At 46.4% G+C, this 72,089-nt stretch overlaps 1 protein-coding gene across 1 annotated transcript; it reads left to right on the top strand.

Moving 5' to 3' along the window:
- The first annotated feature begins 19,478 nt into the window (after positions 1 to 19,478).
- Positions 19,479 to 56,104, top strand: LOC120943915 (vomeronasal type-2 receptor 26-like). The gene is made up of 6 exons (XM_040357592.1): positions 19,479 to 19,753; positions 31,527 to 31,818; positions 34,661 to 35,204; positions 48,613 to 49,109; positions 51,350 to 51,473; positions 55,140 to 56,104. The coding sequence occupies exons 1-6, from the start codon at positions 19,479 to 19,481 to the stop codon at positions 56,057 to 56,059; spliced, it is 2,652 nt and encodes an 883-aa protein (XP_040213526.1). The 3' UTR covers positions 56,060 to 56,104.
- The last annotated feature ends 15,985 nt before the right edge of the window (positions 56,105 to 72,089 follow it).

The raw sequence follows: 72,089 nt of genomic DNA, 5'->3' as shown, positions 1-72,089 counted from the left end.
TTCTGAATACAGAACTTGCGCCCGAAGTTACGGCGGCGTAATGTATCTGAGATACGTTACGCCCGCCGATAGAGACGAAAATGTATCTGAATCCGGGCCACAATATATATATACACACACTGTATAGTATTTTGGCAATACTATGTGCTGTCATTTTTTTTTTTTTTACGGAATTGTGTGAATAATTATATATAATTTCTATACAGTTCACCTCCTATTACAGTGCAATGTAATTTCTTATTGGCAATGGGTAAGAATTAAGGGCCAGATTCAGGTAGAATTGCGGCGGTGTAATGTATCGTAGATACGTTACAACGCCGCAAGTTTTCATCGCAAGTGCCTGATTCACCAAGCACTTGCGATGAAAAACCTACGCTGGCGGCCTCTGGCTCAAGGCGGGCCTATTCAAATGGGCGTGTGCCATTTAAATTAGGTGCGCTCCCGCGCCGGACCTACTGCACATGCTCCGTTCCGTAATTCCCGTCGTGCTTTGCGCGCCTTGACGTTATTTTTTAACGCGTAGCGTAATTCCGTATTCCCGGACGGCTTACGCAAACGACGTTATTTTTTAAATTTTGACGCGGGAACGACGGCCATACTGTATACAGCAATACGATTGCTGCGTAAAGTTAAGGCACTAAAAAAACCGACTAACTTTGCGACGGGAAACTGGACTAGCGGCGACGTATCGAACGCGAAAATCCGTCGGGAATCGCCGTAACTCCTAATTTGCATACCCGACGCTGGTTTACGACGCAAACTCCCCCCAGCGGCGGCCACGGTATTGCATCCTAAGATCCGAGAGTGTAAAACAATTACACCTGTCGGATCTTCTGGCTATCTATGCGTAACTGATTCTATGAATCAGTCGCATAGATAGAAACAGAGATACGCCGTCGTATCAGGAGAAACGCCGTCATATCTCCACTGTGAATCTGGCCCTAAATTCCAATATACACTGTATAGTATTTTGGCAGTATTCTTTACACTGTATATTATGGAAGTACTACGTATTGTCATAGGGCTGTCATTGTGTCGTAGTCAACAACTAGTTAAATAAGTTCTGTACGGAATTTTTTTTTTTTTTCTATTCCTACAATGTATTTGTATACTTTTGTATCATTAAAAGCCCCTTCGAATATTTATACTTAAAGTTTAAACCACGACCATAAGAAAAGTATTTCTTGAAAGTGTTAAAAATCTGTGACGTGGTTAGAGAAGAAAAGTCTGGATGTTTCCTCCGCCGCCTCCCCGTCGGTTTCAGTCTCACAATCTTGGCTCTTTAGAGACGCCGCGTGGGAAAATGACGCCACGATTTAAAACTTGCGCCTCAATCCCCGCGACGTTTCCGCCTCTCACACACCCCGCGTCACGCCTCCTTCTCTTATAGCTCAGTCACATGAAAACAACAAAACTAATTGACGGTTTTGATTACCAGATAGAAGGTCCGCTGTGAATGCTGCGCTAAGAAAATTGTATTTTTATTCCTCGTCTTACAATTAAAGATATTCATTCTACTTGGGTAAATTCCTGGTATAATAAGCCGTTTGTTCTTCTGTGCTTCCAAAAGAAAAAAAAAAAGAACTATTGATTTTATAGTGTTATACCCAGTTGTATGCTGCTAAATCAGGGGTCTCAAACTCAAATTACCTGAGGGTCACAAGACAAGTTTTCATATGTAGATTTTTTTTATGAAGATTTTAAAGGGTAAAAAAGTTTGTCGGCATTCCACAAACGGGCGCAATTTTGAAGCGTGACATGTTGGGTATGAATTTACTCGGCGTAACATTATCTTTCATAATATTTAAAAAAATGGGGATAACTTTACTGTTGTCTTATTTTTTAATTAAAAAAAGTGTAATTTTTTCCCAAAAAAGTGCGCTTGTAAGACCGCTGCGCAAATACGGCGTAACAGAAAGTATTGCAACGATCGCCATTTTATTCTCTAGGGTGTTAGGATAAAAAATATATATAATGTTTGGGGGTTCTAATCAGAGGGAAGAAGATGGCAGTGAAAATAGTGTAAAATGACATTAGAATTGCTGTTTAACTTGTAATACCAACGTCCACCACCAGATGGCGCCAGCTCACATCTGGTGGTAATAACTTGTAATACCAATGGCTCACCACCAGATAGCACCAGCTCACAAAAAACAAAAAAAAAAAAAACATTTTTTTTTTGCTCCCCCCACTTCTGCCCTGCCTGCGGGCCATTTATAACTGGTCCGCGGGCCGCAAATGGCCCGCGGGCCGGTACTTTGAGACCACTGTGCTAAATCAAAGTCATTCCCCCAAAAAAGAGAAACTTTACAACTTTAGCTTTTTTTTTTTTTTTGTGCTTTATACAGTGGTGTGCTGCTTAGCCAAGTTGATGTGACTTGCTACTATTTAACAAGGTTAAAATATATATATATACACAGCCCTCAAAAAATCCACTCGCCTGCTCGCATTTTGCGAGTGGATTTTGAGGTCTGGCGAGAAACGGTTGCCTGGGAGAGAGGGGGGGGGGCGAGCACTGCCATCTGGCGGGTTGTATGGTAGTCCTTCTCCCAGCGCTTGTGGAGGGGAAGAGAGAGAGAGGAGGGAGCCGGCTGTATGATTCAGATTGCGGGGGACATCACTAGCGGCTTTCTTTGCAATAGCCGAATGTTCCCCGCACTCGCTGTCACACACAGCCCCGACCCCTGGTCCCAGGGAATTTGATAGACAGATCACCTGTCCAATCCCGAGTGACATGAATCAAAGTTCCCCGGCCAGGGGGCGGGGCTGTATGTGTCGCCGAGCGGCGGGAACACACAGCGATTTAAATCAAAGCTGTCTCTCTGAGTTCTTATCATCCGGCCAGCTAATACTCTTCCGCTCCTCTGTTCCCCTACATTATGGACGCGGGTAGGCAGCATTATCTACACAGGTAGGCAGCATGATGGACACGGACGAGGCTGCATTGGTGGACACGGGCAGGCTGCATTGGTGGGCACGGGCAGGCTGCAGTGGTGGACACGGGCAGGCTGCAGTGGTGGACACGGGCAGGCTGCAGTGGTGGACACGGGCGAGGCTGCAGTGGTGGACACGGGCGAGGCTGCAGTGGTGGACACGGGCGAGGCTGCAGTGGTGGACACGGGCAGGCTGCAGTGGTGGACACGGGCAGGCTGCAGTGGTGGACACGGGCGAGGCTGCAGTGGTGGACACGGGCAGGCTGCAGTGGTGGACACGGGCAGGCTGCAGTGGTGGACACGGGCGAGGCTGCAGTGGTGGACACGGGCGAGGCTGCAGTGGTGGACACGGGCAGGCTGCAGTGGTGGACACGGGCAGGCTGCAGTGGTGGACACGGGCAGGCTGCAGTGGTGGACACGGGCAGGCTGCAGTGGTGGACACGGGCAGGCTGCATTGGTGGACACGGGCAGGCTGCATCGGTGGACACGGGCAGGCTGCATCGGTGGACACGGGCAGGCTGCATCGGTGGACACGGGCAGGCTTCATCGGTGGACACGGGCAGGCTTCATCGGTGGACACGGGCAGGCTTCATTGGTGGACACGGGCAGGCTTCATTGGTGGACACGGGCAGGCTACATTGGTGGACACGGGCAGGCTACATTGGTGGACACAGGCGAGGCTGCATTGGTGGACACGGGAAGACTGCATTGGTGGACACGGGCAGGCTGCATTGGTGGACATGGGCGAGGCTGCATTAACCACTTAAGACCCGGACCTTTAGGCAGCTAAAGGACCCGGCCAGGTTTTGCGATTCGGCACTGCGTCATTTTAACAGACAATTGCGCTGTCATGCGACGTGGCTCCCAAACAAAATTGGCGTCCTTTTTTTCCTTACAAATAGAGCTTTCTTTTGGTGGTATTTGATCACCTCTGCGGTTTTTATTTTTTGCGCTATAAACAAAAATAGAGTGATAATTTTGAAAAAAATGCAATATTTTTTACTTTTTGCTATAATAAATATCCCCCAAAAATATTTAAAAAAACATTTTTTTCCTCAGTTTAGGCCGATACGTATTCGCCGGCCGGACGTACGTTTCTGAATCGGCGTATCTACTATTGGCCAGCGTAAATATGCAGCCTAAGATACCACGGTGTAAGACACTTACGCCGGTCGGATCTTAGGGAAATCTATGCGTAACTGATTCTATGAATCAGTCGCATAGATACGACGCTGCACACTCAGAGATACGACGGCGTATCCCTAGATACGCCGTCTTACCTCCCTTCTGAATCTGGCCCATAGTGTCTACAAAACAGGGGATATTTTTATGGCATTTTTATTAATATTTTTTTTTTTACTAGTAATGGTGGAGATCAGCGATTTTTATTGTGACTGCGACATTATGGCGGACACATTGGACACTTTTGACTCTATTTTGGGACCATTCACATTTATACAGCCATCAGTGCTATAAAAATGCACTGATTACTGTAGGCAAGGGGTTAACCACTAGGGGGCGAAGAAGGGGTTAAGTGTGTCCCAGGGAGTGATTCTAACTGTGTGGGGGGCGTTGCTTACTGTGACATGACACTGATCGCTGCTCCCGATGACAGGGAGCAGATGATCAGTGTCCTGTCACTAGGCAGAACAGGGAGATGCCTTTTTTACACAGGCATTCCCACGTTGTGCAGCTTTGTGACACGATCCCGGAGCTCGCAGCAGGGGCACGCGCGCCCACACGGAGGTAAATTTAAAGGGATGTACATGTACGCCCTTTTGCCTGTCTGTGCCATTCTGCAGACGTAAATGTTCGTGCGGCGGTCGGCAAGTGGTTAACGTTAGGCACCGACTTTGAGATAATCTGACTTCAACACAATCCCAGAGTGACATCAATTCCTTTTCCTGCAGCTGTAATCACATGTCGGATGTCACAAGTAGGATGGTTGGGACAAGGATCCGACTTTGATCCGACTTCAATGATATTTAATGGGATAAAGTAGGACCAAAGTCAGACCAAAGTAGCACAGGAACCTTTTTCAGGCTGGGTATGACAAACGCTCCAACATTGGGAGCTCATGTCGTATGACGTGTGAAAACCAATGTTTCCCTATGAGAGCCGTCTTAACCGGTCCTACTTCAGCCCAGTGGGATCAAAGTCGGATTGCGGTCTTAACTGATCCGATTTTGTCATGCGACTTGTGCTCTGATGATCTTGAAGGTGAACCTCACGCCAACATTTAAAAAAAAACGACATGGGTTCCCCCCTCTAAGACCATACCAGGCACTTAGGTCTGGCATGGATCTTAAGGGGGGAAACCCCCATGCCAAAAAAAGGATGTGGGGTACCCCCTAAAATCCATACCACACCCATATCCAGGGGTGTCAAACTCAATTTTATCGTGGGCCACATCAGCATTATGAATGCCCTCAAAAGGGACGGTTGTATATGTAAGATTAGATGTCCAGTGCATCCTCTTCCCTTACATTAGATGTCAAGAGTCATTCCTAGGGGTAATTGATGTGTAGTATATACTAGTAGAAGTAAAAGGAATGTCCAGACAGGTGCACATTAAACTTGTGGTGAGGAAAGTAAAGCTGAGGAAGATAGGAGAATAGCAGATTCAGGCGTAATGATAGGAAACAGTCCTGCTCCCAAACGTAACACTTCTCTGCGCCACAGTGGGTTTAGTGTACCCGGACAGGCCTCTCTCACTGACCTGGCAGCCGGAGCATCGCTTGGACAATTGTAGGAATAAGTCTCTGCCACAGACCCTCCTTGGTGAACTTGAACTTGGGAGAAAGTCTCTGCCACAGACCCCTCTCAATGAGCCTCAGAAGATACCTCGGCCACAGGTCCCCTCTGGGTTGAATTCCTGGAGATATGCCTCCTTAATTGAGTTACGTCTGGATCTTCTTCAGCTTGTCGGTGATCAATCCCTCGGTGTCCGGCTACCTCGATCCCCGGTGGTTTGTCCAGGCCCTTTTGGACTGCCAGCCTCTCAATGGCGCTCCTCAGACTGACTCCCCACCGAACAGCAGTACAGCTTGGGATCTTCAAAGGTGGGAACCCAGTCACTCACTGGGCCCCGTCACGGTTCGGATGCTCTGGGCCAACATGTCCCCGGAACCAGGAACACTGTGTGGCACGCACGCCCCGGCCAGGTAGGCCATAGTGCCGGGGCGCCATGATGTGGCCACCCTAAAAGGTGGGTGCCACACTGGACGAAGAAGACCCAGAACCAATGGCGACTGCCCCAAAAATACCCCTCCCAGCATGCACAGCGAGGACAAACCCCCGTGATTGGCTGCTGGGAAAGAGCACCCAAACCTTGACTCCACTGCTGCCACCTGCAGCACCGGGCCTGGAAGAACACCCCAATACAGCAGAATGGACTCACAGCACAGCCAAGCTGAGACAGAGACCGCATAATTGCTCTAACAATCAGGATCAGAGTCTAACTACACTCTGATCTACACATAAATTTAGATAGCACCAGTACTGTATAGTACATAGGCGCTACACACTCCCCCTTCCTGAATAGACACTGTGCCCAGTGTCCCAAAAGAGGGTATTCAATCCTGAATACCTGACCTGAATCTGCATAGCAACAGAAAAGGACAGTAGAAAGAAGAAATAGAAAAATACAAACATTTTTAAAACATTATTATATGAACATTTATATATAGTGGTGCATAGAAATTTCCACAATCCTGACTATCTATACTGCCCCATTCTCTGACAGTTGTTGATAGTTGGTCAAACCACCTGCAGAATAAAATTAGAAGAAACCAACACATATGTACAGACATACATTAACTATTGTACATTTGGTCCCCTAGGGGTGAACGGGAGCTGCACCCCCCGACACTAAGGTGAAACTCCCTTTCCCCCCAGAGAGACATATTATCAAAACTAGATATGTACATGTAACGGAATGACCCGGGACACCAGAGACTTTGTAAGGATGAGGGGTACTCCTGTACCGGCGTCACCAAGGAGTCTTATGTCTAGGGTGACCTTATGTCCGATAGGGCCATAGGGTGACTGAGAAATTATGTCCTAAATTACAGGACAGGGGACATCACTGATAGTTCGTATTGCAGGATTTTGAGATACTGCAAGATGTGGGTTAATTGTGACCCAACCAGTCAATAATGCCTGCAAAGAATATTCTATGACTAATTTCTATGATTAGCCCTGACTAGTGACATGCTAATTGAGTCAGGCCCCTGGAAGACATTTCATTGTCCATCGTGTAAAGGTGTTAATCCAGGTCTGCTCCCAGACCTCTAATTATGTATGCTAAATACTGTTTGAATGAATGACTTGTATAGCGCTACTCATGCGAACTGAATCGCCTCTGGGCGCTTTTTCCAGCCAGAGTCTGCTTGGCTGGTGCGGTCATTTTACCCCGTAGGATCGTGACACGCTTGGGACACACAGGCATACACACATATATATACTGGGCCAATTTGGGCAAGATCCAATTTACCTACCAGCATGTCTTTGGAGTGTGGGAGGAAACCGGAGTACCCGGAGGAAACCCACGCAGGCACAGGGAGAACATGCAAACTCCAGCCAGATGGTGTCGTGTTTATTTGTGGAATGTACTTGTCGGAGACAGAACGTCTGTCTAGGGGTGTGGATTGAGAAGAGATCATTGTGTGATGGTGTTTTGTTATGCTGTTAATGAAGGAATGTGCAGTGATTAGATCATGATAATTATAGGCCGGCGCCGACATGTCTAGAATGTTTAGTAATTAGCTCAAAGAATGTGATTGAAGCCCCCCATGGTGTGATGTGTGGGTGGGGAGTTGATTGTTCCTTCCATGCCTTGTACTGTATATAAGCTGAGAAAAAACCATTAAAGTTGTCATTACATTTGGAACAAGTACAGAGCTGCGTGTCTCCTCTTGATTCTGGGGAATTGATATGGATCGGGTCCTGTTGGTTGGAGTGTCGATAAGCTGTCTTGGATGGGATGGAAGGTCGTAAACGGTGGTGACCGTTACAGTACAGTCACCAAGATTGGAGATGAGACTGCACCCTCTCGTCAGAGGGCGAAATCTCCCCTCCTCCCAAGGAGATATCAGTAAGTGCTGAGATATGCAAACGGCAATAATCATTTTTTTTCTTGTACATGGCAATGTACAAGAGTTCTTCTGCGCTGGTAGAAGTTGCAGAACACCGCCCCTAGTGGTCAGTGCGCTGGTACTACCAGAATAAGGCAGTCCACTGCTCACTGCTCAATTAGCAGGAAAAGGGAGATATGAAAAACGGTATCTTCTCCTTATTCCTTTCCCCAGGTGCTGTGAAGAAGCCGGCAAGATCCTATCTTTACTTATAAAACCCCCCGAAGTTCTGCACTAACAATAAAGTGTGGATCTGGTGGAATGAAAACAAAAACTGGAAAGGGGCAACAGTTCATGTCCGTAACTTCTTTAAAGCAAACATTAAAGGTGACAACGCAGGCATGAGGCCTACTTATAGAACCGTGAATCCGGCAAAATGACAATGTCCCCTCGGTAATTTGTAGTGGTAACAGAGAAAACTTGATCCACTTTCCTGGGACATTTGAAGACCACTCTATCACTGAAGATGTACCGGCCAGGGCTTCAATTCCTCTTGCAATCTTCAAACTTGTAATTCAAGCGAATAAAAGTATAATCCGTGTCACGGGCACACTTGGGCACACATAAGCGCTCCCAGATTGCATCCTGATACCAGTCCTCTCTCATCTTTTCAAGTTCGGGCAGCAGGGCTGGAGGCACATAGGGATATTCCCACCCATAATCAGTGGCCACCTTTTTCATAAAAATGCGCTGCAGGCGGGCCAGTATAGGCAAAGTATGGGGGTCTCCACGGCCTTGTAGCATGACAGCGTCCGGAGCTCTCTTTAATACTGGCAGCAGAGCAGGCATAGGGTCAGCGACGCTGGTGCTCGGCGCTCCAACTTCCCAATTTAGCTGGGGAAGTCCTGCAAGTGGTGTGGCATGGCCGGAGCGTTTCTTGCACCTACGGGGCCTGTTGGCTTGAGAGCTTCTACCGCATTGGGACTCGGGAAACTCGGGTTCGAACCATTTGTCGTCCCCATCGTCAGACAAAGAGTCCAGATCCGATGACTCACACTCTTCCGCGGGAAAGCAGGTGCGCCCCCCAACAGGGACTTGGTTGAATCATCCGCTCACTGGCAGGCCTCGACCACAGCCGTGGGAAGCCTGCGCGGGGCCCATGTTAGCTATAGCATGCCACACTGAGACCACATTAGTTGGTGTCGCCTCCGGTATGACACCAGCTTCTACACTGGGCACACATTCTTTCTCATCCACATGGCTTACCTCCGGTGATACAGTTGGGGTAGCAGCCGATGGCAGTGTAAGCATGGACGAGACGGTCACCACCTCCAGATCAGATACTACTGTAGTTGGGGAGGGTTCCGGCCATGGGGCCTCCTCCTCCGCGGTCACATTCCCAGTGATCCAGTCCACCTTGTACTCCCGGGGAGACTCAGTCGGTGGTTCCACTTGGAATAGGTAACTCCGGCATCTCTTGCATCTAGCAAAAGGTAACAGACGGACGGCCAACTCCGAACATCGGGGGCAGGACAGTCTGAGGGCCTTCACGCTGCCGCTGGAAAACAGGACGAACTTCCCCAGGGCCCGCATATCTGTCAGAGGTACTCCAGCAGCAGCGGACATTGCGTTGACTCCCGGCACAGACATTGAGGGTCGCAGCTATCCAAATGGCGTTGATGGCACAGACATGTTCGCACGACCTTCTCTCATGGGCGGGCAATCACTCTGTCCTTTGGCGCCAAACTCAGCCTGCATCTCACGCAGGGGTGGGTAGCTCCTCCCACCTAGATACTTTCCTTTACATGTGGCAGGCGCACATGGCTTCACCGCACGTGCACCCAGCTTCAATGGCGACGTTAACTCTTTCCTCACCATGCACATTTTAACACATGACAATTCCTTATGGCTGTGGCCAAATAACTTCTGAATTCTGGTATTTTTGAGGTAACAGCCAATCCTGGACGAGCCCCCATGTGTGGCACTACCCCCGGGGGGGCTGCTGGATTTTTGGGCGGCATGTTACCTCTTGGCTCCTCAAAAATTCCTAGGGGTAATTGATGTGTGGAATAGTGGAAACAACTGCGCTAAGTTAAAGGATTAATAATATCTGGATTAATAAGCAGCGACTATTCTGTGAACAACAGTGAACAAAATTGGAAAATATGTATAGTTGCGCTAAACCAAAAGAAAAAAAATATTTTGTGCTATCAGTGAAAACGCACATCAGATAAACACATAGCCCGATTGAGCCGTGTGTGTCTGGTGTTAATAAATATAGGTGTCGACGACAACACAAATCTATAAAGTATATACACTCAGATATAATGACAAAATACGCCAAACATTTAAGTGCAATTCACCACATTAGGCAGATATGACACTGATCAACCTAGTGAATATATAAACAAAAGTTCCAGTCCATCTGATAGATGGGTGAGATAAATGTGCAAAAAATTTAAAATTTTCAATTTTTTGCACATTTATCTCACCCATCTATCAGATGGACTGGAACTTTTGTTTATATATTCACTAGGTTGATCAGTGTCATATTTGCCTAATTGATGTGTATTACATCTAGTAGAAGTAAAAGGAATGTCCAGACAGGTGCTCTTTGCTGTGCTCTTTATTACCCAGCCGGGTAAAAACAGTAAGCTTGTGGTGAGGAAAGTAAAGCTGAGGAAGATAGGAGAATAGCAGATTCAGGTGTAATGATAGTAAACAGTGCTGCTCCCAAACGTAACACTTCTTAGTACCATTCCCGCCGGAGTGGGTTTAGTGTACCCAGACAGGCCTCTCTCACTGACCTGGCAGCCGGAGCATCGCTCGGACAATTGTAGGAATAAGTCTCTGCCACAGACCCTCCTAGGTGAAATTTTAACTAGAGAGAAAGTCTCTGCCACAGATCCCTCTCAATGAGCCTCAGATGATACCTCTGCCACAGGTCCCCTCTGGGTAGAATTCCTGGAGATATGCCTCCTTAATTGAGTTACGTCTGGATCTCCTTCAGCTTGTCGCCCAGGTACCGACCGACAGGTGATCAATCCCTTGGTGTCCGGCTACCTCGATCCCTGGTGGTTTGTCCAGGCCCTTTTGGACCGCCAGCCTCTCAATGGCGCTCCTCAGACTGACTCCCCACCGAACAGCAGTAAAGCTTGGGATCTTTAAAGGTGGGAACCCAGTCACTCACTGGGCCCCCGTCACGTTTTGGATGCTCCGGGCCAACATTACCCCCGGAACCAGGAACACAGCGTGGCACGCACGACCCGGCCAGGTAGGCCATAGTACCGGGGCGCTGTGATGTGGCCACTCTAAAGGTGGGTGCCACACTGGACGAAGAAGACCCAGAATCAATGGCGTCTGCCTCATGAATACTCCTCCCCAGCATGCACAGCGAGGACAAACCCCCGTGATTGGCTGCTGGGAAAGAGCACCCAAACCTTGACTCCACTGCTGCCATCTGCAGCACCGGCGCTGGAAGAACACACCAATACAGCAGAATGGACTCACAGCACAGCCAAGCTGAGATAGAGACCGCAGCACAGTGGTGCAGTGAGTAGCACTTTCGCCTAGCAGCAAAAAGGTTCGCTGGTTCGATTCCCAACCACGACACCATCTGCCTGGAGTTTGCATGTTCTCCCTGTGTCTGCGTGGGTTTCCTCCGGGTACTCCGGTTTCCTCCTACACTCCAAAGACATGCTGGTAGGTAAATTGGATCTCATCCAAATTGGCCCAGTATATATGTATATATGTGTGTATGACTGTGTGTCCCTAGCGTGTCATGATCCTACGGGGTAAAAATGACCGCACCAACCAAGCAGATACTGGCTGGAAAAAGCGCCCAGAGGCGATTCAGTTCGCATGTGTTGCGCTATACAAGTCATTCATTCATTCATTCATTCATAATTGCTCTAACAATCAGGATCAGAGTCTAACTACACTCTGATCTACACATACATTTAGATAGCACCAATACTGTATAGTACATAGGCGCTACACATGATTAGGACAATTGGACACCATTATTACCCCTATTGGTTTATTGTGCAAAGGGTTAACATGGAGGGATTGAACTCTGATGTGATCAATGTGTCTAACACATTTGGTGCAGCTTGCAGTGCACCCACTTAAGGGCCTGCCACTGACAGATTTCTACTTGAAATCTCTGAGTCTTCCTTAGCTCTGACAGTGTGGCCCACTTTTCCATCCAGGGAAGAGTTCACCACTTTTATACAGGATTTTATGGGCCAAGTTGCAGCATTAAAACTAGGGTTGTCCCGATACCACTTTTTTTAGGACCGAGTACAAGTACCGATACTTTTTTTCATGAATTCAACGATACCGATTACCGATACTTTTTTTTTAAATGCAGCCATGTGTCCCCAAATGTAGCCTTGTCCCTAAATGCAGCCATGTCCCTAAATGCAGCCTTGTCCATAATGCAGCTTTGTCCCTAAATTCAGCCTTGTCCCTAAATTCAGCCATGTCCCTAAATGCAGCCATGTCCCTAAATGCAGCCATGTCCCTAAATGCAGCCTTGTCCATAATGCAGCCTTGTCCCTAAATTCAGCCATGTCCCTAAATTCAACCATGTCCCTAAATTCAGCCTTGTCCATAAATGCAGCTTTGTCCCTAGATGCAGCCTTGTCCCTAAATACAGCCTTGTGTCCCCAAAGAGAAAGCCAAGTCCCCCCCCCCCCCCCGCCGCTGCCGTCTAGTTGATTTGTGCTTGGGGAACATAACAGCTTTCATTTGAATAGCTGTTTGTTCCCTGCCGCGCCTCATCATGTATAGACACTCCCCCTTGCCCGGGCACTTTGATAGACAGATCACCCGTCCAATCCTGGGACGGGTGATCTGCCTATCAAAGTTTCCGGACAAGGGGGAGGAGCTATACATGACAAGGCGTGGCGGGGAACACACAGCTATTCAAATGAAAGCTGTTATGTTCCCCAAGCGCAAATCAACTAGATGTCGGCAGCGGGCGGGGGGGGCTTTGCTTTCTCTTAAGGGACTAGACGGCAGCAGCTCTCCTCTCCTCCATACTCGAGGACTGCTCTGCTCCGCTCTCTGCCCCCTCTCCACCCGCTCTCCGCCCCCTCTCCACCACCTGCACTCCACCCCCTCTCCACCCGCTCTCGGGGAGAAAAAAAGTATCGGTAAAGCATCGGGAGCATTTGCGCGAGTACAAGTACTCGCGCAAATGCTCAGTATCGGTCCCGATACCAATACTAGTATCGGTATCGGGACAACCCTAGAGTCAACTTTGCTAACCCAGCAGAGACACGTGTGACTCTTGTCGTAGAGATAAGGCTGTATGCTTAGCACAAACAATATCCCCAATCTCCTGTGCTAATAAGCACCCATTTCGTCTAATGATATAATGCATCTTACGCATCATTCTATTTCCTGTATATCTCCAAGTGAACAGACCTCACCACAGCTTATGTTCTCAGCTCCTCAGCATGACTCCTCCTCAGAGCAGTGTGTTTGGCTCTTTTATTTGTAAAAGACAAAAACTCTGACAAACAGGAAGAGTTTGCCACAATAGCCAATCGCTTCCTCAATACAAAATGACATCACAGGAAATGGCAAAAAAGGGGAGTGCACTCATAGGAAGTGACCTAACAGGAAAACTTCCTACAGGATTAGTTAATACAAACAACCAATGAATAATGGCTCAAGGCTTATGGGCGTGTCTGGGCAGAGACAGGGTGCATGGAAGCTAAACAAACATGGACTCTGTCTCTGACCATAACAACTCAAAGCTCCCGTATTACCGCTGATAGGAATCCTTATTCTGTGCTGTTCCAGAGAACAACGCATACCCGGATTATAATACTGTTCCTTGTGGGGAGGCTATCTGCAGGTGTACGCTACGAATCCCAACATATGCTGATGAGACACAAGAGCGTACATCCGCCTATAACCGATAATGTCCTTGCAGAGCGAACATATGTCCCCCAGATGATCGTTCTGTGCTAATGCACAGGGGCACTTTCGCTGGCACACATATCCCCACTATGCAAACGTCTCTCTCCAATCCCAGGAAGTTTTCCACTACCAGACACGTCTCAACCAGCGTCAATCTGCCCCAGTCAGCTCTTTAGAGCGGGCTGCGGGAGTACTAACACTGGGCGACATTATGACAATACATATTAAATACATCTTAATAAAATTTTCACAACACTTAAAATGCTTCCTTTCGTTTATAGATGAACAATGTCTTCTGAGCTTCCCCACGTGACAGTACTTTGGCCTGAATGGCCTGTCACCAAGCTTAATCACTGTCACAGGAAGTGACATCATCTACCCAGATAAGATCCAACTCCATCCAATTTGCAAACCAACCCAGAGTGGACTCCTACAGTGGAGAGATGACCATGGAGTCACAGATGGCTGAGGATACCTTGCAGGGGGAAGGGCAATCAGAATATACTGCCAATTTGACCTAATTGGGAAAAATGGTAGTAGATTTTTAAAGGAAAATTCTAATTTGAATTTCAATTTTACAGTATTCCCTTTTACACTTTCCCAAACACCCCAATCTAAGATTCTCATGAAACCACAAATCTCGGACCTGTAATTTAAATTCTGCACTATAGTTAATGAAGAATGAAGAGATAAAAGAATAAGATACATTTAAAGCTAAATTACAGGGAAAGGGGCAATGCCACAGTATAAACAGAAAAGTCAGTGGTATTACCCATACAACACATAGATTGAAGAGCTCCCAGGTGCTCGATCCACAGTCGCTGGCTCAGTAGAGTAATGTGGAAAAAATGATGCGCACTCCGGTTGTTGCTCTTAAATTTTCTTGAATAGCCACAGTGAATTAACGCAGATTAAGTAACGTGTTTTAGACTATAAGGCCATAGTCATAAGCCATGACTAAGGCCTTATAGGCTGAAACGCGTCAACTGACATAATCTGCATTTGTTCACTGTGGTTATTTAGTAAAATGAAGAAATTTTAAGAGGTCTGGAGTGCGGACCATTTTTTCCACAATGCCACAGTGCCTCCTGTGGTGGGATAACTATTGCACAACATAACTGAACCAGAACTTGCAGCAGACTTGCAGAATGTTTGCAAAGAAAGTTGATCTGGAGCCATGCAATGTGGACATGTTGCAATTGTGCAACAAACTTGTGGAGCCTGGCAAGTCAAGCAATAGCTTAGCAAGTAATTTTCAAACTTGCAGCACAATTACTTGCTATCTGGAATTGTAAACTAATTGGCGATAGTGGCGGATGTCATTGACCATATGTGACCATGGCCATTTTTATTCAGAAGGCTAAGCCACCATCCCCAGGCCTTTGTATGCATTCAACTGTCAACTGGAAATGGCTGGGTGGGGATACGTTACTGGTTGCCATCAGCTCCCTAACAATCAGCCTGAGTCGGAAGCTCTCTTGTCTACCATGAAGTTTTTATACGTACCTTAGTAGACAAGTGGTTAAATGTTTACTAACTTCTAACACACAAGTGTAACATTAAGGCTGGGTTTACACCGTGTAGTAGAATAATTAAGGTCCTGACACAATTTCTCAGGGTGAATATCTACTTTGCCTGCTGACCAAATTACAAGGAGCTGAGACCAGACTACTTGGATGGCTGTGGGAAAAGAGAAGGGAGGAGTTCCTCTCACCTTATTTTTTTCTTAGCCTCATGACATCACAAATACATGCATTTGATTGATTCACATCATAAATCCACACCCACTCCATCCTCAGTATCACCCACCCCCTTGTGACGTCTGTAGCACATGGCATACACATTCCAAAGTCCAGGAGCCATTTTGATTTCAGACAGTGGTTTGGGCTAGGAGCGAGGAGATGGAAGTCCTTATTTGGAAGAAATCTTCTGGTCAGATGGAGACAGGAAGAAGGGGGGATGGTTGAATTCCACTTTAGAATGCAGTAGAAAGGAGAGGCTGGAGTATCAGGAGTGATTGAGGGGGGGGGGGGAATGGAGCTGCTTTTAATAATCCTTCGTATTTTCAATGCTGAGTTCATTACTTTTAAAACTTAATTTCTTATCTGACAAATCTTATCAAGGAAAATAAACACTTATTGTGACATTTTTTCACACATGCATATATAAAAAGAAATATAAAAAACAACAATGTAGAAATAATATGAAAATATAAAAGATTAAACATTTTAGAAGTTCTAATAAAATAATTCAAAATAGAAATTGTATCCAAATCCATCACAGTCCCCCCTTAAAATGACTATTTTATCAGTACTGTCCCTACATTCTCTTTGTTCTTTCCCTCACTTGAGAATGTTGTAAGTGGTCTTAACAGGTAAAGACTGTAACAGAGGATATGGTCCCTCTTCTACTTCCTTCAATGAATCTCCTATATCACCCAAATTTAAAAAAGTAGGAGCTACCTCTTCAGCTGCATTTCCTAACAGATTCTTTATACAGGGCAGAATACAATAAAACATCACCACAACCAATATAACCAAAAACAAAATTGCTATACCTATTTGAGTACAAATGCGTTGCCACCCTTTCATCCACCCAAAATACTGGTCCCAGGGATCTGTCAGCCCTGAATTTCTTTTTAACTCCTTGGAGAGTTCCTCTAATTTCTTAATGGCCAATGTTACCTTGCCATTCGCACCTGTATTGTACGGAATGTACGTACAACATGTACTAGTTCCAGGTAACATTTTACATACACCCCCCTTTTCAGCTAATATCATGTCTAGGGCCATGCGATTTTGGAAAGTCATCTGTGAAGTGGCCTCTAGCTGTTCAGCTATTCCCTGGAGTGCATCCCTGGTATAGTTAACAAACCTCTGTTGATTATAGTAAATATAATTAATCCAATCCACATTCTTATTTATGGTGATTATGGGAATCAGGGACTCAAAACCTGCAGCTACTTGATCTCTAGCTTTAAACTCATCCGGGACCCCCCTTGGTACCCCTATGGCATCTATATATACATGAGGGTCAAAACTACCAGCTGGGGCACTTCTACGCTCTCTATTGGAGTGCTTCCCTTCTGTTACTAGGTCCTCTATAGGGATGAGCTGTGATTCTAGGAATCACTCGCATAGATACCCGGGTCAAAAAACAGAGATACGATGGTGTTTCCTGAGATGCACACAACAGTGTTTCCATGAGATTACAGTTTTGGTGTCTTGCGCGGCGTCCATCGGCGGCCTCGTCGGGTCCGGCGTCTGTCTGCGGCTTCGGGTGTCCTCTTCGTCGGGTCCGGCGTCCTTCTGTGGCGTCCTCGTCGCTCGTTTTCCGCTTTCCCGCGCTGAGTTTGAATACTGCGCCGGCATATACCGAGCGCAGTACACTCGGGCAGGCTCGGCTACTGTCAGGCTCACGTCCTGTATGTCCAGGATGTGAGCGCGGGAGGAGCCGAGACTGCCCGACTATACACAAGTGTACTGCGCTCGCTATATGCCGGCGCAGTATTCAAACTCGGCGCGGGAAAGCGGGTATCGGCGTATATCGCGCACCCACGATTTTGCCCTGATTTTCAGGGCAAAAAAGTGCGCGGTATACGCCGATAAATACGGTATACTGTGAGTACCGGTATCTAAATCAGGATCTGGAATGGAAGAAAATACTCGTGCATCAATATTAGTTAATTCTTTGGCAAGAGCCGTTACATAATCTACCAAAGTATCAGACTGTAATTGCAACTGTTGTGGGTAATAACAACCTAACCTAGGAGCTGTACCAAACAAGATTTCAAAAGGGGACAAAGAATGCTTCCCTCTCGGGGACTACCGTACACTGAACAAGGCTATTGGCAAACTTTCAGGCCAGGACAGACCTGTGTCCTTGGCCATTTTCAACATTCGGGTTTTAAGTGTCTGGTTCATTCTTTCCACCTTCCCACTACTCTGAGGATGATAAGGTGTGTGAAACACTAATGTGGTACCTAGGGCCTTCCATATTTATTTTGTAATTGTAGCAGTGAACGCAGGACCTTGATCACTCTCTATCACCTCGGGTACCCCATATCTGCAAACCACCTCCAAAAGTAACTTTTTAGCTGTGGTTTTCGCTGTCTGATTTGCAACTGGATAAGCCTCGGGCCATCCTGAGAACATGTCTACTACTACCAGGGCATACTCGAATCTACCACTCTTTGGCATTTTTATGTGGTCGATCTGTATCCTCTGGAAGGGGTAGAGAGGTCTGGCTGAATGTTTCGGGGGGGTTTTCTCCAGCCTTCCGGGATTCCATGCTAGGCAGGTGTGGCAGGACTTGCAGTACTGGTTAGTTAAAGTAGTGATTCCTGGAGCTACATAGTGTTTGTTTATAAGTGAGTTCATCAAAGAGCTCAGCCTCTTGAGCAGACATGGATGCTGGGAGCGAGGCGGCTTTCATAACTGAAGTCTCTGTGGTAACCGCATATCCTGTATGGTAATTGCCGAATGAATCTGCAAATCTGGAGCCATCAACATACAAGGTGAGTTGAGGATCTGGGATTGGGGAATCCAGGACAGAGAGTAGATGGGTGGTTTCAGCCTCCATGAGTTCAAAGCAACCATGTTCATGTTCATCCAAGGTAGGAGCAGGTAGGTCTGTGTTCTCTTCTTCCTGTTTGTCCAGAGACATGTCCTGATTCCCCCCTTGGACAAGAGGAAGAAGGGTAGCGGGGTTCAGCTGCTGGCATCGAAGCAGTGTGACATTGTCAGGCAGGAGTAGAGTGCATTGTAACCGGAGGTTGCGGGCAGAGGATATTTGCTTGGGCTGCACTTGATTCAAGATGGCAAAGATATTGTGAGGGGCACGCAGCTGTAGGGGATATCCCAGAACAATATCTGAAGTTTTGTCCAACAGGGCCTGGGCAGCAAAAACAGCTCGTAGACAGGATGGTTCTCCTCTGGCAACTGAGTCTAGGCGGGCAGAATAGTAACCAATGGGGCGGTTACGGAGTCCATAACTTTGTGTCAACACCCCCGAGGCGTGGCCCTGGGTCTCAGAAATAAACAAGCGAAAGGGCTTTCCATAATCAGGGAGACCGAGTGCAGGAGCAGAGCTGACCGCCTTTTTCAAAAGGTAAAAGTTAGTAAGGGCTTCTTCGGACAGCGCAAAGGGGACACATGACAGGTTGTCATACAGTGGCTGCATGAGAAGGGAAGCCACAGGTATCCAGGCTCTGCAATAAGAGATCAGTCCCAAAAATGCATGTAGGGCCTTGGCGCTACTGGGGGGCGGAATGGCTTGGATGGCTTCAATGCGTTGTTGCGTAATGTGCTTTGCGCCATGAGATATGCAATGTCCCAGGAAGACAACATGGGAAGAGCACCACTGTAATTTCTCTTTTGAGGCCTTGCATCCTTGTTGAGCTAGGTACACCAGAAGGCTCACAGACGATTGTTCCGCTGTTTCCTGAGAGGGGGCACAGACGAGCAAGTCATTCACATATTGGAGAACCACAACCAGGTCCGGGTGGGGGTTAGGCCAGTTGGAGAGGATAAGGGACATGGCCTTAGTAAACTGGTTGGGCGAGTTCTGTGCGCCTTGTGGGAGAACAACCCAGGTATACTGTTTTAATGCGTGGGTAAATGCAAACAAGTACTGGCAGGAGGGGTCCAATGGGACACTAAAGAAGGCATTTGCCAAATCGATGACAGTGAAAATCTTTGCAGATGGGGGAACCCCAGACAGAAGAGTGTGCGGATTGGGGACAAGTGGCGTCTCCAAAACGGTGGCCTCGTTCACTGCTCTAAGATCCTGTACCAACCGAAACTTATCCGGGTGACCCTTGGGGGTCTTCTTTTTAACAGGAAACAAAGGGGTATTGCAAGGGGAAGTACAGGGTATCAGGGGACCATTCCCCAACAAAACTTCAATTTGCTCAGTAATCGCCTGAGTCTGGACAGGTTTGAGGGGTTATTGTGCCCTTCTGGGAAGAACAGCTCCTGGTTTAAGAAGGACTACCACCGGGGGAACTGACAACCTACCTACATCCTCCGGGCCAGTGGACCAGAGGCAGAAAGGTATTTGATCAAGGAAATGGTCAGGGATAGCAGTTGGCGAAACCTGCAGGGCCATCAGGAAGGGGAGGGAACATAATGCTGATGTGTCACCCTCACTCAGGGCAGTGGACACGGAGATGGACCCATCAGCATTATATAAAATGGAGGCCTGAAGCCTGGAAAGAACATCTGCACCCAAGAGATTGAGGGGACAGGTGTTCGAAACCACGAATCTTGCCAACAATGCGGGGGTAGTACCCACCTGTAGAGGTCTCGTGAGGGGGCTGGACCGAGACTGACCGTCCACTCCCACACAAGACACATCTATAGAGGATAAGTAGGAGGGGTCAGGGATTTCTGCCTCCCGTATGACACTATGACAAGCACCTGTGTCTACAACAAATTTGGTGGGGCGACCCTCTATTGGGATCAAAATGTTTGCTAGAGGACCCGCCCCTGACCGGGTTGTGACGGCCATTATCGGAAGGGAAGGGAAGGAGGCAGAAGACACAGGGTTGCCGTTTTCCTATTTAATGGGTTGAGGGTGCTCCCCTCGAGGAGGAGGAGGAAAAGCCCTGGCAGTCTGGCGCTGCTCATACCGGATGTCCGGGTACTGATCATACCTGGAGTCCGGGTACTGATCATACCTGGAGTCCGGGTAATGACCATACCTGAAGTTTGGGTTCCGATCATACCCATACTGTCATACTGGGGGGCATCTTCTAGGCTGTTGGGGGGGGGCTACAATCCCTCCTGAAGTGACCCTGAATCCCGCAATTAAAGAAAATAATATGGGCTCTCCGGGGCTGGCTGGGAGCCACAGCCAGTGGGGGGTCGGGAGCCACAGTTAGTGGTTGGGCGGGAGTTACAGTCATTAGGGGTGTCACCTCTGGGAGTGGTTGTTGTACTTCCAGACCTCTTGCAACAGGCAATACGGCATCTAAAGATAATGTCCTATACTCTGGACGGGCCACTATCAGTCCCTTCCGTATCGGTTCTTTCAAACCTGCGACGAAAGCACTTGACAGCATTTGATAATGAATGAATGAATGAATGAATGAATGAATGAAAAATTTATAGAGCGCAACACATGCGAACTGAATCGCTTCTGGGCGCTAGTTGTCTGTGACTCATGACCTCAAAAGAGCAGAGTTTTGATCCGTCTTCTGAAAATCAGGTGGTTTTCCTCCAACCGAATGCTGGTTGGTAAAGCGTTCCATAGTCTAGGACCCTGGAAAGCAAACCTTCTTTCTCCTTTGGACTTGTATTTAGTTTTTGGTATCCTGACCAGATTTTGGTCGGTGGATCGCAAAACGCGATTCGAATTGTGAGGTTCTATCTTGTCGCAAAGATATTGCGGAGCCTTCCCATGGATGCACTTATGTGTCAGGCAGAGTGCTTTAAATGCAATTCTGTCTTTTACTGGCAGCCAGTGAAGGGTTCTCAGCGAAGGTGAGATTGATTCCCATTTTTTTTTCCCAGTCACCAGTCTGGCGGCCGTATTCTGTACGACTTGCAGGCGGGAGATTTGGTACTTTGGGAGTCCGAGGTACAGTGCGTTGGCATAGTCCAGTCTGGAGTTTATGATTGTTCCCACCACGACTGCTACGTCTTCTTTAGGGATAAATGGAATAAGTCTGCGTAGTAGGCGCAACAGATAGTGCGCTCCGCTGACTACTGACCCTATTTGTGCGTCCATTGTCATGAAGGTGTCAAAGATGACCCCGAGACTTTTGACTTTGGAGCTAGGGTTGATGATTTGCCCCAGAATGGGCGGTGGAGTCCAAGTTGTTACCACTTGACTCTTTCGGCTGGCCTGAAACACAAGGAGTTCTGTTTTAGAACTGGTGAGTTTAAGATGGCTATTGGTCATCCAGTTGTCAATCAAAGCAAGACATTTCTCTAAACTTGGATGATGATTCTTTTTGTTGCAGATGCGAAAATACAGTTGCGTATCGTCTGCATAAGAGTGATAAAGTAGTTCTTGGCTACTGATAATATCAAAGAGAGGGCGCAGGTAGATGTTGAAAAGCACCGGTGACAGGGGGGATCCTTGGGGGACTCCACATGACACCGTGCGCCTCTCAGACGTGAAAGAACCCAATTTAACTGTTTGTGAACGGTTTTCAAGAAAGGAAGAAAACCATGGTAAATCACCTTCTGCAACTCCTGCTACCGAAGCTAGTCGCATCAGTAACAGTTTGTGATCTACCGTGTCAAAGGCTGCGCTTAGGTCCAGCAGAATTAGGAGACAAGATTCTCCTTCGTCTGCGGCCTCGAGGGCGTCGTCCCATATTTTAAGTAAGGCCGTTTCAGTCCCGTGTCCGGGACGGAAGCCTGATTGTAATGGATCCAGTAGGTTGTGGGTATCTAGATGCTGTTGCAGCTGTTGTACCACTACTTTCTCCATTATCTTAGAGAGAACGTTTAGGCCTGTTATGGGGCGGCGGTGAATTGGGTCCTTGGGATCCAGATTCGGTTTTTTCAGGATGGGCTGGATTATGCCCTCTTTCAGCATGGATGGCACTATGCCTTCCTTAAAAGATTGATTTATAAGCTGTGTGATGGGTGGTGCCAGAATGTCGGCACAATCCTTCAACAGCTTAGTAGGGATGATATCATAATGAGCTTTGGTATGTAAAGAAAATCCTAGATCAGTAAAGACCTGAGTGAGTCTCATGTAAAACTTTTCCACTGACTCCGTCGGGTCTTGCATCACATCCTGAATGCTAGTGGCCTGATCTGCTAATTTACCCCTAGCCCAGTCCTGTAGCTGTTCACAAAACACAACCCCTGAGTTATATGAGACCTCGCTTGCTAACCGGGCATTATTAAAATGTTTCTCCATTATGGGCCAGTATGCATCTCCTGCTTTCATTTCACACAAGCTAACCAAAATCCTTCCATGCCAACGAGTACGTCTTTTGGATATGTGCAATTCTACGATAAAATGGCATGGGATGTAACTCGGGGTCAGGGAGAGAAACTACTAGGGTGGATGCTTGCGAGGGGGAAAAGGAGGCATACCTGAGCGGAGCGTCTGGCAGCATACGGCCGAGCCCCGAATTCCAGGTTATTTCGTCCTGCAGGCCCTGGGTTCTAAACCTCTCAACAGCACTTTCCCAATGAGAACGTGCTGGGTCATAGGAATGTAGGCTGGGGGGTGGGGGTGGTAGTGCTGCAGGAGGGACTAGTGCCCTAGCAGGGGTAGACTGAAGGGGCCCTGATACTGGAGCGTATTGAGCGGAGGCAGTGGATGGCTGAGCCAGTGAGTCCGATACTGCAGGCATCACCGGGACGACGGCCGGTGGGCAGTAGACGCTGCCATCTATGTTCAATACTGGACATAGGGGATAGAGAGGTGTGGGTGGGGGGTTTGCGAAACAGGAGGTGGGCCTGTTTGCAAGGGGGAGGACTTCTGGGGGAGGTCCTCCTGCATTCGTGGCAGAGCCCAGGGCGGTCAGGATGTGGGAGTCCGGACCTCCCACATTCCTTACATGCCCAGTTGGAGCCACCCTCATAGGGAGGGGGCAGGATTTTACCTTTGTGATATACATACATCAGCCGCTCCTTGTTCTGCATTTCCTGTTCCACCCACCCCTCATCCATCAGAGATTTAGCCACGTGCAACCAGGCCTCAGCCCCAAAAATCAAATTACTATTAGCCAACAAGCCCTTATTTTCAATTAAGCACAAGGTCATAGGCTAGTGTGCCCTCAATGGGCCTCGTAAGCCGGGGACCCATTCTCAACCCTCCCTTAGTTAATGCACCAGCAATGGGCTAAAATCCAGCTCCCCAACAGAAATATTAATTATGCAAAATGGGAGAGAATGTTAAAAAGAAAGAGAGGGAAGTAACTAAGGTAAAGAAGAGGAGGGGGGGTGAGAGGGGTGTTTCGGCAGTGAAGGGGTTGACAAGAAAAAAAAGAAAATGAAGGTGAACAAGAAAAGGCGGAAAAAAAAGAAAAGAAAATGGAGGAGAGGAGGGGGGGTGAGAGGGGTGTTTCAGCAGTGAAGGGGGTTGATAGAAAAAAAAATGGAGGTGAACAAGAAAAGGCGGGGAAAAAAGAAAAAGAAAATGGAGGAGAGGAGGGGGGGGGGGTTAAGTAAAAAGTAAAAAAAAGAAAGAAAAAACTTCAAACTTCTGTAAATCAAAAACAAAAGTCAGCAACAACAGCAGTTGATATATAGAACAAGAAAAGCCAGATACAGGGGGGGATATTGAATCAGAGGAAGAAGGGGGGGGGGTTTGCAGAGGCGGTAAAAAAAAGTGAAGAGAGAAATAGAAACAATTTCTTCCCAGCAAACAAAAAGATAGGTTTGCTATAAGAGGGAGGGTGGATAAAGAGTGAGAGAGAATTAATTACTTTCCCAGCATAGAAAGAGTTAACTAAGGAAAGAGAGGGGGGGGTAATAGAAACAGGCGGGAACAAGGGGAGAGAGGATGAGAGAAAATTCCTTTCCAGTCAAACTAAGGGCATACTTATGCTAGATAGAAAGAGAGGGAATTAATTACTTTCCAGCTCAGAAAGAGTAAACGAAGGAAGGGGGAGGGGGGGTTATTTGGAGCTGCTGAGAAAGAGGGGGAAGATAAGAGGGAGTTTTGTAGCAGCCAGCAAGGAAAGGGTTATTAAGGCAGGCTACAGAAGAAGAGGGGGGGGGGGAATATTGTGACAAGCAGGAGAAAACAGGAGAAAGACAGAGCAGGTAGACACAATCGATTAGACACAATCTGTTAGACAGAATATTTTATAACATTCAACCATCAATAGGCCAGGCACAGTCTAACAGACGCACAATTAGTATAACTTTAAGCACCAGACAGTTAAAATATCAGTGACAATGTCTGCATTAAGGGGTAAATATTATCTACACAAATTTGTCAGGGCGTCAAAAAAAACGTTCTCTTTGTTCAAATACGACAAGGCACCTGCGACTCTTTCGCCCTATCTAAATCGTTCTGTGCAAAGAGAATTTGACCTCCACATCACACATTTGTATGTATAATAGATTGCGCACCATCTGTACTGGGGGGATTTGATAACGTTCTCTTTGTTCACACAAATACGACAAGGCAACTGCGAATCTCTCGGTTCGCCCTCTTTAAATCGTTCTGTGCAAAGAGTATACACACTCAGCGTGGCAGGGCACCTGTGACTCTTCACCCTCGCTTACCACACTGTTCCCAGATAAGGAAACTGTGCCAGTCCCTCCTCATACAGACAATCGCCACATTCAAGGTGACATAGAACACAGAACATAGGACACAACAGAACATATATTTAACATCACAGCAGGCAGAGTAGCACAATGGGTTCTTTTTCAAAAATATACTTTGTTCAAGGAGTTACCCACCTTTTCTTACCTGGATCAGCAGAATGGAGTGTGAGAAAAAAAACGTGGGTGAAAGAGAGGGGGAGAGAGCCTGCAAACTGTTTAGAACACGGCAAGAGCAATAAAAAAAATTAAAGTGTCTCTTACCGTGTGCATGTTCAAACAGGGTCGTGCCCAACATCACTGTGCCCATTGCAACCTCAATGTGCCCATTGCAACATCAATGTGCCCATTACAACATCACTGTGCCTAATACAACATCACTGTACCCAACATCTCTGTGCCCATTGCAACATCACTGTGCCTGACATTACTGTGCCCATTGCTATATTACTGTGCCCAACATTATTGTTCCAATTGCAACATTACTGTGCCCAACATTACTGTGCCCATTGCAATATTACTGTGCCCAACATTACTGTGCCCATTGAAACATTACTGTGCCACTCCCCTGGAGTGCAGAAGCCAGGAAAGGAGAGATGCAGCGCTGGTGGAGAGGCCGGGAGTACCAAGATGGCCGCCGGAGCCTGGGACTAGGCCGAAGCCGCGGTCTGGATTTGGGGCTGCCGCCGTGCAGGAGAACACCGTCCTGCCCTCGCCCGGTCGGAAGCCCGTGGAGCAGGATCTGCGAGCAGTGAGGTAGCCAGACACCAGGGAGACCAGCATACAGTGCTGTTAGAGAGGCCAGGAGGAGCAAGATGGCCACCGGATCCGAACACTAGGCCGAAGCCGCGGCCTAAAGCCATGCAGAGGAGCGTTGCATCGTTCAGGCATGGACACTGACTCAAGTATAAGCCAAGGGGGGAATTTTCACCCTAAAAAAAAAGGGCTGAAAAACTCGGCTTATATGAGTATATACAGTATATCCCGGAAGGTTGGGTGGAAACTTAATCTGACCCAAATCCAAGTCTCACCCCTACTCATAATTTATTTAAAACCATATCAGTTAGTAAACTAAAAACAATTTGCAAGGAGGTCAGAAGTAACAATATCCATTGTTATCTCATGACAGATTTATTTTAGCAACATTAAATATGATTTTTTATAAAAATCAATCAACAAGCCACATATAATTCATCTGTTAAATATATTGTTTACACGGTCTCTAGCCTGCTTGGTTCACTCAATATAAGATCATTGAATTGATTGAGATCAGTGAATTGATTCAGGATCCATGCACAGGGCACATCTATGTTGTAGTATATCACTTTTACAGATCTGTGATTTTGTGGTTTAAGATGATCAAAATGGGACAGTGAGAAAGCTAAGGGATGGACGGTCATTCTCTCTTTCTTCAGGTTATGTTATGTCTCTGTGTGTTATTATCACCACAATGTCAGAAACTAAGTTCCGGACCTCAATGTTTTATCACAATCAGGCAATATGTCTTTGACACGAAGTATGTCTATGAAGGTGACTTTATAATTGGTGGAATATTCAGCGTGTATTATTTTGCAGTACATGCAAAGTCAAGTTTTTCAAACTCTCCAGTGTTATGTATGGAGTAAGTACACAATATATACTTAATTTATCTATAAAGTGTATGTAAGTCCTAACAATGAATTGATTTGATTTGTTCCTTTATGGTCTGTTAAATATACCATTGTAAGCATTTGTTATACACTATGGGGCAGATCCACATACAATTGTGTGGGCGCAGCGTATGTGAGATACGCTACGCCGCTGTAACTTACTTTGCAAATCTTTGAATCCTGAAAGAAATTGCCCTGTAAGTTACGGCGGCGTAGTGTATCTCTGGCGGCGTAATTCAAATGCGGCGAGTAGGGGGCGTGTTTCATGTAAATGAAGCGCGTCCCCGCGCCGAACGAACTGCGCATGCCCCGTCCGTCAAAACTCCCAGGGTGCATTGCTCCAAATGTCGCAAGGACGTCATTGTTTTCGACATGAACGTAAATGGCGTCCAGCCCCATTCACGGACGACTTACACAAACGACGTAAAATTTTCAAAATTATACGTGGGAACGACGGCCATACTTAACATTGAGTACGCCACCAGATAGCAACTTTAACTATACGCCGGAAAAAGCCAAACAAAAACGACGTAAAAGGATGCGACGGCCTCTCGTACGTTCGTGGATCATCGGAAATAGCTCATTTGCATACTCGACGTGGATTACGACGTGAACGCCACCCAGCGTCCGCTGGAAAATTGCATCTTAGATCTGACGGCGTACTGAGGATCTAACACAGATGCCGTCGTATCTTGTTTGGTGGATACCAAAACAAAGATATGACGCGCAAAATTTGAATTTACGCAGCGTATCAACAGATACGCCGGCGTAATTTCTTTGAGGATCTGCCCCAAAATTACCAAAAGTATTGGAACGCCTGCCTTTACACACACATGAGCTTTAATGGCATCCCAGTCTTAGTCCGTAGGGTTCAATATTGAGTTGGCCCTCCTTTTGCAGCTATAACAGCTTCAACTCTTCTGGAAAGGCTGTCCACAAGGTTTAGGAGTGTGTCTATGGGAATATTTGACCGTTCTTCCAGAAGCGCATTTGTGAGGTCAGGCACTGATGTTGGACGTGAAGGCCTGGCTCGCAGTCTCTGCTCTAATGAATCCCAAAGGTGTTCTATCAGGTTGAGGTCAGGACTCTGTGCAGCCAGTCAAGTTTCTCCACCCCAAACTCGCTCATCCATGTCTTTATGGACCTTGTTTGTGCACTGGTGTGCAGTCATGTTAGAACAGGTAGGAACCATCCCCAAACTGTTCCCACAAAGTTTGGAGAATTAAATTGTCCAAAATTTCTTGGTATGCTGACGCCTTAAGAGTTCCCTTCACTGGAACTAAGGGGCCAAGCACAACCCTTGAAAAACAACCCCACACCATAATCCCCCCTCCACCAAATGATTTGGACCAGTGCACAAAGCAAGGTCCATAAAGACATGGATGAGCGAGTTTGGGGTGGAGGAACTTGGCCTCAACTCGATAGAACACCTTTGGGATGAGTTAGAGCGGAGACTGCGAGCCAGGCCTTCTTGGCCATATCAGTGCCTGACCCCACAAATACGCTTCTGGAAGAATGGTCAACCATTCCCATAGACACACTCCTAAACCTTGTGGACAGCCTTCCTAGAAGGGTTGAAGCTGTGACAGTATAGCCGCAAAGGGTGGGCCAACTCAATATTGAACCCTATAGACTAAGACTGGGCATACATGGTCGAATTTCCTTTTGAAAATCAGAAATTTTGTGCGTTTTGTGATCTGATGGTGCCATGATTGATTTCAAATTCGACCAACCAAGCCTTTAATTTCACCTCATGTTGTTACAGAAAATAATTTTCTTGGCTAGGGATCTTTTCTTTCTGGGAATTTTCTTTTCTTGCAAATGTGCATTTCTTTTTCAATTACATTTCTCACACGATTCTCCGATCTTTGTTTAGAAAATTGTTTGTTTTAAAAAACAAATTGCAACATGTCCGATTATGTAAATTTGATGGCCACGCGAAAATCGGCTGTTGCTGCAGCCCACTATTGGTGCGAAATTCAAACGAAAATGCTTAGATAAGGTTTTTGAAAAAAATGTTTTTCGAAATTCGACCCATGTATGTCCTGCCTTAAGCCTTGTACACACGGTACAATTGTTGGCAGGGGATTGTCAGGGGATTGTCTGTTGACAGACTGTTGTCATAAAATCTTACCGTTAGTATGCTCCTTTTGACAGTTGCCCAATTTTCGGCCAACAAATTTGGGTGACATGCTAGTAAATATTACAATGGCTTGACATCAGATTTTCGTATGGTCAATACACAAATCCGTCACACAAAGTCAAAAGTACAAACACGCATGTTTTGAATCAATGCTCAACAAACACGAGATTAGCAGAAGGGGCCCAAAGTGTGGCTCTCAAGAGCTGAAATTCCTTGTAGTACGTCACTACGTTTGTGTTTGTGGCACGATAATTGTGTACCATTATTATGCAAGGCAAAGCAGTTTTCTCTCACCTGGACTTCATGGTCCATGTTCCGATACTCTTCTGAGTTTATCTCTTGGGCCGAGGGTGGCCTGGATGATGTGACCCTGACGCCATGATGGAGTGATTCTTGTCCCTTGACTCTTTTCCCCTGTCTCTCTGCCCCCCTCTTTGTCTGCCCACGCTTCTTCTCCTTCTCTTGATCTCTAAATACTTCCTTAGGAATCTATTGAGCTAAACGTATCATGGCCTCGACCCGCTTAGTGTTCCTGATTCGTTATGTGACCCCATATGTCTTATTTTGCCTGCAGACTCATGCATTATCTCCCCTAATATGCCATATGCGGCGCAACACTGACCCCCTCACAAATGCGAGGTTGGTGGATGCAATTAATGTTCATATTATATATCTGGGGATTGTTTAATTGAAAGGCCTTGTAGTGGTCCGCGTACACATGCTCTCGTTCCCATTTCTCAAGTATCTTGGACATGAGTTTGTTATGTCAAACACGTTGCTTACTGTTGATGTAAGTGTTTTCACTGTATGTAATGTTTAAGACGTTATCTGTCTATATGTTTCTTCCTTTTCTTCTTATGAATAAAATAAGATTGAATTATGGAAGGCAAGATCCTGGCACACGCTCTTTTGACAAAAATCAGACGCTCAGTTGGCCAACTATCGTACCCCGTGTACGAGGCTATAGACTGGGATGCCAATTAAGCCCACGTGCATGTAAATGCAGGTGCCCCAATACTTTTGGTAAAATAGTGTATCTTCTTGATAAGAGCACCTGTTGATCCTGCCAGAAATCCAATGCTGTTAACCTTTACAGTCTGTTTTGCACACCCATGAATGAGAGTTCCTGCTTGTGTGACAGCCAGTTTGAAGGCATTCTCCTTTGCTAGCCTTCATCCGGGCTTTAATCCTCCCACTGATATGAGGCACAATTCTTCCCACTGACGCCAACAAGGGGGCACAATTTCTTTCACTGATACCAATGATGGGATACAATTACTCCTACTAATAGGGGCACTACTCCTTATCCTACTGACTGCAAACTCTGAGGCCATACAATATTTACTCTCACCATTGCTGGGCTTGGGACATTTTCTACCCCCGCTGGCCGCAATCCGGCCCTCCTAAAGTCTGAAGGACAATAAACTGGCCCTTTGTTTGAAAAGTTCAGAGACCCCTGAGCTACATTATAGACTTGTTTTTTTTTTTTTTTTGCAGCAGTAATCATTTTTAGCATTAATTTTGGTAAAGAAAACATCCATTCAAAGTTGACCCAAGATGTTTTTTTTTCCTCATCAAAAATGGAGCTCCAGTGAACTTTTTAGCAACACATTTTGATTAGTTAGCAAACTTAACACTTAAAAAATGAAATCTTTGGCCCGTATTCTCGTACCTCGGTGCATAGTTATGCCGGCGTAGCGTATCGAATATACGCTACGCCGACGTAGCGCAGAGCGGCGAGCACAGTATTCACAAAGCACTTGCTCCCAACGTTGCGCCAGCGTAACGTAAATTCTTCGGCGTAAGCCGGCCTAATTCAAAGTAGGTGGAAGTGGGCGTGATCCATTTAAATGATGCGTGACCCCATGCAAATGATGGGCCAAATGAACGGCGCATGCGCCGTCCCGTGGAAGCATCCCAGTGCGCATGCTCAGAATCACGTCGGAAATACTCCTTAAGATACGTCGAATCACTGCCTACGACGTGAACGTAACCTACGCCCAGCCCTATTCACATACTACTACGTAAACGACGTAAAATATGACGGCTGTTCCCTGGTCCATACCTTAACATGACTTACACCTGCTTTATGAGGCTTAACTTTATGCCGGACATAAGCCTTACGCAAACCGCGTATATGATGCACCGGGCGCAACTACATTCGTGAATTGCCGTATCTCCCTCATTTGCATATTTGCAATGAGGCGGTCAGCGTAAATATGCGCCCAAGATACGCCGGCGTAGGAAAGTTACGTCGGTCGGAGGAAGCCTATTTTCAGGCGTATCTAGTTCTATGGGCACGGCGCATAGATACGACGGCGTACATTGACACTTACGCGGCGTATCTCGAGATACTTCGGCGTAAGTGCTACGTGAATCCGGGCCTTTATGTTCAAGGAAAATAATTGCTGTGGGTTAATAAAAGAGCCTTCACAATGACATACATGAAGTGGGGGTAAAATCTATGTTGTTTTGTTCGTTATATTTTTTTCATATCACCATCATAATATCATCATATATTTCTCTTCTTTTTTTCTTTATAGACCTGTACCTCGTTACTACAGATATTTCCTGGCTTATGTGCTTGCTATTCAAGAGATCAACAGTAACTCTGATATTTTACCTAATGTGACTTTGGGGTACCATGCAACTGACTCCTGTAGACATGTGGTTAAAGCAATAGAGGGTGTATTGTGCATTTTATCTGGACAGAGATATGCAGTACCCAACTACTCTTGCCAAAATCACGACAATCTAATTGGTATTATTGGAGATCAATCTTCAGACACATCTTTGCACATGGCTCAGTTGTTAAATATTTATGGTTACGCACAGGTATTAAATAGCAGGGCCCTTACATCCATTTACTTGTACTCTAGGGGGCAGATTCTGATAGAGATACGACGGCGTATCTCCTGATACGCCGTCGTATCTCTGAGTTCCGTCGGTCGGATCTATGCGCCTGATTCAGGTTCCGCATAGATCCCCCTAAGATCCGACAGGTGTAGGTGACTTACACCGTCGGATCTTAGGCTGGAATCTCACGCTGGCCGCTAGGTGGCGCTTCCGTTTGTATATGCGAGGAATATGCAAATGAGGAGTTACGCCAATTTAGAAACGATTGTCGTTTGCGTTCGGCTTTTTCCGGTGGAAAGTTACCCCTGCTATATGCGGCGTATCCTATGTTAAGTATGGCCGTCGTTCCCGGGTCGAATTTTGAATTTTTTTACGTCGTTTCCGTAAGTCGTTCGCGAATACAGATGGACGTAATTTACGTTCACGTCAAAACCAATGACGTCCTAGCGACGTCATTTGGAGCATGGGTCTCCAAACTGCGGCCCGAGGGCCAGATGTGGCCCTTTGCTAGCCTTTATGTGGCCCTTGGGGTACAATTCCTTCCAATGATCTGAGGTTCTATTTCCCATTAACACCAACAATGGGGCACTGTATTTTCTACGGATACCAATGATGGAATACTATTCCTCCTACTAATAGGGGGGAATACTCCTCCTATTGACCACCAACCCTGCGGCCATATTTATTCTCACTGATTTTGGGCCTGTGACATTTTCTGCCCCTGCTGGCCACAATCCGGCCCTCCTAAAGTCTGAAAGACAATAAAGTGGCCCTTTGATTGAAAAGTTTGGAGACCCCTGATTTGGAGCAATGCACGCTGGGAAATTTAGCGGACGGCGCATGCGCAGTTCGTTCGGTGCGGGGACGCGCCTGATTTAAATTTTACACGCCCCCTAGCCGCGGAATTTGAATTCCGCCGGGGATTTACGATACGCCGCCACAACTTTAGAGGCAAGTGCTTTCTGAATAAAGCACTTGCCTTAAAAACTTGTGGCGGCGTAACGTAAATCAGATAGGTTACGCGGATCTAAAGATCCGCTGACCTATCTGAATCTGGCCCCTGGGGTTCTTCTCTACACAAATGTGGTCACTTTTTGAAAAGAGCTTGCTTGTGCGGGGCTCCACTCACAAAAGCTGTTTAATGCCAAAATAAATAAGATAACAAACATGTCATACTTACCTCCGTTGTGCAGCCCGTTTTGCACAGAGTGGCCCAAACCTTGTCTTCTGGGGTCCCTCGGCGGCTTGTTTCGGCCCCCCCCCACATCAGCTAACCCCCCTGGGAAGTGCTTTCCCAAGGGGGTTACCTTGTGGGCGCGCTCCCGAGTACTGTAGTCGGCATCCATAGCCGCCAACTACAGGATTTGGCACCCCGGCCCTCTCGTCATTGGAGTTGATTGACAGCAGCGTGAGCCAATGGCTGCGCTCCTATCTATCTATTTAATAAAGTGCAGAGAAGCCAGGGCTCAGGTAAGTAAACGGGGGGGCTGGGGGGCCTGTAAGCATCGGATGTTTTTTTCACCTTAATGCACAGAATGGAAAAAATGTAGCTGCCCTGTGAGAAATAATTGTGAAAAATACTAATATGACTATCTGAGGTTTCATTGAATACCATTGGCGGTGTTGGAATCCACATACTAAAGGCCCAGGCTTGGGTTTCAGCCGCAAGCTATCCTTGCTTGCCATCTGGTAAGCGTGTATCCCTTACGGTGTTTGCACTATTGGTGGTGGATGTTTATTTGAATCACATAAGAAGAGATTGTGTGGACTTATTGCAATAGAGTTGTTTTTGGCATCTTTTCACTTATGTGTCATTTATTTCTTTATAGTTTTTATTTGCCAATACTACTCATATTAGTATTTTTCACAATTATTTCTCACAGCGCAGCTACATTTTTTCCATTGTTATTTTGTGTGTATTTCACTTTTTAGTTGCTGTTTTTGTCACTGTTACAATTAGCGTGGTATTTTCTTACTTTTTTCTAATGCATAGGATGCATTAAGGTGAAAAAACACATGCTCGGAAACAATTTGACGCATGCTCGCAAACATTGAACTTCATTTTCGCGGCTCGTCGTAGTGTTGTACGTCACCGCTTTCTTGACGGACGAAAGTTTTGGAGAACTTTTGTGTGATCGTGTGTATGCAAGCCAAGCTTGAGCGGAATCCCGTCGGAAAAACCATCCAAGGTTTTTTCCGACGGAAAATCCGATCATGTGTACGCGGCATAAGACCTAAACCTTTTGTTGCTTTGCCATTAAAGTGGAGGTTCACCCGGAAATGTAAATTTTTAACCTTAGATTCATGCTCATTTTGTCTAGGGGAATCGGGTAGTTTTTTTAAAATCTAAGCCATACTTACCGGTTTTAGAGGTACATCTTCTCCGCCGCTTCTGGGTATGGGCTGCGGGACTGGGCGTTCCTACTTGATTGACAGTCTTCCGACAAGACGAACGTCGGTGCGCAGGCGCCGTATAGAGCCGCACCGACGTTCGGCTTTTTTCTGCTACTCGTGACGTGATAGATGCGACCGTCGGAAGCCTGTCGGAAGACTGTCAATCAAGTAGGAACGCCCAGTCCCGAAGACCATACCCGGAAGCGGCGGAGAAGATGCATCTCTAAAACGGTAAGTACTGCTCGGATTTTAAAAAAAATACCCAATTCCCCTAGACAAAATGAGCATCAATATAAGGTTAAAAAAATTTTTTTCGGGTGAACTCCCGCTTTAAGTCAAGTCTATCTGCTAGCACCCATACAAAACTGAAATGTCAGTAACCACTCACTCTAAACCACCTGCTATTATATTCTTTTTTTTTTATTAGATCAGCTATGGTGCAACAGATCCTCTTTTAACCAATAAGCTGTTCTACCCATCCTTCTTCCAAACACTCCCGGGTGATCAGACCCAGTGTCTGGCAATCATTAAGCTGTTGAAACATTTTGGTTGGACATGGATTGGTGTTATTACATCTGAAGATGATGCTGGAGAGAAACAAAGTCAAGAGCTAACCCAACAGGCCGCTGAACATGGCATCTGTATTGAGTATACAATAAGCTTACCTTCTGGTCAGACCAGCAAGCGACGGTCTACCCTAAATAAGAGAAAACAGACCCTTTACAGTTCGACTTCTAATGTGGTTGTACTCTGTGGCACCGTATCATTGTACCCAATATATTTTATTGAAAGTGAATGCAAGTTTGGTCATGTAAAGACATTAGTTGTTTCAGCAAATCCAATTCCTCATCTTCAACTTAATGCAGAAGGAAAATCTTCACTCCATGGAAGCCTGATATTTTCACCAAACACTAAAACAATCCCAGATTTGAAGAGATTTTTAGAGGAGACGACCGTAACAAATAATCCAGGTAATACTTTACTGGAATTCATCACTGCAATTTACTTTTACTGCGCAACTTCCGATCCCATACTTAACAAGGCGATTGAATTCTATTATGGAAATAAACTTCACAAATGTAACCACAGTATTTATTTAGCTAGACTCCCCAAATATATATATTACACTGAGTGTTTTGGAACAGCTTACCAGGTTTATCGATCTGTTTATGCCATGGCACACGCTCTGCATGAAATGCTATTATACACATCGAAGAACCTTAATTCGAACAAAGACAACTATAGATATATGCTAAAGGTGAGGCTCAAAAATATATGCTAAGTGAGGTTCAAAATGATCAGGGAGTTAACCATTGGGAGCATCATGAAGCAGTTTTTTACAGACAGATATCTAGCAGTTGTTTAGACATGGTTGTCCATTTGGGATGTGGTCTGGACACCTGGAGCTAAGCTCACAATCAAGTGACTTTCACTGGAACCCATAATAGATGCTTAAGGGTTCCTGCTTAGGCTATCAAGGTCTGATGAGTTGGATGCCGTTGATTGGTGAGGGTGCAGGCTGAGAAGAGGTCCGTCCATGGGTGTCCGCTCCATAGGGCAAGGGGGGGCAATTGACCCCCTCTGAAAAATCGAGAAGGTGTTGAAGAGTCTTGCGCTGTGGGCTGTCTGAGCAGTCCCGGGCCGGATGTCACACAGACACAGCGAGCAGAGTGAAGCCACCTCCCCCTCCAGTGTTTGTGTACACAGGGAACCTGCTGTGCCCATGCCGTGCTGATGGCTGATCTGAGGTACTGAATGGGATGGGGGGGGGGTCCATATGTGCTGAAGTGGGGTTTGTGCTGAATGGGGGTCCATCTGTGCTGAAGGGGGGGGCTGTGCAGAATGGGGGGGGCTGTGCTGAAGCGGGGGTCCATCTGTGCTGAATGGAGGTGTCTGTGCTGAAGGGAGGTCTATCTGTGCTGAAGGGAGGTCTGTACATTCTCTAGGCTATATTTATATGGGCATGGAGTGAAGCTGAATTATCTCAAGAGCTATTTCACACTGCCAGCTGGCTGCGTTATCAGTAAAGTGCCGCTTTACCATCGTTTTAGCTGAGCTATTTGGCCGCTAGCAGGGTGCTTTTAACCCCTGCTAGCGTTTGAAGAAAGGGTTAAATGCGACTGTGTATTGCCGCTGCGAAAGCACCCCCCCCGAAAAAATTTCAGCGGACGCCCATGGGTCCGTCCAGACCCAGAGCACACTGCAGAAAAAGGAAGAGATATCCCAGCCGCCGCACACCTCACCCGACCCAAATGGTTAGCAGGTAAACGCAGCCTCAGCTTGATTCATCAAGTACCACATTCCCAACACGTTTCCCTGCACCCTGATGCTTAATCATCTCCATGATTAAGCCCAGGGACGGGGCGAAACACATTGGGGGACATGGTCTAGGTGAAAAAATCTGAGGCTGCTTTTACCTGCTAACCACTTGGGTCATATGGGGCTTGTGACCAAGCATGCCTACATGATTAGATGTTTCACTTGGTGGCAGCAGCCATGTAAACACTGATCTGAAAACGGAAGTGGCAAAATTCCCATCACCTTTCGGCTCCATTCATCTCAGAAGAGAGGGAGGAACAGAAGCTCCTCGCTTTCCTCTGTGGGCAGCCGACTCGACCATTTGCAATGGTCCTGGGGTGGAACAGTGGCAGGTGGCAGTGAGAGGGGGTGCCCCCTTCCAAGTTATGTAAAACTGATTGGGTGGCTGTAGAGCCACTGGGATCACTTTTACCTGATACTTTCAGAGCTGTTGCACTTTGAATGACAATTGCGCAGGCATGCAACACTGCACCCTAATGACATTTTTAGAATTGTTATTCCTACAAATATAGGGCCATATTCTCAAAGATATCCGGCGGCGTAACGTATCTCGTTTACGTTACTCCGCCGCAAGTTTAACGGGCAAGTGCCTGATTCCCAAACCACTTACCTGTAAACTTGCGGCGGCGTAGCGTAAAGTCCACCCGCGGAAGCACTCCTAATTCAAATGATCCTGGTAGGGGGCGTAGATCATTTAAATTAGGCGCGCCCCCGCACCGATCGTACTGCGCATGCTCCGTCGGGTAAATTACCCGACGTGCATTGCGCTAAATGACGTCGCACGGACGTCATTTGTTTTGACGGTAACGTAAATGGCGTCCAGCGCCATTCACAGACGACTTACGCAAACGACGTAAAATTTTCAAATTGCGACGCGGGAACGACGGCCATACTTAACATTGAGTACGCCACCTAGGGGGCATGTTTATCTTTACGCCGCGTATCGCTTACGCAAACGATGTAAAAACACTATGACGGGCAAGCGTACGTTCATGAATCGGCGTGACAAGTCATTTGCATATTCTACGCTGACCGCAAAGGAAACGCCACCTAGCGGTCAGCGTAGATATTGCAGCCTAAGATACAACGGCGCTGGCCGTCGTATCTTAGGCATGTTTAAGTGTATCTCAGTTTGAGAATACACTTAAACATAGGACGGCCTTAGAATCGGACTTACGTTGGCGTATCTGCTGATACGCCGGCGTAATTCTTTGAGAATATGGCCCATAGCTTTCTTTTAGTGGTATTAACCCTTTCATGCCTACGCCTATGTATGAAATTTGGTGTTTACAAGTTAAAATCCATATTTTTGGCTAGAAAATTACTTAGAACCCCCAAATATTATATATTTTTTTTTAGCAGAGAATCTAGAGAATAAAATGGCGATTTTTGCAATATTTTATGTCACACGGTATTTGTGCGGCGGTGTTTTAAACACAACTTTTTGGGAAAAATTAACTTTCATGAATTTTAAAAAAATGAAAAAGTAAAATTAGCCCATTTTTTTTGCATAATGTGAAAGATGATGTTACGCCGAGTAAATAGATACCAAGCATGTCACGCTTTATAATTGCACGCACTCGTGGAATTGCGACAAACTACGGTACCTAAAAATCTCCATAGGCGACACTTTAAACTTTTTTTACGGTTACCAGGTTAGAGTTACAGAGTAGGTCTAGTGCTAGAATTATTGCTCTCGCTCTGACGATCGCGGCGATACCTCACATGTGTGATTTGAACACCGTTTTCATATGCGGGCGCGACTTCCGTATGCGTCTTCTTTGCTGCGCAAGCTCGCGGGGAGGGGGGCGCTTTAAAAATGTTTTTTTTTGTTTTCTTATTTATTTATTTATTTTTTATAATATTAAATTGTGTTTTTTTTTTTTTTTTACATTTTGATCACTTTTATTGCTGTCACAAGGAATGTAAACATCCCTTGTGACAGTAATAGGTGGTGACAGGTACTCTTTATGGAGGGATCAGGGGTCTAAAAGACCCCCGAGCCCTCCTTTGCACTTCAAAGTATTCAGATCGTCGAAAACGGCGATTCTGAATACTGTGTACTTTTTTAAATCGCTTCCGTGGTTTCAATGCGGAGACTGAATCAAAGCCGTTTACGGCTTAGTGTCAGTCTCCGCCTGGACACAGAACGCGACGGATGGAGGATCGGGTCTCCCGGTGGGACGGGAGGCCCGGTCAGAGAGGCGGCGGGAGGGGGGGATGTCCCCTCCCGCTCCTCTGGCATAACAACCGAGCGGCTTTTAGCCGCATCGGTTGTTATGTTTGGATAGCCGATCGCCGGCTCTAAACAACAGTACCGGGATGATGCCTGCGGCTGCAGGCATCATCCCGGTATAACCCCCGAAAGCCGAGGACGCATATATGCGTTGCGTCGGCGTGAAAGGGTTAAATCACTGCTGGGTTTTTTATTTTTTGCTGAACAAATAAAAAAAGACGACATTTTGGGCCAGATTCACGTAGAATGGCGCAAAACCGCGCAAAGAAGAGTAAATCCCCCGGCGCAAGCCCGCGTAATTCAAATGAGCCGGGTAGGGGGCGTAGAGCATTTAAATTAGGCGCGTTCCCGCGCCAAACGTACTGCGCATGCGCCGTCCCTAAAATTCCCCGACGTGCATTGCGCTAAATGACGTCGCAAGGACGTCATTGGTTTAGACGTGAATGTAAATGGCGTCCAGCCCCATTCACGGACGAGTTACGCAAACTACGTAAAATGTTCAAATTGCGACGCGGGAACGACGGCCATACTTAACATTGGATATGCCACCTAGGGGGCATGTTTATCTTTACGCCGCGTATCTCTTACAAAAACAGCGTAAATTTACTGCGACGGGCAAGCGTACGTTCGGGAATCGGCGTAACGACTCATTTGCATATTCTACACCGACCTCAATGGAAGCGCCACCTAGCGGCCAGCGTAAATATTGCACCCTAAGATACGACGGCGCAAGTGTATCTCAGTTTGAGAATACATTTAAACATACAACGGGCTTAGATTCGGAGTTACGTCGGCGTATCTACTGATACGCCGCCGTAACTCTTTGTGAATCTAGCTTCTATTGTAAAAAAAAATTAAAATACGTTTTTTTTCTCCTTCATCAAGGCAGCACTGATGAGACGGCACTAATGGGAACTGATGAGTAGGCACTGATGAGGCTGCACTTATATGCAGCACTGATGGACACTGATGAGGCTGCACTGATATGCAGCACTGATGGACACTGATAGGCAGCACTGAAAGGCACTGATATACGGCAATAATGGGCACTGATACCCAGCACTGATTGGCACTGATAGGGCTGCACTGATAATCAGTTTCTCGGCTTTCATGTAATGAATCCAAACTATGATTGCAAGTGGGTCCAGTAGGAATGAGTAATCTATGGGGAAGCAAAAAGGGCCTCAACCTGAGCAGTTTTCTTTCAATAGTTTTTATTAGTTTTACATAAATTGCAAAGAACAGAGCCTGTGACAAATGTTCTTACATTAGTCTATAAAAACAAAACAAGTCAATAAAAGTAATAAGGCACTTAGCACATAGTACACAGCAAAAATTTTCTTTCAATTGGTTGAATAGAGAAACAAAAATAATATGAAAAGGTACAATAAGTGGTGATTCACCTTCGGTTTGATCATAAGTTCAAAGGGCCAGATTCACAGAAGAGATAGGACGGCGTATCTCCTGATACTCCGTCGTATCTCTTGTCGTATCTATGCGACTGATTCATAGAATCAGTTACGCATAGATAGCCAGAAGATCCGACAGGTGTAATTGTTTTACACTGTCGGATCTTAGGATGCAATACCGCGGCCGCCGCTGGGGGGAGTTTGCGTCGTAAACCAGCGTCGGGTATGCAAATTAGGAGTTACGGCGATTCACGACGGATTTTCGCGTTCGCTACGTCGCCGCTAGTCTAGTTTCCCGTCGCAAAGTTAGTCGTCGTTTTAGGTGCCCTAACTTTAGTCAGCAAGGGTATTGCTGTCTAAAGTATGGCCGTCGTTCCCGCGTCGAAATTTAAAAATCAACGTCGTTTGCGTAAGCCGTCCGGGAATACGGAATTACGCTACGCGCGTCGCCGTTCGAAAAAATGACGTCACGGCGCGCAATGCACGACGGGAGTTCGGAAACGGAGCATGCACGGTAGGTCCGGCGCGGGAGCGCGCCTAATTTAAATGGCACACGCCCATTTAAATTGGCCCGCCTTGCGCCGGAGGCCACCGGCGTAGGTTTTCATCGCAAGTGCTTGGTGAATCAGGCACTTGCGATGAAAAATTGCAGCGGTGTAACGTATCTACAATACGTTATGCCGCCGCTCTTGTATGTGAATCTGGCCCAAAGAACATAAGAAAAATACTACTGGTAAATGTGAACATATACAGTCAGATATCCTGAATAAGTTTAGATAGTGAAGCATTAGGGTATAAATCCCACCACATAAATGTAAGCCAGTTTGAAGAGCTAGAGAGTCCAGAGTACCACACCACCCAGGGCTGCCAGTGCTTAAAGGGGTTGTAAAGGAAAACATTTTTTTTTTCCTAAATATCTTCCTTTACCTTAGTGCAGTCCTCCTTCACTTACCTCATCCTTCCATTTTGCTTTTAAATGTCCTTATTTCTTCTGAGAAATCCTCACTCCCTGTTCTTCTGTCTGTAACTCCACACAGTAATGTGAGGCTTTCTCCCTGGTGTGGACCCTAGAGCGAAAATTTTGAAAAAAATTCAATATTTTTTACTTTTTGCTATAATAAATATCCCCCAAAAATATATAAAAAAACGTTTTTTCTTTCCTCAGTTTAGGCCGATACATATTCTTCTACCTATTTTTGGTTAAAAAAATCGCAATAAGCGTTTATCGATTGGTTTGCGCAAAATGTATAGCGTTTACAAAATAGGGGATAGTTTTATTGCATTTTTATTAATTATTTATTTTTTTACTACTAATGGCGGCGATCAGCGATTTTTTTCGTGATTGCGACATTATGGCGGACACATCGGACAATTTTGACACATTTTTGGGACCATTGTCATTTTCACAGCAAAACATGCTATAAAAATGCATTGTTTACTGTGAAAATGACAATTGCCGTTTGGGAGTTAACAACTAGGGGGCGCTGAAGGGGTTAAGTGTGACTTAGTATGTGTTTCTAATTGTAGGGGGCGGGGCTGGACGTGTGACGTCATTGATTGTGATTCCCTATATCAGGGAACAGACGATCAATGACAGCGCCACAGTGAAGAACGGGGAAGGTGTGTTTACACACACCGTTTCTTCAGCTCCGGGACCGATTGCGGGACTCCAGCGGCGATCGGGTCCCGCGGTCACGGAGCTTTGGACCCGGTCGCGGGCGTGCACCCGCGACCCACGGCTGGGCACTTAAAGAGGACGTACAGGTACATACTTGTTCCTAGCCAGCAGTGCCATTCTGCCGACGTATATGTGCAGGAGGCGGTCCTTAAGTGGTTAAAGCCCCTCTCCAATGCCAAGATTGGGGAAGATTTGACAAACTCTTGTATATTTTGAGGTTAGGTATAGAATAGAGAAATGACTTTAGTGTTTGTATGGTTCACTAGATAATATTGGGCTATTTGCCAGGGAACTTCCGCCAGCAAAAGTCCGATGTGAGCTTTTGGTCGTAAATTCCGACCGTGTGTATGCTCCATCGAACTTTTTCTGTTGGAATTTCCGCCAGCAAAAGATTTAGTGCAGGTTCTCTATTTTTCTGACGGAAAAAAATCTGATTTGAAATTCCGATCGTCTGTAGCAATTCCGACGTGCAAAATTACAACGCATGCTCGGAAACAATTTGAACATTGAACTTAATTTTTCTCGGTTCGTCGTAGTGTTTTAGGTCATCGCGTTCTTGACGGAAGAAAGTTCGGAAGAACTTTTGTGTGACCATGTGTATGCAAGCCAAGCTTGAGCGGAATTCCGTCAGAAAAACCATCCAAGGTTTTTCCGACGGAAAATCCGTTCGTGTGTACGGGGCATTAGTCAAATTCCCGGAATGTTTCATTAGATGGGCAATTTTCAGGTATCTATAGTGTTCAGAGTGGTGGATGGAGTGTTCTATTGAAGGGTTCGGAAAGTCTTGAATGCTGAGCCACCAAATAGGTCCTCCAGCGCGAAAATTCCACTGGAGCACCAACTCGCTAGGATAATACCAGGAATCAAGAGTGAAAGAGGGAATGTCAAAAGGTTGTAAAGAATCAGCCAAGTAGAGCTCAAAAAACCTATGAACCGTTGAAAGCACAAATTGTTGGCTGGATATGCAAACACAACATACTGCACCTTTATTGGGTAGTAATATGTTAACATCGCTGGAACAAGTAGGGTAGTGAACTGTGACATGAGTTATGGACAAATAAAAAGTAGGTGTCTACACTGGCAGTCACAATACCCTGAAGATGCCATATTAGGTTCTCATTGAGATAGAATATGATACCAAATGTACAGGTGAAAGTCGAAAAATTAGAATATCGTATTTTCCGGCGTATAAGACGACTTTCTGGATGCAAAAAAATGCAAAAAATGCAAAAAAAGTCGGGGGTCGTCTTATACGACGGGTACGGTCGCCATGCTGCGAGCGTCAATGATTTAAAAGACGCTCCTTCTCTTCAGAGTGTTCTGTGATAGGCGGAACACAAATCTTCCCAGCAGCGCCTCTGTTCTGTGTTCCTCCTATCACAGATGCCTTCTCATCCTCGGACGAGATGAGAAAACGTCCGTGATAGGCGGAACACAGAACAGAGGCGCTGCTGGGAAAATTTGTGTTCCGCCTATCACAGAACACTCTGAAGAGAAGGCGGTGCTTTCAAATCATTGACGCGCGCAGCACGGAGACTGTCACCGCCTGTCTATTCACACAAAAAAGTGAGGGGCAAGTGATGGTACAGAGAGGGGCAAGTGATGGTACAATGAGGGGCAAGTGATGGTACAGTGAGGGGCAAGTGATGGCACAGAGAGGGGCAAGTGATGGTACAGTGAGGGGCAAGTGATAGTACAGTGAGGGGCAAGTGATGGTACAGTGAGGGGCAAGTGATGGCACAGAGAGGGGCAAGTGATGGTACAGTGAGGGGCAAGTGATGGTACAGTGAGGGGCAAGTGATGGCACAGTGAGGGGCAAGTGATGGTACAGTGAGGGGCAAGTGATGGCACAGAGAGGGGCAAGTGATGGCACAGTGAGGGGCAAGTGATGGTACAGTGAGGGGCAAGTGATGGTACAGTGAGGGGCAAGTGATGGTACAGTGAGGGGCAAGTGATGGTACAGTGAGGGGCAAGCTATGGCACAGAGAGGGGCAAGTGATGGTACAGTGAGGGGCAAGTGATGGTACAGTGATGGTACAGTGAGGGGCAAGTGATGGTACAGTGAGGGGCAAGTTATGGTACAGTGAGGGGCAAGAGATGGCACAGTGGGGGCATGTAATGTAATGGCACAGTGAGGAATGTAATGTAATGGCACAGTGAGGAATGTAATGTAGTGGCACGGTGAGATTTGAAAAAGCCTGTTCCTGTCAGCGGTTCTGGCTCCCCCTCAGCTTCCAGAAAGACTAGTAAGAAGGGATTAGTCTTATACAGTGAGTATATCCCAAAACCAACATTTTTCCTGGAAAATTAGGGGGTCGTCTTATACGCCGTAAAATACGGTATCATGCAAAGGTTCATTTATTTCACTAATGCAACTTAAAGCGGATGTGCCATGGGGAAAAAATATTAAAAGCCAGCAGCTACAAATACTGCAGCTGCTGACTTTTAACATTAGGACACTTACCTGTCCTGGAGTCCAGCGCTGATCGCAGCAGAGCACGAGCGATCGCTCGTCACCCTGCTGCTCCCCCCGCCATCCACGCTGAGGGAACCAGGAAGTGAAGCGCTGCGGCTTTACTGCCCGGTTCCCTACGGCGCATGCGCGAGTCGCGCTGCGCCTGCCGATTGGCTCACACGCTGTGTGCTGGGAGCCGAGTGTTCCCAGCACACAACGGGCGACAGACGTGAAGTCAGAAAAACCCGTCTTTTGCCCGTAGCGTGTGGCCGGAAGTGGGTGCAAATACCTGTCTTTAGACAGGTGTCTGCACCCCCCTCCCCCCTGAAAGGTGTCAAGTGTGACACCGGAGGGGGGGAGGGTTCCGATCAGCGGGACTCCACTTTAGGGTGGAGAACCGCTTTAAAAGGTGAAACTAATATATAATATAGACTCATTACATGCAAAGCAAAGATAGTTCAAGCCGTGATTTGTCATCATTGTGATGATTATGGCTTACTGCTCTGAAAATTAGAATATTACATGCAATCAATAAAACAAGGATTGTACATAGAACAATATCGGACCTCTGAAAAGTAGAAGCATGCATATGTACTCTGTACTTGGTTTGGGTCCCTTTTGCAGCAATTACTGCCTCAATGCGGCGTGGCATGGAAGCGATCAGCCTGTGGCACTGCTGAGGTGTTATGGAAGACCAGGATGCTTCAATAGCGCCCTTCAGCTCTTCTGCATTGTTGGGTCTCATGTCTCTCATCTTTCTCTTGGCAATGCCCTATAGATTCTCTATGGGGTTCAGGTCAGGTAAGTTTGCTGGCCAATCAAGCACAGTAATCCCACGGTCATTGAACCAGGTTTTGGTGCTTTTGACAGTGTGGGGGAGGTTCCAAGTCCTGCTTGAAAATGAAGTCAGCATCCCCATAGAGCATGTCTGTGGAAGGAAGCATGAAGTGCTCCAAAATCCCCTGGTAGACGGCTGCGGTGACCCCGGACTTAATGAAGCACAGTGGACCAGCACCAGCAGATGACACGGCTCCCCAAATCACCACAGACTGTGGAAACTTCACACTGGACTTCAAGCATCTTGCAGTGTGTGCCTCTCCATTCTTCCTCCATACTCCGGCTCCTTGGTTTCCTCCATTCTTCCTCCATACTCCGGCTCCTTGGTTTCCAAATGAGATGGAAAATTTGCTCTCATCAGAAAAGAGGACTTTGAACCACTGAGCACCAGACCAGGTCTGGTTTTCTTTAGCCCAGGTAAGACGCTTCTGATGTTGTTAGTTGCTCAGGAGACTTGACAAGAGGAATACGACATTTGAAGCCCATGTCCAGGATCCGTCTGTGTGTGGTGCTCTTGATGCCTCCAGCCTCAGTCCACCCCTTGTGAAAGCCCCCAACACTTTTGAATGGCCTTTTCCTGACAATCCTCACCAGGCTGCGGTCATCCCTGCTGCTTGTGCACCTTTTTCTTCCACACTTTTCCCTTCCACATAACTTTCTATTAATGTGCTTTGATACAGCACTTTGGGAACATCCAACTTCTTTTGCAATTACTTTTTTGATGCTTTCCCTCCTTATGGAGGGTGTCAATGATGGTTTTCTGCACAACTGTCAGGTCAGCAGTCTTTCCCATGATTGTGATTCCTACTGAACCAGACGGAGAGACCATTTAAAGGCTCAGGAACCCTTTGCAGGTGTTATGGCTTAACTAGCTGATTAGAGTGGGACACTTTGAGCCTAGAATATCGCATCTTTTCACAATATTCGAATTTTCTGAGATTGTGGATTTGGGGTTTTCATGAGCTGTAAGCCATAATCATCACAATTATGAGAAATCACGGCTTGAACTATCTTGCTTTGCATGTAATGAGTCTCTCTCTTATATTAGTTTCACCTTTTAAGTTGCATTAGTGAAATAAATGAACTTTTGCACAATATTCAAATTTTTCGAGTTTCACCTGTCTATGTGTTAAAAAATCAAAAATAAACTTTGCTTATGATTAAAAAACAAAAAAATACCAGAAGAAGTCCGATTAGCGATAAAACCGGTTGAGCGATAGCGTCATTTCCTGTCATTGCGTTTGGAGAATCTACCTCTGAAACCACTGTGTCCAGTACATGCTGTTTTAATTGTCTTTTCATGTAAGTGCATTACCTTTATTAAATCCTGGTAAAAAAAGGTTTTACGCTATTGTGGCGTTTGTCTCTCATTTGGGGTATATGACCTGATGTCACGGTTGGAGTAGAAGAAACCTGATGTTTTCCCCGGTGGTGGCTTGAAGTTTCTGTTGAGGGGACCTCCTTACAGACGTGGAGTTTTTCCAGGCATACAAGCCTATGTTGACCCCCCGTAATAGGTGGTCAACGCTCTTTGGTAAGGGCACATCCTATTTTTTTTGGTGGTGGTCGCACAAGGTGGAGGAAGTTGGTGACACAGCATTCAACTTTTCACTATTGTATCACGTTTGTGACTCTTGTTTATATTATTTATGTAGGGCCAGATCCACGAAGCGCGGCGCATTGTTCCGTCCGGCGTAGCGTATCTCAGATACACTACGCCGCCGTAACTTACAGCGTATTTTCCGTATCCTCAAAGAATTTGCGCCGTAAGTTACGGCGGCGTAGTGTAACTGTGTCGGCGTAAGGGCGCGCAATTCAAATGGATGAGATGAGGGCGTGTTTTATGTTAATACGTCTTGACCCGACGTAAATGACGTTTTTTCTGAACGGCGCATGCGCCGTCCGTGGGGGTATCCCAGTGTGCAAGCTCCAAATTAACCCGCAACAAGCCAATGATTTCGTCGTGAACGTAATTCTACGCAAAGATCTATTTGCGAACGACTTACGCAAACGACGTAAAATTTTCAAAATTTGACGCAGGAACGACGTCCATACTTAACATAGGATACGCCTTATATAGCAGGGGTAACTTTACGCCGGAAAAAGCCTTACGGAAACGACTTAAAAAAATGCGCCGGCCGGACGTACGTTTGTGGATTGGCGTATCTAGTAATTTGCATACTCGACACGGAAATCGACGGAAGCGCCACCTAGCGGCCAGCGTAAATATGCACCTTAGATCCGACGGCGTACTAAGACGTACGCCAGTCGGATCTAGCCCAGCTTCAGGCATATCTTGTTTTGTGGATACAAAACAACTATACGCCGGAGCAAACTAGAAGTTACGCGGCGTATCAATAGATACGCCGTCGTAACTTCTTCGTGGATCTGGCCCTTACTGTTTATTTCATTTAAGTGCAACATACTTGTTCACCAAATGTATATGTGTGTATTCTTTTATAATGAAACAAGAAAACATTCTTTTTCTAGTACTTTTTAAGAAGAGTTCATTTTCAAGATCCCACTGGAGAAGAAGTTTATTTTAACGAGAGAGGAGAGATGACCCAACTCTATTACATTTACAATTATGGAGATGTTTCTGGTGGAAAGTTTTACCTCAAGCACATTGGAATATTCAATGCATCCGCTTCTGAAGGCAGTCAGCTTGTTATTTTTCAAGATGACATATTATGGAAACATGGTGAGGTCAGTGCCTCTATGAAAGCGATTTATAAGACAACAGCGACACAATGCTTGTCCCCCAAAGTGAAGACCAAACCTTTCGTAAAGTATTCTGACGGGAGGTAGAGTTTTGCAATCCTCCTGAAATCTCCCGAGACAATGCCATGTTACAATGTAATGCTTTAGACCAGGGGTGCCCTCTGATGTGTCCCGTCACCTCCTGCTCTTGGATGGCGGGTCGGCAAGCCCAGATTGTGGGCTCACACCAAGCATTAGTGTGAAGAACGGAGCCGGCGCTAGAAGAAGCAGAGCTGGTGCTCCTTCTATAGCGCCGTCTCCTGTCACAGGCAGAGTTATATCAAATGTACTTCACCTGTGACAGTTGCCGGCATTTTACAGGAAGCATCGGCTCTGCCCTCTATTGCAGCCGTATGCTCCTGTCACACTGATGCTTGGGGTTGGCAGGTCGGGAACCCGGAATCTTGAACAGCAGCCACCAGGGATACCCACCAGCAGTACCAGACAGCAGTACCCACCAACAGTACCTGTCAGAAGTACCCACCAGCACTACCAACCAGCAGTACCCATTGGCAGTACCCACCGGTATTACCCATAAGCAGTACCAGCCAGCAGTACCCACCGGTAGTAACCATAAGCAGTACCAGCCAGCAGTACCCACCAGCAATACCCACTGGCAGTACCAGCAAGCAGTAACCACCAGCAGTACCCACTGGCAGTACCCAACGGCATTATAAGCCAGCAGTACCTACCAGCAGTAACCACCAGAAGTACCTGCCAGCAGTACCAGCCAGCAGTACCCACCGGCAATACAAGCCAGCAGTAACCACCAGAAGTACCTGCCAACAGTACCAGCCAGCAGTACCCACCAGCAATACCCACTGGCAGTACCAGCAAGCAGTAACCACCAGCAGTACCCACTGGCAGTACAAGCCAGCAGTACCTACCAGCAGTAACCACCAGAAGTACCTGCCAGCAGTACCAGCCAGCAGTACCCACCGGCAATACAAGCCAGCAGTACCTACCAGCAGTAACCACCAGAAGTACCTGCCAGCAGTACCAGCCAGCAGTACCAACCAGCAGTACCCAACAGCAGTACTAGCCAGTAGTACCCATAAGCAGTACCCACCAGCAGTTCCTGCCCTGGAGGACAGCCGGCAGCAGCTGCCAACCATACCTGCCTGGGGGACAGCAGCAGCCAGTGATACCTGCAGGAATCCTGAGGAAGAAGTGAAGATTGAGGTCAGTTGAGGTGCAGGTAAACCGCAGCGCATCAGTGTGAAAACAGCCATAGGTACCTTTCACAGGATCGGTCCGAATTGGGTCTGCCTGTCCATTTGTCGCTAAAGTCGCCCTCGCTCTTCAAAAGATTGGGCACCCTTGCTTTAGACCATTTGATTTAATTTTGACTGTGTCTTAAAATGTGTTTAATGTTAAGTGAGGTGTAGTAAATCTAGGTTCCATCCTGTACATAAAAAAAAAAGTTTAGGGCAGGATCAGTCAACAGGACCATAAAGTGTAACTAATATCCCAAGCTATAGCACAAAGGCTTGACATCAGTAAGATCAAGGATAAGTACTTCAGTAGATTCAGCTAATGCTCATTGTGCTGTGCTGTATGCTTTATGCATGATTAAGGTCATCAGCGGCCTGTCCATTAGGGGCGCACGGGCGCTGCCCCCTCTATCTATGCATCTGGCCCCCTAATCTACATGCGGGGCGCCGGCCACATGGATTCCAATGTTTTTTTTTATGCATGTAATTAGAGTCTGAGGCCCAGATTCTCGTAGAATGGAGTAAAACTACGGCGGCGTAACGTATCTCATTTACGTTACGCCACCGCAAGTTTTACGGGCAAGTGCTTGATTCACAAAGCACTTGCCTGTAAAGTTGCGGCGGCGTAGCGTAAATCCCCCGGCGCAAGCCCGCCTAATTCAAATGATCCAGGTAGGGGGCGTGGATCATTTAAATCAGGCGCGTTCCCGCGCCGAACGTACTGCGCATGCGCTGTCCCTAAAATTTCCCGATGTGCATTGCGTAAAATGACGTCGCAAGGACGTCATTGGTTTCGACGTGAACGTAAATGGCGTCCAGCCCCATTCACGGACGACTTACGCAAACAGCGTACATTTTTAAATTTAGACGCGGGAACGACGGCCATACTTAACATTGGTTGCCCCTCATATAGCAGGGGCAACTTTACTTGTCTCAAATCTAACGTAAACGTCATATCTTCACTGCGTCGACCACGCATACGTTCGGGAATTTGCGTATTTTGCTAATTTGCATACTCGATCGGGAAAACGACGGAGGCGACACCTAGCGGCGGAAAAAAAAATTGCATTTAAGATCCGAAAGCGTAAGAGCCTTACGCCTGTCGGATCTAATGGTTATCTATGCGTAACTGATTCTAAAGAATCAGTCGCATAGATACGACGGACCAGATTAGGACTCACGACGGCGCACATGGCGTTGCGCCGTCGTAAGCCCTTTCAGAATCTGGGCCTGAGTCTCTAGGCTTAAAGGGGTTGTAAAGGTTTGTTTTTTATTTTCTAAATAGGTTCCTTTAAGCTAGTGCATTGTTGGTTCACTTACCTTTTCCTTCGTTTTCCCTTCTAAATGTTTTTTTCTTTGTTTGAATTTCTGACTTCCTGTTCCTTCTCAGTAAGCTGTTCTGACTGACTAACCCCCAGCCAGATGTTGGGGGCAAGCTTACTGAGGAGAAACAGGAAGTGAGAAATTCAGACAAAAACATTTAGAAGGGAAATCGAAGGAAAAAGTAAGTGAACCAACAATGCACTAGCTTAACCACTTCAGCCCCGGACCATATTGCTGCTCATAAAGCACACGCCCCTATTGGCTGATTCGCGTGATGACGTAATATTACGTGATCTCGCGCAGCCGAGCCGACCTTCTGCTGTAAAACTGCGGCGGCTCGTCGGCAAGCGGTTAAAGGAACCTATTTAGAAAAAAAAAAAACGAACCTTTACAACCCCTTTAAAAAAAAACTGTCACACTGATTCTCATCCCGGCCAATCAGGAAGGGACTTGTTTCCTGATTGGCCGAAAAGAGAAGCGATCCTATTGGCCTAGGAGGAGGAAGGAGACACATGGGTGCCGTGATGCCGAGGAGACGCAGGGGAAGCCAGACCGACCCACCAGCCGCCACTGCCACACACAACGCGATGATCAGTGACAGCCCGGCTCCCTTCTATGGACGGAGGGGAGACACGGAGAGGCTGGTACATGGAGGTACGGCCGGCGGGCACCCTTCAGCATGTCAGTCCAATGGCAGCACAGGGTAAGCCCGCAGGTGACCGGGGGGTGTGTGTGCCACCCTCCCAACTGATGGATCACCAGCCGCCACTGATTGAGGTCAAGATAATCAGCTGGAATGGTCTTCAACAGATCATGGTTGTAAGTTAACAAATGAGTTTATAAGCGTATTCTTAAGTTTTTGTAATATTTTTGTTTTGCATTTAGATTCCTGTGTCTACATGTTCTGAACACTGCCCACCAGGGTATAGAAGTGTTATGAAGAGGGGACTCCATCGGTGCTGCTTTGAATGTTTGCAGTGTTCAGAAGGAGAAATATCCAATGAAACAGGTGCAATTTCCTTCTATGTTTGTGAACAAGTTTGATCACAGGCTATTTCAGTAAGATAGACCTATCTGAGATACTAGACTGCCAGGTGGTTTCTTGCCTCAATATGACAGAGATCAATTAACCACTTAAGCCCTGGACCAATATGCTGCTAAATGCCCAAAGGTGTTTTTACAATTCAGCACTGCGTCACTTTAACAGACAATTGCGCGGTCGTGCGACGTGGCTCCCAAACAAAATTGGCGTCCTTTTTTCCCCACAAATAGAGCTTTCTTTTGGTGGTATTTGATCACCTCTGCGGTTTTTATTTTTTGCGCTATAAACAAAAATAGAGCGACAATTTTGAAAAAAATTCAATATTTTTTACTTTTTGCTATAATAAATATCCCCCAAAAACATATATAAAAACATTTTTTTCCTCAGTTTAGGCCGATACGTATTCTTCTACCTATTTTTGGTAAAAAAAAATCGCAAAATTGGTTTGCGCAAAATTTATAGCGTTTACAAAATAGGGGATAGTTTTTTTGCATTTTTATAAAAATTTTTTTTTACTACTATTGGCGGCGATCAGCGATTTTTTTCGTGACTGCGACATTATGGTGGACACTTCGGACAATTTTGACACATTTTTGGGACCATTGTAATTTTCACAGCAAAAAATGCATTTAAATTGCATTGTTTATTGTGAAAATGACTGTTGCAGTTTGGGAGTTAACCACAGGGGGGCTGTAGGAGTTAGGGTTCACCTAGTGTGTGTTTACAACTGTAGGGGGGTGTGGCTGTAGGACTGATGTCATCGATCGAGTCTCCCTATAAAAAGGATCACTCGACCGATACGCCGCCACAGTTGAAGCACGTGGAAGCCGTGTTTACACACGGCTATCCCCGTTCTTCAGCTCCGGGGAGCGATCGCGACGGAGCGGCTATAAACGAATAGCCGCGCCGTCGTCCCGGATCGCTCCCGCGGGAATCCGCCCGCCACACGCAGCGGGGGGGGGGTCTCGATCGGACCCCCCACCCGCTAGAAGGCAAGGACGTATATATACGCCCTTCTGCCTGTCCGTGCCATTTTGCGGACGTAAATAGTCGTGCGGCGGGCGTTAAGTGGTTAATATTTTATTTTTAACTGTACTCTACTGGTAGTTCAACAAATCGCATACAGTAGTAGTTCACTCTCACTCAATAATTTCATCTACTGCCCTAAGGACACCGTCCACTGCTTTACTGACACCATCCACTGCTCTACTGATACCGTTCACTGCCCTACTGACACCAACCTCATCCTGACACCAACCTCTGCCCTACTGACATATCCACTGCTCTACTTAAACCGTCCACTGCCCTACTGACACCATCCACCACTCTACTGATACTGTCCACTGCCCTACTGACACCATCCACCACTCTACTGATACTGTCCACTTCCCTACTGACAACAACTTATTCCCTCCTGACATCATCCACTGCCATACTGATACTGTCCACACACAGGTAGATCTTCACTTCCCAAAGGTTGCCCACTCCTGTTTTACACTGCGTAGCTGGGAAAAAGCAATTACTGCATAACCCTGCATAGATAATTCAGTAAACTCAGAGGGTAAGGGCCTGCTGGGCAGGGGCCTGCCCAGGCCCATCCTGGACCCTCTGACTTTCCGGTTTCACCTACATAGGGTTCATAGGGTTATAAGACAAGCACACAGTGGAAGCTGTGAGTGGTAGTGGGGGGCCCCAAGTCAACTGCCCGGTACCACACAATCCAAGACCCCTTAGCTTTCCCATTCACTAGTCGTAGCTCAGTGTAGGGTAAAACACCCAACAGTTTAATAGTACAAGAATACAGTCTTATATACAGTTAAAGAAGAGGTTCCTACCTCCTGCTCATATTACTCTAACAATACACCTGTAACCAGAAACATAAATTAACATTAGTTAATGAACTAATCCCTTAAAGCAGCCGTGTGACTCCCTAACTACAATTCACATTATCATACATATCAACCCAGAACTCCTTCATACAATTGCAGGGCTAATTAGCACAGACAACAATGGGTGAAAGACTTAGAAGCTGTGACAAGCCATACTAGACTAATTTACATTATAGCAGACAACAGACAGACAGGTGGTTGGAGGTGACATCGGCATCTCGTAACAGTATGTGTCCCAACATTATGTATCGGTCACTATTTCTATTATGGCATATACAGGGTTCCCAGAGTCTGTGTGTCTTGGGGGGACATGGACCTGAATCCAAAGTAACACCACCTCAATGGTCCCCAGGCATACAGCTCGCAAAAAGCACTATTCCCCCAAATGCCAGGGCCCATGATCGGTAGGCAAGAGGCTAGCATTCTGTCATTTCCAAAAGTCTCTGTCCCGGCTAGGTCTGTCACACCAACATTCTGTGTCTTGACTATGGTAAGCCAGATAGCTGCATATTGCCACTTAACCCCCACTATACCTTAACCTAAGAATAAAAAGGCGACATCCATTTTGGAGTAAAAATTGTCTGCATCGGCCATTTTATTAACAAATTAAACAATAACATATTAACCACAACTTCTTTATTTACATTCAACAATCCTTCACAGATACCATAGTCCCCTGTTAGGCCCTGTACACACGATCAGACATGTCCGATGAAAACGGTCCGTGGACCGTTTTCATCGGACATGTCTGCTGGGAGCTTTTGGTCTGATGTGTGTACACACCATCAGACCAAAATCCCCGCGGACAGAGAACGCGGTGACGTATACGACTCTGACGTTCTCAAACCCGCAAGTGCAATGCTTCCACGCATGCGTCGAATCAATTCGACGCATGCGCGGGATTTCGGGCCGCTGGTTATACGTCATAACCAGTGGACATGTCCGATGAGTCGTACTAACCATCGGACATGTCCGACGGACAGGTTTCCAGTGGACAAGTTTCTTAGCATGCTAAGAAACTTTTGTCCGCTGGAAACCTGTCCGCTAGGCCGGAAATCTGTCCACTAGGCCCTACACACGATCGGACATGTCCGCGGAAACTGGTCCGCGGACCAGTTTCAGCGGACATGTTCGGTCGTGTGTACGAGGCCTCAAGGATCCTTGAAGGCGTTGACCAAATTTTCTCTATATCAGCGTGGCCATCCCAGATCCCAGTCGCAGTGCGCTGACTCAAGGACCATAGCACTCTGAACCTTCCCCACGCAGATACCCATCAACCGATGCCAGCTAAACCACGGTTAACTGGCATCAACCGAGGATCCCATACCATGATGGGTCCCCCACTTATGCCAAATTGGTCAAAAATGATTACTGCCTCCAAAGATCCCCAACCGCCAAACAAAACCAAAATGAAATCACAAAACAATACGGCGGGAGGGTGGGAGCTTCCTCTTACCACGCTGAGGGCTCAATGAATGCAGCCCTCCCCCAGCCCCTGCTACCCCGGAAAAAAACTAGAAACTACTTTCAGTCCCTTCTGTCCTACCAAGTGCACTCCCCCAAATTAACCCTGTAAGTGCAGAGACTGGCTGCCTAGTCATGCCAGCCCTGCGCCTAATATTGCATATTCGCTACGGGCTTCTCTTGTTTGATGCAGGGAGTTTACACTCCCCCTCCTGTGAGTGTTATCATGAGAGATCACAGTCTTGAACTGAAAAATAAATATTACATTTTTCATTTTCAGACAAAGGATCATGCCATACATGTCCAGAAGACCAGTGGCCAAATGACAACAGATGTGTGCCAAAGCCTGTGGAATATCTAGCTTTCAGAAGTGAAACAATAATTCAACTTGTTTCCATTATGTCAGTGTTATTATTTCTTAAAACTTCTACAATTTTGGGAATCTTCATTGTATTTCGGGACACTCCACTTGTCAGAGCCAATAATCAAACTCTGAGCTTTATACTCCTAATCTCCATCATGTTAAGTTTCATTAGTGTGTTTTTATTTTTGGGCCGTCCAGTACACACAACCTGTATGTTGCGTCAGACGTCATTTGCAATCATCTTCTCAGTTGCAATCTCTTCTATTTTGGCAAAAACTATTATGGTCTACTCAGCGTTTAAAGCCACCAAACCTGGAAGTCCCTGGAGGAGATTTATTGGTATAAAAATCACAAACTGTCTGGTTTTCCTTTGTTCTTTCATTCAGGTTTTAATTAGTATTATTTGGTTATCTATTTCCCCTCCTTACCCAGAAAGTAACACTCATTTGTATGTGGACAAAATAATCATTCAGTGTAATGAAGGATCTGTGGTGGCATTTTCCATACTTCTGGGTTACATGGGACTTCTAGCAGCTGTGACTTTGATTATGGCTTTCCTGGCAAGAAATTTACCAGACAGTTTTAATGAGGCCAAATACATCACCTTCAGCATGCTGGTGTTCTGTAGTGTCTGGGTCTCCTTTATCCCAGCTTATATGAGTGTTACAGGAAAGAACACTGTACTCGTAGAAATATTTGCTATAATAGCATCTAGTTGGGGCATTTTGGGTTGTATATTTTTACCAAAATGTTATGTTATCCTGGTGAGACCAGATTTAAACTCAAAAAGTAACTTACTAAAACAAGCACACAATAGACTGAGCAATAACATGTAAATGACCCGTAGAAACCTTCGCCACTTCAATCCTTCTCTTCTCTATTCTTCTACCAACCACCTCTTCGACAAAATCTCACCCCTGTCCTGCCCCATCTAGCTAATTCTGGCCCAGATTCAAAGAGATTTGCGTTTTTTTGCGGAGGCGCAGGGCAACGATTTTGCCCTGCGCCCCCGCAAATTTGCTCCGCTGCCCTCGATTCACGGAGCAGTAGTTCCGTAAATTGCGAGGGCGCGCCGGCAAAATTGCCTGGCGCTAGAGCACGCAATTTAAATGATCCCGTAGGGGGCGGGAATCATTTAAATTAGGCGCGTTCCCGCGCCGATCGTAGCGCGCATGCTCCGTCGGGAAACTTTCCCGACGTGCATTGCGGCAAATGACGTCGCAAAGGACGTCATTTGCTTCCAAGTGAACGTAAATGGCGTCCAGCGACATTCACAAATCACTTACGCAAACGACGTAGATTTCAAATATCTCGACGCGGGAACGACGGGTATTCTTTAGCATTGGCTGCCCCTACTATTAGAAAGGGCAGCCTTACGCTAAACACGCCGTACGGAAACGACGTAACTTGCGTACGCAGGGCTCGCGCAACCTTGCGAATCGGTGTTAGTATGCAATTTGCATACTATACACTGAGCACAATGGGAGCGCCCCCTAGCGGCCAACGCAAGAATGCAGCCTAAAATATGCGTGGCATAAGAGCCTTATGCCACACAGATTTTAGGCTGCAGTCGGCGTTACGATGTTCCTGAATCAGGAGCATTCGTAACGCCGGCGCAAGTCAGCAATTGCGCTGCGTAACTATGGTTACGCAGGCGCAATTGCTCTCTGAATCTGGGCCTCTGTCTACAATAGATACCTGTCCTCTGCCCTGGACGAGCTTGCCCTTCTCACTACACCAAAAATTGGGCCCCGTCCCCTACCGTCCTGGAAAACAGATGATACCAGAGGTCTCAAAAAATGTAGCCATGCTCTTGAGTGTCTGTCAAGTAAGACTATTAGCTAGATTCACGTAGTTTGCCGCAACTTTAAGGCGGCGTAGCGTATCGTATTTACGCTACGCCGCCTTAAGTCAGAGAGGCAAGTACTTGCCTCCTAACTTACGGCGGCGTAGCGTAAATGCAGCGGCCGCAAACGCGCCTAATTCAAAATAGGCTGAGGGGGCGTGTTTTATGTTAATATGCTTTGACCTGACGTGATTGACGTTTTTTTGGAACGGCGCATGCGCCGTCCGCCTACATTTCCCAGTGTGTATTGCGGCTAAGTACGCCGCACGGTCCTATAGATTACGACGTGGACGTAAATGACGTAAATCCCTATTCACGGACGACGTAAAATTTTCGAATTTCGAAGCGGGAACGGCGGCCATACTTTAACATTACTATTCCAACTATTTAATGGAATAACTTTAGGCCTGATAAAGCGTTACGTAAACGGCGTATCTGTACTGCGTCGGCCGGGCGTACGTTCTACGCCAACCGCAATGGAAGCGCCACCTAGCGGTCAGCCTAAATATTGCACCCTAAGATAGGACGGCGCAAGCCATCGTATCTTAGATAGGTTTAAGTGTATCTCTGTTTAAGAATACACTTAAACTTAGGTCGGCGCAGATTCTGAGTTAGGTCGGCGTATCTACTGATACGCCGTCCTAACTCTACCTGAATCTAGCTATAAGTCTCACAAAGACTTCAACCAATATAAATCTGCCTCCCAAAAATACAATTCTTGCCTCCACACTGCCAAGCAGACCTATTTTCACCTTCTCATCCAGTCACCATCAACACTTGTCTACCTTTAAAGTGGATGTAAACCCACTGTCATCAAATTTAAATCATTTATACCGTTGTAATCTATAATGCTATACATGCCTCCTGCATGTATCCATATATTATAAATGTCACACCCTCAGAAGCCCCGCAAAATTGCAGAATCTGTGGGCGTTTTTTTTCCCGGCGCTCGGTGGGCGGAGTTGTGACATCACAGGACTCCTCTGCCCACCACTACACTCCCACGGCCAGCCAGCGTTGCGAGGACGAGCCTCGCGCCTGTTGAGACTGGCGTGCATGTGCAGGAGTGACAGAGCGCGTTCTGTGAAGAAGCAGAGCGCGCTCACGGCCTCTGTCACTTCTGCACACATGTGTATGTCCAGTAACAGTCGGGGAAGATCGGTGCAGCAGGGACAGCTGTGAACACCGCGATGAATGGTTTTCATCAGCCGCTTCTCCTTCTCTCCCTCCCGCGGCTTTCACCTGAAAAGCCATGTATGGGGGATCGCAGTGTTCACAGCTGTCCCTGCTGCACCGATCATCCCCGGCTGTCCTCCGTATCTGCCTCCTCCAGCGCCCCCTTCTTCTTCCCTGGCCCCCTCCTCATCCGCCCGCTGTGTCTTCCCCCTCCACCCCCCCTCCCTCATCCTCGGCCAATTACCGGACCCTTTTTTCTGAATGGGACACAGAGAGCGTTTGTTACCGATCGCTCTGTGTCCTGTGACAACTGAGCAGAGTAACCTGTGTGTTACTCTGCTTCAGTTTATGAATGGAGTGGAGCCGCTGTCTTCTCTCCATTCATCTTCTGTACAGAGAAAAGGACTGGGGAATCAATGTCCTCTGTCCCTTTCTCTGTCTCAAATGGGAGATGTCTGGGGTCTCTGTTTAGACCCCTTACATGTCACCAACACCCCCAACAGGGCTGATAAAAAAAAATACCAAATTGTAAAAAAATCTAATAAAATTTAATTGAAAAAATAAAACAACTGACACCACAACCGCCCCCCCATACCAACACGGTCCAGAGCCCCAAGACCACTGACACCGACCACTACCCCACTGACATTGTCCACTGACACCGACCAGTACCTTACTGACACCGTCCACTGACACCGTCCACTGACATCGTCCACTGATACCGTCTACTGACACAGACGACTACCCCACTGACAGAGTTCACTGACACCGACCACTACCCCACTGACATCGTCCACTGACACCATCCACTGACACTGACCACTACCCCACTGACCACTGCCCCACTGATACTGATCACTAACACCGACCATTGCCCTACTGACACCAACCACTGCCCCATCCCCCCACCCCCTTTTCTAAAAGCACTGTGAAAAAATATATTTAAAAAATAAAACCCCACCCTCCCATCAATAATACAAAAATAAATTGTAAAAAAAATAAGATTTTTTTAAATTTATAAAAAATCCACTGGTCCCAAAAAACCTTTTGAAAAAAAAAATGTAATTGTAAAATAAAAAAATAATCTGACACTGTCCACTATCCTGACACCATCCTGCACCAACTAACCACCACTGTACACTCTGCATTCCTGTGATTCAGGGGAGGGGGGGCTACACTAAGGGGGGCTGCACTGAATGGGGGGGCAGCACTGACCGAGGGGGGCTACACTGAACAAGGGGGGCTACACTGAACGGGGGGGGCTACACTAAACGGGGGGAGGCGACACTGAACGGATGGGCTACTCTGAACGGGGGGGCTACTCTACTCTGAACGGAGGGGGCTACTCTGAAGGAGGGGCTACACTGAAGGGGGGTCTGCACTAAACGGGGGGTCTGCATTGAAGGGGTGGATACACTGAAGGGGGGTCTGCACTAAAGGGGAGTCTGTGTAACATGTAGTGGGTACAGAGCTGCTGGGTTCTGTGTAATGTAAAGGGGTCCAGTGATGCAGGGTGATGTGTAATGTAAAGGGGTCCAGAGGTGCAGGGTACTGTGTAATGTAAAGGGGTCCAGAGGCGCAGGGTGCTGTGTAATGTAAAGGGGTCCAGAGGCGCAGGGTGCTGTGTAATGTAAAGGGGTCCAGAGATGCAGGGTGCTGTGTAATGTAAAGTTAAATTTAAACAAATATTTTTTTTCCTCTTTGTGTATGTTTAGGTGACCAGGGGGCAAGGGGTGAAGATGGGGGGCGGGGGTGCCACAGGATTAGCTCGCACAGGGCGCCTGAACACCTAAGGCCGGCCCTGCTCACCACACCTTCAGTGTCACTTACAATTCTACTTCCTCCTCTCCTCTTCCTTTCTCCGTCCGGGTCCCCCAAGGTTCTGTTCTTGGACCTCTCCTATTCTCAATCTATACCTCCTCCCTTGGCCAGCTGATAGCCCCCCATGGCTTTTGATATAAATTCTACGCTGACCAGAGCCAAATCTATCTCTCTAACCCTCAGCTTACAACATCAGTTTTCTCATGCATCACTAATTTACTGATCGACATATCAGTCTGGATGTCGCACCACTTCCTCAACCTGTCAAAAACTGAGCTCATAGGGCCAGATCCAGAGAGAATTACATCCGCGCAGCGTATCAGAGATACGCTACGCCGCCGTACCTTACCTGGCGGAATTTCGAATCCTCAACGATTTTGTGCCGTAAGTTACGGCGGCGTAGTGTATTTCTGACGGCGGAATTCAAATCGGCGATTAGGGTGTGTGATTCATTTAAATGAAGCGCGTCCCCACGCCGAATGAACTGCGCATGCGTCGTCCCAAAATTTCCCGCCGTGCATTGCGCTAAATGACGTCGCTAGGACGTCATTTTTTTAACTTAGACGTGAGTTACGTCCATCCCTATTCACGGACGACTTACGCAAAAAAAATAAAAATGTCAAATTTCGACGCGGGAATGACGGCCATACTTAACATGGCAAGTCTATCTATACGCTGCAAAATACCAGCTTTAACTATACGCCGGAAAAAGCCGACTACAGACGACGTTAGAAAAAGCGACGGCCGCGCGTACGTTCGTAGATCGTCGTAAATCGCTAATTTGCATACCCGACGCGGAAAACGATGCAAACTCCACCCAGCGGGCGCCGAAGTATTGCATCTAAGATCCGAAGGCGTACAAAGCCGTACGCCTGTCGGATCTTACCCAGATGCCGTCGTATCTTGGTTTGAGGATTCAAACTAAAGATACGACGCAGGAAATTTGAAAGTACGCCGGCGTATCACTAGATACGCCGGCGTACTTGCTCTGTGGATCTGCCCCATTATATTTCCTCTCCCACGTGCCCTTTCCCCTGACTTCTCCGCCAAGATCAACGACACAACCATCAACCCATCCCTGCATGCCAAGTTTCTAGGTGTAATCCTGAACTCTCCTTTCTGCCCCACATCCAATCACTTTCCAAAGCTTGCCGCCTCAACCTCTGCAAAATCTCCAAAATACGCAACGTCCTAACCAATTACACTACAAAGCTCCTAATCCACTTCCTGGTCATCTCTCCCCTCGACTACTGGAACTCCCACCTCACTGACTTACCTTTACATGAATGCTGCCGCCAGACTCATCCAACATACAAACCGCTCAGTGTCTGCTACTCCTCCTCTCTGTCAATCCCTCCATTGGCTGCCACTCACCCAACAAATTAAATTCAAAATACTAACAATAACTTACAAAGCCACCCACAACTCAGCTCCCAGCTACATCACTAACCTAGTCTCAAAATACCAACCAAATTGTTCTCTTCGTTCCTCCCAAAACCTCCTGCTCACTAGTTCCCTTGTCACCTCCTCCCATGTTTGCCTCCAGGACTTCTCTCATCCTATGGAACTCCCTACCTCAATCTGTCCCACTATCTCCTACTCTATCCACTTTTAGGTGATCCCTGAAAACTTTTCTCTTCAGAGAAGCCTATGCTGCCTCCACCTAACAATTGTACTTTTATTTTCTCCATCAGCTCCGCCTCCACAGTTATTACCTTTTGAATCACTTGACCCTCCCTCTTAGGCCCCATACACACCATAGAATCTATCCGCAGATAAATCCCATCAAATGGGTTTCTGCGGATAGATCCTATGGTGTGTACACGCCAACGGATATTTATCCGCAGATAAATCTCCCCTGGGATGGATTTCCAGCAGATGGATATTTGCTGACATGCTCAACAAATCCATCTGCTGGAATCCATTCCAACGGATGGATCCGCTCGTCTGTACAGACTTACCGGATCCATCCGTCTAAAGGGATTCCCCGCACGCGTCGTAATGATTTGACGCATGCGTGGAATTCCTTATATGACAGCGTCGCGCCCGTCGCCGCGTCATAATAGCGGCGACGGCGCGACACGTCATCGGCAGAGGATTTCAGCGCGGATTTCAATGCGATGGTGTGTACACGCCATCGCATAGAAATCCTCTGAAATCCTCGAGAGGATTTATCCGCGGATACGGTCCGCTGGACCGTATCTGCGGATAAATCCTCTCGTGTGTATGGGGCCTTAGATTGTAAGCTCTAATGAGCAAGGCCCTCCGATTCCTCCTTTATTGAACTGTATTGTAACTGTACTGTCTAACCTCACGTTGTAAAGTGCTACTGAAACTGTTAGCGCTATATAAATCCTGTATAATAATAATAATAATAATAATAAAAAAGGACAGATATTCTTTCTGTGATCAACTAAATACAGTTTGAATATTTACTAAAGGAGTATAGAATGTTCACTTTTAAAGTGAATTTATAATTTGCAAAGAGAATCTAATGAATCAGGTGAAAAAGTTACCATATTTGCCGGCATATAAGACGACTGGGCGTATAAGACGACCCCCTAATTTTCCAGCTAAAATGTTGGTTTTGGGATATACTCACCGTATAAGATGACCCCTCACTGTGCCATTATACATGCCTCACTGTGCCATCTATACATGCCTCACTGTGCCATCTATACATGCCTCACTGTGCCATTCCATTCCCTGCCTCGACTAACACCCTACCTTCTCCTGTTTGCAGAGATGTCAGACGGCGGCCATCCATTATTCAAAAGCCGCGCCTCCTCCTCAGGCTGTTCCGTGATAGGAGGAACAGTAATTTTCCCAGCAGAGCCTCTGTTCAGTGTTCCGCCTATCACAGATGTCCTCTCGTCCGAGGCTGAGAATGAGAAGGCATCCGTGATAGGCTGAACACTAAACAGAGGCTCTGCTAGGAAAATTAGTGTTCCGCCTATCACAGAACAGTCAGAGGAGGAGGCGCGCTTTTTTAATAATGGATGGCCGACGTCTGCCACAGGTACCCGGCGTATAAGACGACCCCCGACTTTTGGGGCATGATTTTAGATGCAAAAGGTCGTCTTATACGCCGTAAAATATGGTAGATTTAACTTTGTAAAGAAAACAAAACTCATCTGTAAGAAAGTTACTTAGCTTAGAGAATCAGGTGAAGCTTTGTTGATTCAATCATGTGCAAGCAAAAATCCCTTTTTTTTTTTTATCATGCACGTTATAGGAAATTCTTTACAAAGTGAATTTTTACCACATTCACAATTGCCTGGGGATAGGTTCACAAGATAAGCACTATCAATCACAGCTAATTACCTATTTCTCTTCTTGCTAGATGCATCAATGGAAAGCAGTAGGGGGCACTGTTTATTATGCTATCTCAGTTTTTATGATGGAAGTTTTCATAAACTCCAGAATGCTATTAAGAGTGATCAGATGAATTGCAACTAATTGCATAGTCCCTCTTTGCCATTAAAATTAACTTAAGGACCCCTTCACGCCGATATACGTCGGCAGAATGGCACATCAACGTATATGTACATTGTCCTTTAAGCCCAGCCGTGGGGTGACAGGCGCGCTCCCGTGATCCGGTCCAAAGCTCTATGACCGCGGAACTCGCGGACCCGATCGCCGCTGGAGTCCCGCGATCGGTCCCCGGAGCTGAAGAACGGGGAGAGCCGTGTAAACAAGGCTTCCCCATTCTTCACTGTGGCGGTGTCATCGATCGTGTGATCCCTTTTATAGGGGGACACAATCGATGATGTCACACCTACAGCCACACCCCCCCTACAGTTGTAAACACACTTCAGGTCACACATAACCCCATCAGCGCCCCTTTGTGGTTAACTCCCAAACTGCAATTGTCATTTTCACAATAAACAATGCATTTTAAATCGTCCCAAAAATGTGTCAAAATTGTCCGAAGTGTCCGCCATAATGTTGCAGTCACGAAAAAAAACGCTGATCGCCGCCATTAGTAGTAAAAAAAAAAAAATTAATAAAAATGCAATAAAAACCAACCGATAAAGGCTTATTGTGATTTTTTTTACCAAAAATAAGTAGAAGAATACGTATCAGCCTAAATTGAGGAAAAAATACTTTTTTTAATATTTTTGGGGGATATTTATTATAGCAAAAAGTAAAAAATATTGTATTTTTTTCAAAATTGTCGCTCTATTTTTGTTTATAGCGCAAAAAATAAAAACCGCAGAGGTGATCAAATACCACCAAAACAAAGCTCTATTTGTGGGGAAAAAAGGATGCCGATTTTGTTTGGGAGCCACGTCGCACGACCGCGCAATTGTCTGTTAAAGCGACACAGTGCCGAATCGCAAAACCTAGCCGGGTCTTTTAGCTGCATTTTGGTCCGGGTCTTAAGTGGTTAATCCCCAAAAAAAAACATTTTTAATGCATGTATGCTGCAGCCCTGCCCCAAAAGGACCAGCTGAAATCATGTGATTTTCTCGTTAACACAGGCGTCAGTGTTGACGAGGACAAGGCTGGAAATTACTCTGTAATGCTGACTGAATTAGAATAACAGACCGGAATCTTTAAAAGGAGGGTGGTGCTTGAAATCATTGTTCTTCCTCTGTTAACCACGGTTACCTGCAAGGAAACATGTGCAGTCATCATTGCTTTGCACAATAAGGGATTCACAAGTAAGGATATTGCTGCTGCTAAGATTGCACCTAAATCAACCATTTATCGGATCATCAAGAACTTCAAGGAGAGGGGGTTAAATAAAATGTTTGCCATGAACACATCCATGAATAAAGAATGGTGCAAAAACCAGAAAGGGCCTCCTACCCCAAAGTACCTTGTCCTCATGTTTCATTCATTAAATTCCGAAAGCAAAAGTCCGATGGAGCCTACACACAGTCGGAATTTCCGACAAAAATCTCACATTGAACTTTTGTTGTCGGAATTTCTGATCGTGTGTACGCGGCATTAGGCTTGTTTCTTGAATAATCACAGGGAATAACAAACAAGAGTTTCCGAATATAATTGATTCGTTTTTTGTTCTTTCGGATTTTCGTTCTTATTTTCATTCTTTCAGATTTTCAAATTTTCAGATTTTCATTCTTGCAGACTGTCGTTCTTACAATAAATTTTCGTATGCATTCATCAAAAGAGTCTTTCATTCATTCCGATGCTTCAGAATAAACTAATATGCCGAATTTCGTCCGAAAACTAATTTGAACCGAAACAAATTGCACATGTCTAAAAAGTACAAAAAAGCATAGAGAATGTATCAGTATACAACATATCTTCATAAACATGACTCTCACAGTGTGTCAATTGGATAACAGCAGGGCCGGACTTACCATTGGGCTTGACTGGGCTCAAGCCCAGGGGCCCCGCCCAATAGGGGGCCCCCTATTTTTTAGGGGTCCGGAGGTCCCCAGGGCCCCCGGACGGCAACCCCCCTTTTTTTATAAAAAAATGTTTTTTTATATATTTTTTATTTTTATATATATATATATATATATATATATATATTTATTTATTATTATTATTTTTATTATTATTATTATTATTATTAAAGGGCCCAGGGGTCTCCAGGGCCCCCGGATGGCAACCCACCTTTTTTTTATTTATTTTTTATAAAAAAATGTTTTTTTATATATTTTTTTATATATTATATATATATATATTTTTTTTATTATTATTATTAAAGGGCCCAGGGGTCTCCAGGGCCCCCGGATGGCAACCCACCTTTTTTATTTTTTTATAAAAAAAAATACATTTTTTTAATATATATATATATATATTTTTATTAAAGGGCTCAGAGGTCCCCAGGGCCCCATGTGGCAACCCCCCCTTTTATTTTTTTTATAAATGTTTATTTTTTTATTTTTGTTTATTTTTTTTATTTTTTATTAAAAGGCCCAGAGGTCCCCAGGGCCCCGGATGGCAACCTCCCTTTTTTTTTAATGTATTTTTTATAAATGTTTATTTTTTTATTAAAGGGCGCAGAGGTTTATTTTTTCTTTTTATTAAAAGGCCCAGAGGTCCCCAGGGCCCCGGATGGCTACCCCCCTTTTTATATATATATATATATATTTGTTTTCTTCTTTATTTCTTCTTTTTTTTGTAAAGGCCCCCCTGCTTCTCAATTTGCGGCAGCCCCCCCCCCCGCTTCTCAATTTCAGGCGCAAAGCTCCCCCCCTAGGTTCTCTGCTTCAGGGGGCCCATGCCTTAAGCTGTGTAAGGGGACCCAAAATTCCTGATGCAGCCCTGCGCATACCTCCCAACACGCACGGATTCTGTGGGACTTTCCCGCACAGACAGCTTCTTCCCGCAGTCCCGCAAAAGGGTTAATTTTCCCGCAATGCCCCCCCCGCTCAACAACTTTATCGCCCCCCCCCCGCTCAACAACTTCGATCCCCCCCCAATTCTCAGCTCCAGGGGGCCCCTTCAACACTCAAGCCCAGGGGCCCCCACCACCCTAAGTCCTGCCCTGGATACCAGATATATGCAGCAGTCATCACGGGCATTTCCAGCTAGCTCTACAGCCAGAAGGTAACTCAAGAAATAATGGCCTGGTAGCAAAAAGCTTTTTTAAGTATAAAACATCATATATAAAATAGGGGAGAGTTTTCAGAATGCAAAAATAGACGGGAGAAGACATCGAGGGACGTGGAAGGAGTAAGGTAAGTGCATTTTACAGGGCACAGCAGGGACAATGGGCACAGTGGTGACAAAGGGCACAGTGGCATCAATGGGCACAGTGGTGACAAAGGGCACAGTGGTGACAATGGGCACAGTGGTGACAATGGGCACAGTGGTGACAATGGGCATAGTGGTGACAATGGGCACAGTGGCAACAATGGGCACAGTGGCGACAATTAAAGGGCACAGTGGCGACAATTGGCACAGTGGCGAAAATTGAGGGGCACAGTGGCTGCGTTTGATGGCATGGAACAGTGGTGACAATTGATGGCACAGTGGCTGTGTTTGATGGCATGGCACAGTGGCTGCGTTTGATGGCATGGCACAGTGACTGCGTTTGATGGCATGGCACAGTGACTGCGTTTGATGGCATGGCACAGTGGTGACAATTGATGGCACAGTGGCTGCGTTTGATGGCATGGCACAGTGGTGACAATTGATGGCACAGTGGCTGCATTTGATGGGCACAGTGAGGCTGCAATTTTTTTCTTTTTGTTTGCACCCCCCCAAAAATGTTGAGCACCAGCTGCCACTGATTATAAGGCCCCTTTCACATTGAGGAGTTTTTCAGGCGGTACAGCGCTAAAAATAGCGCTGCTATCTCGCCTGAAAAACTCCTTCACTGCAGACTCAATGTGAAAGTCAGAGGGCTTTCACACTGAGGCGATGCGCTGGCGGGAGATAAAAAAATCTCCTGTCAGCAGCATCTTTGGAGCGGTGAGAGGAGCGGCATGTATACCGCTCCTTCCCATTGAAAACAATGGGAAACCGCGGCAATACCGCCCGCAATGCGCCTCTATAGAGGCGCATTGCGGGCGGTATTAACCCTTTATCGGCCGCTAGCGGGGGTTAATACCGCACCGCTAGCGGCCGAATCCCGCGGCAATCCCGGCGGTATAGCGCCACTATTTTTTAGGGGCGTTATGCCGCCACCGCAGCTCCTGCCTCAGTCTGAAAGGGGCCTAATAGGCTACAAAGAGTATCGCGGCAAGCATAGTGGGAAAGCCCCACGTGTGGCAAGCTTGGAAGCCACCATGATGGTTCACAGCCTGGTTTATGCTTGTATATAGTCAGCATTAAATCAATAATGACTTGCTGCAACCTCCAGGCACCTTGCTCCAATGTTGAGGGACAGAGGTCTCTTTCTCACATCTGTTCAACTCAGGGGATGTGCGGGTTATTGATGGTGGTAATTATTATAGTGTAATTTAGAAGCCCCCTTGGATGTATACTTGCTGTTTTGTTATAGTATATTAGCGGTGTTAGGATTTTGCTTTGCTTTTATTCACAATGATCCCAAATATTGTTTTCGTTGGTTTTAGTCTTTTGGGTTAGGTTCCCAAACCTATAGAGGGGCATTCAGCAGTTACAAGTGCAAGTGCATGTTTTACAGTTTAGAGCAATTTGACATTTCCTAATACAAACATGGATTCTGCCTATGCAGGGCAAAGCAATAGAGTGTATTTAACTGCCTCAAGACCAGACACTTTCACCCCCTTCCCGCCCAAGTAATTTTTCAGCTTTTAGTGCTGCCAGACTGTGAATGACAATTACTCTGTGTCCAAATTCAATTTTAAACAGACAGAGCTTTTCTTTTGGTGGTATTAATCACCACTGTTTTTTTTTTGCTATATAACATTGTTGTCCAAACTTTTTTCAGAGGGCCAGATTTGATGAAGTGAACATGCGTGAGGGCTGACCATTTTGCCTGATATTCTTTGAACCATTAAAATAAAATGCAAATGAACTAATACACTGCCCAACAATAATCTTCTTCCCTGTGTGGTGAAGAGTCTAAGGATGAGCTTGGGCGTGTTTTTTGGATATACCGTATTTATCGGCGTATAACACGCACCTTCACTTAAGAGGGAAGGTTCAGGAAAAAAAATACATTTTTAAATAAAGAACTGTGAAGCAAAATAAGGGTCAGTGCCCATCAGTGCAGCCTAATCAGTGCCCATCTGCAGCCTCACTATGGCCATGAATGCAGCCTCACCATTGCCATAAATGCAGCCTCACCATTGCCATAAATGCAGCCTCACCATTGCCATAAATGCAGCCTCTGAATGCAGCCTCACCATTGCCATGAATGCAACCTCTGAATGCAGCCTCACCATTGCCATGAATGCAACCTCTGAATGTAGCCTCACTATTGCCATGAATGCATCCTCTGAATGCTGCCTCACCATTGCCATCAGTGCAGCCTGATCCATGCCCATCTGCAGCCTCACTATTGCCATGAATGCAGCCCCACCATTGCCATGAATGCAGCCTCACTATTGCCATGAATGCAACCTCTGAATGCTGCCTCACCATTGCCATCAGTGCAGCCTGATCCATGCCCATCTGCAGCCTCGGAGGGGACAAGGAGAGGGGCGGAACGAGCGCCAACAGATTACATACAGGAGAATCTCCTGTTTACTTGGCGGCCTCTTTAATACAAAGTCCTGCCTCTTATGATAGTCAGAACAGTCGTCCAATGCCAGCCCAGGAGAAGGGACTTTCTCTTACAGAGACTGCCGGAGTAAACAGGAGATTCTCCTGTATGTAATCTGTTGGCACTCATCCCGCCCCCTCCCTGTCCCCTCCGAGGAACAATAAATACGGTATATATCTTTTGTGGCGCCCCAATGAATTCCAATTCATTGGGGGCCACAAAAGATATATATATATATATCCAAATTACCAGTGGGCTTATGTGCCAGACTTTGGACAAATTAAAAAAAAAAAAACATGTTTTGTTAGTTTCTGTTATAAAATAAAGTAAATAATCTTTCTTCATAAATTCAGGCCAAATGTATTATGCAATGTTTCTTTGGTAAAAAATAACCCAAACCAGTTTATTATTCAGTCTGTGTGAACATTTATGGTATGAAATTTGATGAATTCTGATGTAATGACTGCCTATGTTATTTACCCTAAAATGTCAGAACAGTACAAATACCCCCAAAAATTACACCTTTTTGTAAGTAGACAGTCCAAGGTATTTAGTAAGAGGCATGGTGATTTTTTTTAAAGATGTAATACTTTGTCACAATTCATTGGAATATGAGGAAATTAAATAAAATGCTTTTATTTTTTACAAAGTTGTCATTTTAAAAAGTCATGTCTCACACACAGCATAGGCAATGTCTTTATGGACCTTGCTAACATGTTGTGAAAGTTTAATTTCCTAAGCCATTGTTTATTTGGCATCTGTATAGTTGATTATTATACTGCCACCTTGTGGTTATTTTGGTTATAGCATCATCTTTTTTATGTCCTATTATCTGTGTCCCCTCCCATTCTTATGATGTATTTCCTGTTCCTTCATGCTGTCTTGTGGGGATAAAGATGACCACTTGTCTCTTAGAAGGTTGCCCTTTAAAACTGAACACATATGAATTACACAGGTTCTGTGGCTGATTAAGGTGGTAATTAAACTACCATGTGGCCTTACCTGCATTAAACCTCAGAACCTGTGTAATTCATATGTGTTCAGGTTTAAAGGGATGAGATGGCACTCTTTAGGCTTATGCAATCTGCTCACATTAAATATTCACCACATGTCGGTAACAATCCATGCAATCCATATGTAGCCCATGTTCCTAAAATTGGGGCTATAGTGTATATTTAATTTTAGCTGAGCTGTAAACAGCTCAGATTTTATTGTATAGTTTATTTGGTTCCGCTCTAAAACTTGTGCATTTCTCACTATTGCCAGTAGGTGTCACTTGTACCACAGGCCAGTATGAGAATTACAACAAGCTATGTAATGAATATTTTTTTTCCAGAACAGCCCAGTAGGAGGTTCCTGTCCGCTGTGCATTCTGGGAAGGGGGTATTTATTGGGCAGAGCCATGTGCTCTCGCTCTCTCTTATCTCAGGGGCCCTCCTAGCCTGAGGATGATGTGTTGCTGCAAGTTCTGCAAGTAGGCCCAGAAGCCTGTCTGGGGCCTACTAATCCTGAGGTGGTCCTTAGGCTGTCTTGCCCGTGTGGAATAAGCCGAGCCAAGCTGAGGAGATCCAGGGGAGGACCCTTGCTGGAGAGAGCCAGGATGAAGGCTGGTCTCTCAGGATGGCCTGGTGCCTCGTTTGGAGGACGCACCTATATCCAGGGATGGACTGGCCATTGGGACTACAGGGAGTTTCCCGGTGGGCCGATGGCTCAGTGGGCCGGCTTCAGTGACAGCAAACCGCCGCCCCCCTCCGCTCCTTTGTCTCTCCCTTCCCGCGGCGCTCACCTCCTCTCCCTCCCCGCAGCGCTCAACTGGGGGGAGCAGAGAAGCAGAGGGGGAGCAGGGGGGACAACAGAGGAGCATGGGGGAGGGGACAGGCAGCTGACTCAACAGCCATGGCCTGGGAGTTTCTCACTTCTGCCTAATCTTGTCCCATAAGGGGGGCACCAAACTGATTCTTTGCCCCGGGTGTAATAATGTCTATCTTCCTCACTGGTACTGCCTATAAGAGTACCAGTACCAGCTGTTCTACTCTAATAAAGTAGAATGGCTAGTGAAGGGGGGAAGAGGGGGCTTGGGTGGCCGGGGGTGCAGGTGTCCGGCCACCATGGGGGAGACCTGTCAAAGTGGGCCAGTCTGGATATAGTCCAGGGCCAAATTTTTGTCCCAGTCCAGCCCTGCCTATATCTAAACTACTCTTTTAGTGTCGCCGGATGGCTTAAAGGTTCTGGTACTGTGAGGCTGTTCTACAAATCTAAATCAAGGTAACTAGCTCCTGGCTGCTAAGTCTGTGAGAGAGGTTTATCCAATACTGTTTCTTAGGGTGACCACATTTCCAAACAACCATTCAGGGACACCCCCCTTCCCAAAAATCAGCTTGTGCTGACTGGACACAAGAGGCAGGATTTATGATTTCTCCAATCACAAGAAGGGGGCGGGCACTGTGCTCCTCCAGGCATTCCCATCTAGGACAAGTACTGTCAGTGAGTAAAGAAATAATGTGGCGGCCTTTTTTGGGGGCATTAGTTTGGCTTGGGGGGTGGCTGTGTCAGTTTCATTCTGGGACACTGTATTGTCCTGGAATGAAGGTGCCCGGGACAGAACTGCAAAATGCGGGACTGTCCCGGGCAATCCGGGACACGTGGTCACCCTAGTGCTACTAGCTGCTAAGTCTGTGTGAGAGGCCTATCCAGGTAGTCAGGATCTGCTAAAAGAGAACGCTGTTTTACCTTTGGATTCAAGGAGTCTGTAAGTGATCTGCAGTAGTATCTGAAACCTTCCCTAACCCTCTCACCTACTACTTATTTCAAGTTCCTTATTAACCACTTAAGCCCCGGACCAAAATGCAGCTAAAAGACCTGGCCAGGTTTTGCGATTCGGCACTGCGTCACTTAAACAGACAAT

This window comes from Rana temporaria, chromosome 1 (genome assembly GCF_905171775.1).
Source record: "Rana temporaria chromosome 1, aRanTem1.1, whole genome shotgun sequence".
Classification (NCBI taxonomy): Eukaryota; Metazoa; Chordata; class Amphibia; order Anura; family Ranidae; genus Rana; species Rana temporaria.
The sequence above is the reverse complement of the archived record's forward strand: the minus strand, read 5'-3'. Positions and strand labels throughout refer to the sequence as shown.

Excerpts from the sequence above, each read along its gene's own strand:
- LOC120943915 (XM_040357592.1), top strand. The coding sequence starts at position 19,479 with ATGGCCTTAGTAAACTGGTTGGGCGAGTTCTGTGCGCCTTGTGGGAGA. Across the intron at positions 49,110-51,349 it reads AGGAAGAAGTGAAGATTGAG|ATTCCTGTGTCTACATGTTC; the intron begins GTCAGTTGAGGT and ends TTTTGCATTTAG. Across the intron at positions 51,474-55,139 it reads AGAAATATCCAATGAAACAG|ACAAAGGATCATGCCATACA; the intron begins GTGCAATTTCCT and ends TTTCATTTTCAG.